Consider the following 72,089-nt stretch of genomic DNA (forward strand, 5'->3'; position numbering starts at 1 on the left):
TTTAGCTGCATTTGCATACGATTGTGAGAAAGTAAGGTGAGATCATCCGCATAATCAAGGTTATCCAGTTGTTCCCAAGTTGTCCACTGTATTCCGTTCTTAGCCATCTTGGTTACCGATCTCATTATGCAATCAATTGCCAAGAGAAAAAGAAAAGGTGACAGCAAACACCCTTGTCGCACATCTGTCTTGATTTCAAAAGGTTCCGAAAGTTGGCCCTCATGGGACACGCGACAGGTAAACCCTTCATAGTTGCACTTTATTATGGTGACAAGCTTCTCTGGAATTCCATAAGATCTTAAAAGTTTCCACAGTGTCTCCCAAGCCACACTGTCAAACGCTTTCTTATAGTCCACAAAGTTGACGTAAAGGGGCGAATTCCATTCTAGTGATTACTCTATGATAATCCGTAAGGTACAAATCTTATCTATACATGAGCGGTCTTTCCAGATGCCTGCTTGTTGGTCTCTAAGCATGATGTCAACTGCTGTCTTCATCCTTTCCAAAAGTATTCTGTTTAACACCTTGCCCGAAACAGATAGTAGCATAATGCCCCTGTGGTTGTTGCAATTTCCAAGGTCTCCTTTCTTGGGAACTTTGACAATAATCCCTTTTCGCCACTCGTCTGGGATGCTCTCCTTTTCCCATATTCTAGCAAAGAGCCTATGAAGGATATCTATTGATGTTGACAAATCTGCCTTCATGGCTTCCGCAGGAACCCCATCTGGTCCTGCTGCTTTACCGTTCTTCATCGCCTGGATAGCTGTACTAATCTCAGATTTACTTGGTTTATCACAATTCAAGGGGAGGGCAGTGTCTGCTGGTGGAACATATCTGGAGGATTTTGGGAGGCAGGTCGGTTTAGAAGCTCTCCGAAGTGCTCCGCCCACATCAGGAATAGCATAGTACCTGAAAATTTGTTGGAACAGTAGTTCTGCAGTTTGAGAAACCGTGGGAATGCCAGGTAAAGGGATGAGTTTCAGCAATTTAGAAAAATCGATCGATAGTTACCATTATAGTGGTGTTGCTTTGTGAGGGAGGGAGATCCATGATAAAATCCATGGTTAAGTGGGACCAGGGTCTCTGAGGAATAGGGAGGGGGCACAGTTTTCCAGTGGGGGGTGGGGTGGGGGGTGTTCTAGGAACCTTCGCTCGGGCACATTCAGAACATGAGGTGATGAACTGGTTAATTTCCACGAGCATGTTCTTCCACCAGTATTTGTTTCTTACCATTTGGTGAGTGCGTTGACTGCCAGGGTGCCCTGTGGCAGGAGATGTGTGGGCCCAGGTGATGAGTCTGCTGCGAAGATGGTTGGGCATGCAGAGAAGACCAGGTGGGAGATGAATGGGACTGGTTTGTGGCTGTTGTCTCCTTATCTCGCTGTCTAGATCCCAGATGACTGATTGTAAAAAACACCTGCGGTGGGAGGATGGGATGGATAACAGAATCTTGGTGAGATAGACCGAAGGTTCAGGATAGGGCATCTGCCTTAGTATTTTTGGAGCCTGGATGAAATGAAATTGTGAAATTAAATTGTGTGAAAAACTGTGCCCACCTGGCCTGACGTGGATTTAATCTCTTGGCTTTCTTGAGATATTCAAGGTTTTTGTGATCCGTGAGAATTATAAAGGGGTAAGTGGCTCCCTCTAGCCAATGCTGCCACTCCTTGAGGGCTACTTTAATGGCAAGCAGCTCTGTTACCCACATCATAATTCCTTTCTGCAGAAGATAGTTTCTTCAAAAAGAAAGCTACTGGGTGCAGCTTATGTTTCTCCCCGAAATGTTGAGATAAGATTGCTCCCACTTCTGTGTCAGATGTATCAACCTCTAAGATGAAAGGTTTGGTTGGGCCGGGATGCTGTAGGACAGGGGCCGAGGTGAACGCTAGCTTGAGATGGCTGAAAGCTTCTTCTGCCTTGGCATTCCACTGGAAGCGCTTGGGTCCCTTTTTTAGCAGCGCTGTTAAGGGAGCGGCAGTTGTGCTGAAACTCTGAATAAACCGGCAATAGAAGTTAGCAAAGCCCAAAAAATGCTGAAGGTCCCTTATGGACATGGGTGTCGGCCAGGAAGTGACAGCAGAGACCTTGGATGAGTCCATGCTTACTCCTTCTGTGCTGATGATATAACTTAGGTAGGAGATTTAGCTCTGATGGAACTCACATTTCTCTGCATTTACATAGAGATGATTCTCTAGCAGGCATTTGAGAACAGCTCTGACATGCTCATGGTGGCTTTTTTCATCTGGGGAGTATATCAGGATATCATCTATGTAGGCAATAGCATATTGTGAGGGAAAGTTAATGGACGAACATTATTATTCTCTGTGTGTTTCTGTATGTTGAGTTAAAGTAGCTTACTGAGAAAGATGTTTTTCTCATGTTGTAATCGCCTTTCTGTGGCCTTGGCTGGTGATGAGTAGGGTGCCTGAGTTCTCCATAACTATGCATCTGCCTGCACATACCAGAGCATGCCAGGTGCATGCTTTAACAAAGCTTCATAGAAAATCTTGAACCAATCACGTGAAGATGCAAGCAGTAAGCGAATGCCTTTAGAGTATAATAGATAACAGCCACTAAAACACAACTCAGAGTGCGTGTACTCTCGGCATCATCAGAAGTGGTGTCTTCTATTCTTCTCTTTCCTTTCCTATTTTATATATCTGTTTATATGATCTACTATAATATAGAACTGAAAAGACAACTGCTAAGCGTTCTGAAGTGCTTATTAGAAATTTCCATTACAATTTGGCGTCCCTGGGTGGGCCCTATGTGTCTGATCCTCGGATGACGGAACACTCCCAAGGCTACGGTGTAGAGCTGAGAACTCGGATGAGAGACCAGGCCATCAGGGCTCACCGAACCAGTAAGTGATAACTTTGCATTCTTGTGTAAAGAAATTAGTGGAAACAATATTTAATGAATGATACAAGAAATGGACAGATTTGTCCTAGTATTTAAAGAATGATATAAGAGACAGACAGAGATTGTCCCAGTCAAGGAAGACTGATATAAGAGATGGACAGAAGTTTGTCCGAGCCCAGGAGGACTGCTAAGCTGTGGTACTATCAATATGTTTGCCGAAACGGATAAAACACAATTTTGAGACAATAAACCGCAAGTAGTTTACTGGGTTGTGTAAGAGAAAAATCCGCCCAAGTGACGACTGGGTACCGGCTCACCTACTTGAGCGAGGGAAGTACGGGTGCGTGTCTCGACGGACTCACGTTCAGTGATTCGTAACTGGGAAAGAATTGAGTTTTGCTCCCTTTGTTCTGTGTGAACAACTGGCCCGTCAGAGGAATGGGATAGAGAGGTTCGATTACGAAGTTGCAAAGACACACCAGTGTGCACGCAAAATATTGATGAATTAACAGAGTACTGTCCTCCTCCAAATTCTAAAACAGAGAAACAGATTTTGTACACATGCATGAGTTGTCTTTGAGGTTGTCGTGCTAAATGATACCTACTTTAGTTTAAGGCAAATGTCAGATAAATTGTTTACTAATAAGAACACACCTAAAGGATTATTGTGTTGCATTTTTGGACATAGTCCAACTTATTCTTCTTGTGATCCAAATAAAAACTCAGCCATTGTTGTCATAACCTATTGATATAACAGTGAACAATGAGGAACAGAAACAGTAAGTTAGGGAAAGAAAAGAAAAAGCAAGTAAGCCTGAGGCTACCTGTGCTATAAAAAGAATTGGGTGTTCCTATGACAGCCCAAACATCCAGTTTATGAAAACCTCATATGGTGAGAATTATTTGGCACAGTTTGATATATGGGTAAAGGACTCAGGATTCCCTGAAAAGGGCAGTTTTAGTCCCAGGCAGATAGAACAGTTAGAAGAAAAGTTGAAACGGAAGGAAAAAGAAGAGTCTGCAGATAACGTTAAGTTCTTAGGGGACTGGAGGGCATTTTCTGCATGGAAAGAAGAAAACACTTAAGAGAGAGTACAAAAGAGAGAGAAACAACAGGCAGGGCTCTCACCCTCTTCTCAGTGTTTGAAATTTCAGATGGACCCTGACCTGGAGTCTGCCCCACCACCCTGACACACACTGCCTCCTCAGCAAGGCGGAGCATCACTCCCACAAGCACTTCACCCACAGAAAGGGGGAGAAGAAGTCGAGACAAAGAGAGAGAAAAACACACACACACACACACACACACACACACACACACACACCACCTGAGCCTCTGGAATCTCTCCCAGCCTACCAGCCGCCTCTAGCATCAGCGCCTCTCAGCGCTTCTCCATCACACATGAGATCTGGTCTTGCATATGGCGATGGAAAAGACACCCTCTTGGACCTGACCACGTGCTCACCAGTGGGTCAACAAGACCATAACCTAAAGTCTGAAGTCCTTCATCTTCCAATGATGGAAGTGGCTGGAGCTGACGGCGTGCTTTTAGTCCACAGACCCTGGACGACAGCTGACATGAAGGAAAGCATGGCTTCTCTTCCCAATGTGAGAGAGGTAGGAGGAAAGAGATTTGGTAATGAGCTGTTGATATTTTGCAGAGAATTCTGACCGACCACCCATGAACTTCGCCGCCTACTCATGACCAAGATGGGTATAGATTGGAACAAGGTTTCCAGAGAGTGGCCAGAAGCTGACCAGCAGATGGTAATAGTGAGTACAGAAATACCTTCACTGCTCTCTGTGCTCGTCTGGACAGTGCTTTCCCTTGAACATATACATTACTAAGATCAGTATGTGTAAGCAAGAAGATGGTGAAGTGGTGTCAGCATTTCTCGCCCGTCTCACTGCCACGCATGAGAGAAAAAAAACCACAGTGGCCTGACCAGGCCTGTGAACCTGGCTGCAGTGGAAGGCACTCCTGAGCCTCACCAAGATCGAGCAGTATGTTGTGCATGCAGAAAGTCTGATGAAAGGAAAGGAGAAGACAAAGTCAAACACAAAGAGACCAAGACCTACACACCGCCACTCTCACTCTTCTCCAGACTGCTCAGCCTGGACCTAGAGGAAGAGGTCGAGGTAGGGGCCGAGACAGGATGACCTGGGGTGACTCGTCCTGGATAAAAGTCACAACCTGCTACAACTGCAATCAGAAGGGACACATTGCTCGAGATTGTCTCCACAGTAACAGGCAGAAGCCCCGTGAGGAGTACAGCAAAGCAGACTGACGGGCGGACTCCGGGAATGGGCCCCACACAGAGAACAGGGGAGGTAACACACACACACACACACACACACACACACACACCTGATGATACACATAGACAGGAGCATTCACATAACGTTAAACACATTAGTAGCAGCACCTGCATGCAACAGCAAGACTACACAGAAACGCCCGATACACCAGTCCAGATAGATACACCTGAAGTTGCATTAAGTTTGTTAAAATACACAACTACTCCCTTCTCTAAACTCCCTTGTATGCCCCTCACTGTATGTGGGCATGTGTTAACCTTTTTAGTAGATTCTGGAGCAGGACACTCAGTGATACAACATGGGGTACTTCCAGTAGACCCACCGCTCAGCTCAAATTCTATTCAGACAATGGGCATCTCAGGACGAACTGTAACCAAAACTTTCTCAGTCAACCTCCCGTGTGAAAGCGAGGGAGGGATAGTTACGTCCCACTCATTTCTCATCTCACGTACATGTCCAGTAAATTTGTTAGCACGTGATTTAAATGTGCAAATTAGGAGTAAATCTCACATCCACTCCAGATGGACTAACTATTGAAGTACTGTAAGTGAAATGTGCGGTGTGCAGTATGGGTTTGGAAGCCCCTGTATGTGTATGTCTGGCGGCTCTGCTCAGATCAACTCGCACAAACTCCCAAACACCTTGTACAGCTCGCACACTTGAACACCTCATCAGTTGACACAGATTATATGAAAGAGGAAGATTTACATTGCACAGCACATGTTCACCAAGGTCAAGATGTAGAGTTTGAAAAGACTTGGTTTGCAGACCCCCACGCACGTGAAAGATTGACCCTCAAAACTACATATTGGTCTAAACATTATTCCGCTGTGCAGGTCCATTTTACTCGTTGTCCGAACAGCTGCATCAATGTTCATCGCAGCGTTCTCAAACATGTTATACATGGCCTCGTGTCAGAGGACTCTGAGGTCGACTGCTGCCAGCATGATTTCTCTGACATCGTTAATTCTATACCCCATGCCTCATTAGCAAAGCCATGAGCCACCCATTGGAAAGACGTGGGGGAGTGGGTCAAGAAGTGCGCAGCCAATGGCAATGAATGGTCCCAAACAGAGGACCCTAGTGTGTTGTTTTGCCAAAAGCTTGGGGTCTACAAAGTCATGCTATGTGTGTGCATGTTAAGCACAGCATAATATTAGCCACTGATGACCGGGATCCTGGGGACCCCGGCCATAGTGGCCTGTTTGTCTCCGTTTCCGCAGGCATAACTCCAGCAGCGGTGCACCCCAAATTGGCGGGAGTTCCAAATTCTGTTTGGGTGAAGGGTAAATATGATGTGGGCCTAATAAAGAATGCTGAACCAGTGGTGCTCACCCCCAAATCAGATTTCAGGCCTAAACAGACCCAATACCCACTCAAACCAGAAGCAATTGCAGGTATAAGACCGGTCTTTGATTCGTTGCTGAAGGCAGATGTAATTGTCCCTTGCCAGGATTCTCCAGTGCACACTCCTATTTTTCCAGTTAAGAAGGCAAGAAAACTGTCCCAGCCCGATGAGTGGAGGTTTGTCCAAGATCTGCAAGCAGTCAATGCTGCGGCTGTCCCACGCACACCTGACGTCCCTAAAGAGCACTCTGCAGACCACACCCACTCTGGGACTGCCTGACCCCAATAAACCATTTTGTTCAAAGTGCAGATGAAAAGAAAGGTTTTATGACCTCTGTTCTTTTGCAGAAACACGGGGATAGATTAAGACTTGTAGCCTACTTCTCCAGCAGGCTGGATCCAGTGGTGGCTGGAATTCCTGTTTGCCTGCATGCAGTTGCTGCAGCTGAAAAGGCGGTAACTGCCTCCAGAAATATTGTGGGGTATTCTAACCTCACCCTTTTGGTCCCACATGCTGTCTCCCTGCTTCTGTTGGAGAAAAAGACATCACATTTGTCAGCACAGAGATGGTTGAAGTATAACACTGTCATACTTGCTATGCCTAACATCATTGTGAAACGTTGTACTGTTCTGAATCCTCCCTCTCTTCTCCCTACAGAGGACGATGGAGAGCCACATGACTGTTGCTCTCACTAACGATTTTTGTTCCCCCAGGGCAGACTTAAAGAGCGACCCGTTGGAAAATCCAGACATGGTCCTCTATGTGGATGGTTCAGCCTCCAGAGACTCAGAGACAGGAAAGAAGAAAGTAGGTTTTGCCATAGTCTCAGATCACGAGGTCCTCAAGGTGTCGTGTCTGTCCTCAAACCTGTTGGCATAGGCCGCAGAACTCTGTGCCCTTATTGAGGCATGCAAATTGGCTGCAGGGTAATCTGTCAATATTTTTACGGACAATAGGTACGCATTTGGCGTTGTGCACGATTTTGGCACCATTTGGAAACACAGAAATTCTCACTAGTACAGGATCTCTCATTGCACATCATAAACTGGTCTCTGAGTTGTTGGATGCTATTCTACTCCCTAGAGCCATTGCTGTGTGTAAGTGTGCTGCCCATACTAACAATACTGATCTTGTGTCTCAAGGGAATGCCAGGGCGGACGCGGCAGCAAAGTGTGCAGCCTTAACTTCCAGTTCACCCTCTAACCTTGCTTTTCCTCAGGTTTCTATCCCCTGTTTACAGCTAGCGGACCTTCAGAGCACTGCCACTCAGGACGAGAGACGAGTCTGGAAACAGGCCAGCTGTATCTTTGCAAACTTGGTCTAGGTTTGTCCCTCGGGTCGTCCCTGTTTACCAAAACACATGTTCTCTTTCTATGCAAAATTGGCACACGGGCTCACCCATGTGTCAAAAGGGGGGGATGGTCGCAGAAGTAACAAAGAGATGGTTCACAAAGGGGTTTCAAATTATGCTGTGAAATTTTGCAAGCAATGCTTGATACGTGCACAACATAATGCAGGTCAAGGTATCAAACTAACTCAAGCAGCACACCCAATACCAGACAAACCATTTGATCATCTCCAAATGGACTTATTGAACTGACACCTAGTGAAGGGAAAAGGTATTGCCTGGTAATAGTTGACGTTTTCAAAATGGGTTGAAGTATTCCCCACAGCTAAACAGGACTCAGAGGCGGTAGTCAAAGCACTCCTGGGAGATATAATTCCTAGGTGGGGTATACCTAGCAAAATCTCAAGTGACAATGGAACACCCTTTGTTAATGCAGCCCTAAAGAAAATAGGAGCATTCCTAGGGATAGACCTGAAACAACATTGTGCCTACCATCCTGCCAGTGCGGGAGCAGTAGAGAGGGAAAATGGGTCACTTAAAAATAAACTAAGCAAAGCTTGTGCAGAAACAGGGCTAGGATGGACAAAGGTCCTCCCTGTAGTACTCACACAAATGAGGATGCAAACTAGGCCTAAATATGGGTTAAGCCCATTCGAAATTCTGTTTGGATGAGTACCCAACACAGGGATAGGGCCAGCCCAAGGAACACTGCCGGACACCAGACTGTGTGATGATGCAATGTTGAATTACTGTGCAACATTGTCCTCTGCTTTGAAATCTATCCACAAACAGGTAAAAGAAGCACTTCCCAAACCCGCTGAGGGACCTCTGCACGATCTACAACCAGGGGATTGGATAGTGGTGAAGGATTTCCAGCAAACCAAGTGGAACAAGCCACGGTGGAATAGCCCATTCCAGGTCCTGCTCACGACCCCAACGGCAGTGAAGGTCACAGGCAGAGTGACGTGGATCCACGCTAGCCACTGCAGGAGGGTTCCTGAACCGGCTGAGCAGGAGGAAAACGAAGGCCTAAGTGACCCAGATGCTGGTAAAGCTTGTGAGTTAGAAAGGCATCACTACATGGAACAGTGCGAGTATCACATCAATCACACACGCACCCTCAATAGGGAAGAGTATTTCAGTGTCTAGCCAATAAACAAGTCTTAGGGTTTCGAGTTTCCTCCAAGTCCCGGTAAGGTGGGACGAGGGCTGATACACGTCAAGAAGGGCAAGGGTTAACTCGGTAACATTGAGGCACTGAACAAGATGCACAAGGTTGCTGAACAATTACAAGCAGATGAACATGGAGGAGTTGAAGACAGCTGATCATGTTAGTTCAGTGGATGGAAGACTCTGATTCTATCCACCATACCGGTCCTGGGCTTAGTGATTGTGATGCTATGTTTGCTCCCTGTTTTCTGTCAATGTTGTATGTCTGTGTTTCAGAGGCAGCTGACAAATATTGGTTACCAGATGGTGAAAATAGACCCAGACGACTTGCCTGACTGGCCTCCAAAACCCACACGAAGACCACAACCCACCGTTCGATGACATCAGCACAGTTGACATGAAATTAGCCTTAACTTAAAACATTTTCATTTGTGGTTGTTTCGTGTTCTATTGTTTCCTGATCTATGTACAACCCCGATTCCAAAAAAGTTGGGACAAAGTACAAATTGTAAATAAAAACGGAATGCAGTGATGTGGAACTTTCAAAATTCTGTATTTTATTCAGAATAGAACATAGATGACATATCAAATGTTTAAACTGAGAAAATGTATCATTTAAAGAGAAAAATTAGGTGATTTTAAATTTCATGACAACAACACATCTCAAAAAAGTTGGGACAAGGCCATGTTTACCACTGTGAGACATCCCCTTTTCTCTTTACAACAGTCTGTAAACGTCTGGGGACTGAGGAGACAAGTTGCTCAAGTTTAGGGATAGGAATGTTAACCCATTCTTGTCTAATGTAGGATTCTAGTTGCTCAACTGTCTTCGGTCTTTTTTGTCGTATCTTCTGTTTTATGATGCGCCAAACGTTTTCTATGGGTGAAAGATCTGGACTACAGGCTGGCCAGTTCAGTACCCGGACCCTTCTTCTACGCAGCCGTGATGCTGTAATTGATGCAGTATGTGGTTTGGCATTGTCATGTTGGAAAATGCAAGGTCTTCCCTGAAAGAGACGTCGTCTGGATGGGAGCATATGTTGCTCTAGAACCTGGATATACCTTTCAGCATTGATGGTGTCTTTCCAGATGTGTAAGCTGCCCATGCCACACACACTAATGCAACCCCATACCATCAGAGATGCAGGCTTCTGAACTGAGCGCTGATAACAACTTGGGTCGTCCTTCTCCTCTTTAGTCCGAATGACACGGCGTCCCTGATTTCCATAAAGAACTTCAAATTTTGATTCGTCTGACCACAGAACAGTTTTCCACTTTGCCACAGTCCATTTTAAATGAGCCTTGGCCCAGAGAAGACCTCTGCACTTCTGGATCATATTTAGATACAGCTTCTTCTTTGAACTATAGAGTTTTAGCTGGCAACGGCGGATGGCACGGTGAATTGTGTTCACAGATAATGTTCTCTGGAAATATTCCTGAGCCCATTTTGTGATTTCCAATACAGAAGCATGCCTGTATGTGATGCAGTGCCGTCTAAGGGCCCGAAGATCACGGGCACCCAGTATGGTTTTCCGGCCTTGACCCTTACGCACAGAGATTCTTCCAGATTCTCTGAATCTTTTGATGATATTATGCACTGTAGATGATGATATGTTCAAACTCTTTGCAATTTTACACTGTCGAACTCCTTTCTGATATTGCTCCACTATTTGTCGGCGCAGAATTCGGGGGATTGGTGATTCTCTTCCCATCTTTACTTCTGAGAGCCGCTGCCACTCCAAGATGCTCTTTTTATACCCAGTCATGTTAATGACCTATTGCCAATTGACCTAATGAGTTGCAATTTGGTCCTCCAGCTGTTCCTTTTTTGTACCTTTAACTTTTCCAGCCTCTTATTGCCCCTGTCCCAACTTTTTTGAGATGTGTTGCTGTCATGAAATTTCAAATGAGCCAATATTTGGCATGAAATTTCAAAATGTCTCACTTTCGACATTTGATATGTTGTCTATGTTCTACTGTGAATACAATATCAGTTTTTGAGATTTGTAAATTATTGCATTCCGTTTTTATTTACAATTTGTACTTTGTCCCAACTTTTTTGGAATCAGGGTTGTATATAGCTTGCTAGCATTAACTTAAGATGTCTATGTCTTATAAAAACAGCCTTAGCATTATCCCTGTACACTCAATGACGTGTTAAGTCGAATCTCTCTGGGAACTCTTATCAATGAAATTGTGTACATTTCTTTTCTTTTAGCAATTATTATCCTGTAGGATAAAAAGGGGAGGGGGAATGTGAGGGAAATTTAATTGACGAACATTATTATTCTCTGTGTTTCTGTATGTTGAGTTAAAGTAGCTTAGTGTACTGAGAAAGATGTTTTTCCCATGTTGTAGTCGCCTTTCTGTGGCCTTGGCTGGTGATGAGCAGGGTGCCTGAGTTCTCCATAACTACGCATCCGCCTGCACATACCAGAGCATGCCAGGTGCATGCTTTAACAAAGCTTCATAGAAAATCTTGAACCAATCACGTGAAGATGCAAGCAGTAAGCGAATGCCTTTAGAGTATAATAGATAACAGCCACTAAAACAACTCAGTGTGCGTACTCTCGGCATCATCAGAAGTGGTGTCTTCTTCTATTCTTCTCTTTCCTATTTTATATATCTGTTTATATGATCTACTATAATAAATAACTGAAAAGACAACTGCTAAGCATTCTGAAGTGTTTATTAGAAATTTCCATTACAATATCTACCTAGCATGTCCCGTAGCACGTCATTTATTCGGCACTAAAACACACTGGGAGCCAAAGAAAGGCCATGAGGCATTACCTGGTACTCAAAATGGCCGGCAGTAGTGCTGAAGGCAGTCTTCCATTCATCGCCCTTGTTTATCCTGATCGAATTATACACACTGCGTAAGTCAAGTTTAGAGAAGATCCTAGCAGATCTGAGTTGCTCCAAGGTTGCCATAACAAGGGGAAGAGGATTAGGATATTTAACAGAGACCTGGTTTAGACCTCTGTAATCAATGCAAGGTCTTAGTCCACCACCTCGTTTCGCCACAAAAAAAGAAACCGGCAGATGCAAGAGACTTGGAAGGGCGGATGTATCCTTGCTTGAGGGCCTCTTGAATACACTCCTCCATGGCAGCATGTTCCTTTTGGCATAGGGGATATATACAACCACGTGGTGGTGACATACCTGGCAGTAGGTCGATTGCACAGTCCTATGGCCGGTGTGGTGGTAGCCCGCAGGCTTTCCCCTTACTAAAGACCTCTGAAAGGTCCCTATAACAATCAGGAACGTTGTCCATGGAGTCTGGTTGTGGACTCTCCACTGAGGTGGAAGGCAGATTGACCTGGGGATGAGAGAGACAACTCTGAAAGCAGGTAGGTGACCATTGGAGAATTTCCTTATTCTGCCATGAGATCAAGGGGTCGTGCATTTGTAGCCAGGGATAACCAAGAATAATATCATGATCCACGGTTGTAGTCACATACAGGGACACGAGTTCTTTGTGCAATGCTCCTACTTGGATCTGAACTGGGATGGTAAGTGTGGTGACGAGACCATTTCCTATGAGTCCTCTGTCAATGGTCCTAATGCTGAGTGTACTGTGCAGAGGAGGTGGTAGGCAGGTTGAACTTCTGAATAATTGTACTGCTGATAAAGTTCCCCTCTGCTCCTGAATTGACAAAAGCAGAAAGGACGTAGTTGGAGGATGCCACCTTTAATAAAACTGGAACCTTAAATGATTTTGAATTGAATGTTCTCACCAGACTCACAGGTCATGCTGGGCCTTCTACTGGAGCTACATGGGGCAGACATATGGGACAGTGGCTGATGTGATGCTCAGAGCTTCCGCAATATAAACATAAACCCTCTTTTCTTCTATCACACACTGCACGGTTTAACCGGGTGCATGACACCTCCATGGGTGAACTGTCTTTGGAGGGTTGAACAGACTTGGCACTTTCTAGGATAGAGGGTCAGTATGACAACAAATGGTCGAGACGAATAGCTAAGTCAATGAGAGAGTCCAGTGTGAGGTTCTCATCTCTACAGGCCAGTTCACTAACAATCTCAGGGCACAGACCTTGATGAAAAACTGCTTTCAGGGCAGAATCGTTCTATCCACTGGCAGCTGCTAATGTTCTGAAGTCCAGGGCATACTCCACAATGCTTCTAGAACCTTGAGAAGTGGTCAGCAGACTTTCACCGACCTCAGTCTCTTCAGGTTCATGGTTGAACACTCTCTTGAATATGGTGAGGAACTGCTCATATGACGTGGTCTTCTCACTGCCCCTGCCCCAAACAGCAGTTGCCCATCGTAGTGCTTTGCCAGTGAGAAAGGATAGAAATTTAGCGATCTTGTGCTCGTCAGACAGATTAGGCATGGTAGCAAAATACATGGAGCATTGAAGTAGAAAACCTTTACATGCAATCGCGTCTCTGGCAAATTTCGCTGGTGTGGAGAGCTGTAGTGCTGAGCTAGGAGGAGACTCAGGGTATGTTAGGAGGGCCTGCGACATCACAGTTGTGAGTTGTGCCATTCGAGTGTTGAGGTCTGCAAGCATTTGTTGATGTTCTCCTAATAGACGCCCCTGTGCATTCAGAGCAGTCTGCTTCACTTCTTCAGCTACATCCATGATTGGCAAAGTATTCTGTCAGGGTGCAGGCACTTACGGATGTATGTGCAGAGGAGAGCGGAGCGCAAACTGTAACAAAGCCAAGACATGAGACTGGAATCAGAGTCAGAAAACTAGCAAGGGTTGGGTGATTGGCAAACACCGTAGCAGAGGGAAGACAAAGAGCGAAAACGTGAGATGAACAGCAAAGGCCAGAAACTTGAGAGGCAGTCAGAAAATACAAGGCTTGTTATGAACTGAGAGAGCAGAACAATACTTCACAATGGAGTGTGTGAGAGGGAAGCTTAAATAGGGAGACAGGTAATTAGGGAGACGAGTGACAGCTGATTTCAATAGACTGGTGACAGGGGGCGCTGTGGTTCTTGGGAACTGTAGTTCAAGGTGTCCATGTTTGTAGTTTGTTCATTGTCAACAGGTTTACTGACAAATACAAAACTAATTTGACATCACCTTGTTGTTCCTTTTTAGATTTGTCATCCAGAAGCTTTCTTCAACTCAACAGAAGTCAAAACATATGTTAACTCTTGTTTCTCACTATGCATCTTATTTGCCCAAATTCACTTCCAAGACTGAAGAAAGCAAGTACCAAGAAATTTGAATCTAAAAAAAATAATAATAAATTAATGATACAGTGGTACAACACCTAATATGCAAATACTTCCTGCTTTCAAGAATAGTTAGGTCATTTTTCTAATTTAGCTACCCGTGTAATGGCTTATGAAGCTGGAAGTTGTTCATGCACAAATAAGGCACAATCAAGTTGAAGATTTTTTTCATGTTTCCTTCCAAATTGGTTCTTATAAAATAAATTGCCAGTAACTCAGGAACCCAAGTCTCTTTTCATGCCAGCAAGAGCATAGTTTATTAGTTAATGCTGGTGCATTGCTATTGTTATGCCTCCACCACTAAGCATTTTGGCATTGATTCAGACATGGACGTTCATTATGTCTCTCCACTTCAACACAAATTGGCTACTTCACTCTAATACTAACTCAATTTTGGAGTCTTACTACAGACTCACAATCGATTTGAGATCTGGGATTTGAGTGGGCCATTCTAGCACATTTAGGTTCTTGGTTTTGAACCACTACTCCACTACTGTAGCTTTGATATGGTCGTTGTCCTGTTAGGAGGTCAACCTCTGCACCAGTCTCCTGTCTCTTGCAGACTGGACCAAGATTTTTTCAAGGGTTGTCCTGTATTTGTCTCCATCCATCTTGGCTTCAACCCCAAACCAGCATCTCTCTAACATGATGGTACAACCACCATGCTTCACAGTGGGGATGGTGTTCTCTGGGTGATGAGCAATAATGGGTTTCCACCAAATGTTGCACATTGTCCTGAGGTGAAAATATTCCATTTGTGACTTGAAATGGGATTTCATATGGCTTTTACACCACTTTTTAAAAAAAATACCAATGCAGTAGATGGGGACATGGTTTAGTGTGAGCTAATTAATAGCTAACTAACATGACATACTTAAACATCTATCTGTAATGGCAGCATTAATAAGAAACCATACCCCACCTCCGATCTCTCTGAGAGACTTGGACAGTGTGAAAAACTGACAGGTAGCAAAGAGCAAAAATTAGAATCATAAAACACGGGACGAGATGTTAAACAGTCCATTGTGCCAGTAGATGGTATGCATGAGAGAGAGAGAGATAGAAAGAGAGAAAGAAAGAAAGAAAGAAAGAAAGAGAAAGAAAGAAAGAAAGAAAGAAAGAAAGAAAGAAAGAAAGAAAGAGAGCGCAACATGAGAAGCTGCCAGTCAAGATTTGAATTTGGGACACATCATCAGTAGTATGCCCTTGATTCATGGGGTGTTTCGGCCTTTAGATACTATACACCCTCCTCAAAGGTGGCCAGCTACAGGTTGATCAAGCCTGAGCTTGTGTTCCAAGCCCAAATCCCACCCTGTAGTTTGTTACGATGTTATATAGGGTCTGTGAGCCCAGCAAGGATCTTTCCGCTTCATCCATATCCATTGGCTGCTTCTTTCAGCCGCTTCGGAGACAGCTCTTATTGTCTGACGAAGAGCTTGCCCTTGCACGCCAAGGTCTCTGAGCAGCCTGATAGTGGATGAAGCAACGAAACCCCGGCATCCCACTTCTACAGGATAGATCTTTGTCGACCATCCTCGTTGTTGAGCATCCATTGCCAGCTCGGTATATCGCAGTTTCTTGCACTCATACGCTTCTTCCACTGCATTCTCCCAAGGAACGGTGAGTTCTATGATATACACTGACTTCATCAATGGAGACCAAAGTACCATGTCTGGCCTTAAAGTAGTAGATGCAATCTCAGGAGGGAAAATTAGTTGGTGCCCAATGTCAACTAACAATTTCCAATCCCGAGCCTTAGCTAGTTCTCTAAGCTTGAGTGTGGAGGGAGGATGGTTAGGCTTTTTTTGACCTTCTCGGACAAATGAAGCTGTTATGGTGGAGTTGGTTGCTGTCTGGGGTAAGGAGTTGACCGTAGCTCTCTTGGTCTCTACTGCTGCTGCCAGACACTTCAAGACCTGATTATGCCTCCAGGTGTAACGCCCTTGTGTGAGGCTGGTCTTACAGCCAGTCAGGATGTGCTTGAGAGTCGCATCGGCTGGACAAAGGGAGCAGGTTGGGTCCTCACCATACCACTGGTGGAGATTTTTTGGTGATGGCAATACATCATAAGTGGCCCTGATGAGGAAACTCAGGTTATTTGCCTCCATCTTCCACAGCTCCCTCCAGCTGAGCTCTCTTCTCTCAAGCCCCTCCCATTTCATCCATTGCCCCTGTTTAACAAGTGAGACAGCCTTTGTGGTTCGATCAACCTCCTCCTGGCGGCGTATCTCCTCCACCACCATTTTCCTCCTCTCTGCCTTGGAAGCCTTGTGCCATGTTGGCTTGCCTTCTGACAGACCAAATCCCCCTCTTCCAGACTGGACATGACCCACAATGTCCTTATACCTCAAACCTGACACTGCACTCTGCAGTGCATTGGACGTTGTCCATTTCCTTCCAGTTGCTAGAGGTGGTGTGGTCGTGCTGACGATCAGATCTTTGGAGTCCTTTAAGGTCATCTGAAGCCTCACTTTGGCACACTTGTACTCTTCCGTGAGGCTTGTGACCGGAAGTTCAAGGACTCCTTTGCCATAGAGGCTGATATTGGTCAGACACTTTGGGACACCCAGCCATTTCTTTATATATGAGGTCATGGTTCGTTCCATCTTCTCCACAGATGTCATTGGAACCTCATATATTGTGAGTGGCCACATGATCCGAGGCATAAGTCCATATTGCAGGCACCAGAGCTTCAGCTTTCCTGGCAGTTGGGTCTTGTTGATGATTGCAAGCCCATTGGTGAAGTCGTGCTTTAGCTGTTGGACTTGCTCTTTACCTCCCAGGCTGGCATTGTACCACCTACCTAAACTTTTCACGGGTTGCTCATACACCGTTGGTATTGGATCATCACCAATGTAAAAGCTCATATTTTTGAGCTCTCCCTTCACGATTGAAATACTTCGTGACTTGCTCGGCTTAATTTTCATCCGGGCCCATGTGATGTTCTCTTGCAATTTCGCAAGTAGTCGCTTCGTACACGGCACAGTAGTGGTCAGGGTGGTCATGTCATCCATGTATGCCCGTACTGGTGGAAGGCGTATGCCATTCTTAGTGCGCTCTCCCCCCACAACCCATTTTGAGGCCCTGATGATTACTTCCATGGCCATTGTGAAGGCAAGTGGAGATATTGTACACCCTGCCATAATTCCCAGATAAATAAATACACACAGATTCAAGAATCATCAGGTTCTTTAGAAGCATGTGCTTGAAATCATTGCACCCAGTTTTGTTAGGTGTCCAGGCTATGGTTGTGTGGTAAACAGCTTCTCCCATCTACAGTGGTGCTTGAAAGTTTGTGAACCCTTGAGAATTTTCAATATTTCTGCATAAATATGACCTAAAACATCATCAGATTTTCACACAAGTCCTAAAAGTAGATAAAGAGAACCCAGTTAAACAAATGAGACAAAAATATTATACTTGGTCATTTATTTATTGAGGAAAATGATCCAATATTACATATCTGTGAGTGGCAAAAATAAGTGAACCTCTAGGATTAGCAGTTAATTTGAAGGTGAAATTAGAGTCAGGTGTTTTCAATCAATGGGATGACAATCAGGTGTGAGTGGGCACCCTGTTTTATTTAAAGAACAGGGATCTATCAAAGTCTGATCTTCACAACACGTTTGTGGAAGTGTATCATGGCACGAACAAAGGAGATTTCTGAGGACCTCAGAAAAAGCGTTGTTGATGCTCATCAGGCTGGAAAAGGTTACAAAACCATCTCTAAAGAGTTTGGACTCCACCAATCTAAAGTCAGACAGATTGTGTACAAATGGAGGAAATTCAAGACCATTGTTACCCTCCCCAGGAGTGGTCGACCAACAAAGATCACTCCAAGAGTAAGGTGTGTAATAGTCGGCGAGGTCCCAAAGGACCGCAGGATAACTTCTAAGCAACTGAAGGCCTTTCTCACGTTGGCTAATGTTAATGTTCATGAGTCCATGATCAGGAGAACACTGAACAACAATGGTGTGCATGGCAGGATTGCAAGGAGAAAGCCACTGCTCTCCAAAAAACATTGCTGCTCATCTGCAGTTTGCTAAAGATCATGGGGACAAGCCAGAAGGCTATTGGAAAAATGTTTCGTGGATGGATGAGACCAAAATAGAACTTTTTTTTGGTTTAAATGAGGCGGCACAGTGGTGTAGTGGTTATCACTGTCGCCTCACAGCAAGAAGGTCCAGGTTCGAGCCCCGTGGCTGGTGAGGGACTTTCTGTGTGGAGTTTGCATGTTCTCCACATGGGTTTCCTCCGGGTGCTCCAGTTTCCCCCACAGTCCAAAGACATGCAGGTTAGGTTAACTGGTGACTCTAAATTGACCGTGAGTGTGAATGGCTGTCTGTGTCTATGTGTCAGCCCTGTGGTGACCTGGCGACTTGTCCAGGGTGTACCCCGCCTTTTGCCCATAGTCAGCTGGGATAGGCTCCAGCTTGCCTGCGACCCTGTAGAACAGGATAAAGCGGCTACAGATAATGAGATGAGATGAGAAGTGTTATGTTTAGAGAAAGGAAAACACTGCATTCCAGCATAAGAACCTTATTCCATCTGTCAAACATAGTGGTGGTAGTCTCATGGTTTGGGCCTGTTTTGCTGCATCTGGGCCAGGATGGCTTGCCATCATTAATGGAACAATGAATTCTGAATTATACCTGTGAATTCTAAAGGAATATGTCAGGACATCTGTCCATGAACTGCATGTCAAGAGAAGGTGGGTCATGCAGCAAGACAACGACCCTCAGCACACAAGTTGTTCTACCAAAGAATGGTTAAAGAAGAATAAAGTTAATGTTTCGGAATGGCCAAGTCAAAGTCCTGACCTTAATTCAATTGAAATGTTGTGGAAGGACCTGAAGCAAGCAGTTAGTGTGAGGAAACCCACCAACATCCCAGAGTTGAAGCTGTTCTGTACAGAGGAATGGGCTAAAATTCCTCCAAGCCGGTGTGTAGGACTGATCAACAGTTACCAGAACTGTTTAGTTGCAGTTATTGCTGCACAAGGGGGTCACACCAGATACTGAAAGCAAAGGTTCACATACTTTTGCCACTCACAAATATGTAATATTGGATCATTTTCCTCAATAAATAAATGACAAAGTATAATATTTTTGTCTCATTTGTTTAACTGGGTTCTCTTTACTTTTAGGACTTGTGTGAAAATCTGATGTTGTTTTCAGTCATACTTATGCAGAAATACAGAAAATTCTAAAGGGTTCACAAACTTTCAAGCACCACTGTAAGTCCTGGAGCTTTCCAGCTCTTTCAGCTACCCATAGATTCTTGGTTGTATTGTCCCCTTTACCCTGTTACTGACTTTTGGTGGATGGCCTCTTCAAGGTACAGTTGTGTTTGTGCCTTATTCTATTCCAGGATTTAATGGTGTTCTACGGGATGTTCACCTGGACTTGTTCTGATAGACCCTTAATAATGCTGTTTGTTCAGGTATTTTCTCTAACAAAACCTGGGGCCTTTCAGGAACAGGTCAGTTTAAATTGAGCTCATATGTCACTTTAATTTCATACAGGTCAACTCCATTCATTTTGGTGGCGTCTGGTCACAGCTGACCTACAGTTGTGGTCAGAAGTTTACATACAGTGACATGAATGTCATCTTGGATATGAATGTCATGGCAATATTTGGGCTTTCAGTAATTTCTTTGAACTGTTCTTTTTCTGTGGCAGAATGTACAGCATACATCTTTAACTGGAAAAAAAACCACTAGAATTTGGTGCACAATATTTGGTGCATAATTTTCTTTGGGCTTTCTGAAATCAACACAGGGTCAAAATTATACATACAGGGTCAAAAATATACATACAGCACATTTAATATTTGGGTAAAATGTCTTTTTGCAAGGTTCACCTTGACCAAACATTTTTGTTTACCATGAACAAGCTTCTGGCAGAATTCTGGTTGGATATTTCATGACTCTTCATGGTAGAATTGGTAGAGTTCAATTAAATTTGTTTTGTTTTTTTCTTGGCATGGACTCAACTTACAAGCATGGTCCATATATTTTCAATAGGGTTGAAGTCAGGACTTGTTTTAAGCTTAATATTAGCCTGCTTTATTCTCCACAACCAGCTCTGATGCGTGTTTGGGTTCATTGTCCTGTTGTAACTCCCAAGTCCCAAGTCATGTTCAAGTTTCTGATGGTTTTTGCTGAAGAATTCTGAAGTAGTTCTCTTTCTTCATTATTCCATCCACTTTGTGCAATGAGCCAGTTCCACTGGCAGCAAAACAGCCCCACAGCATGATGATCCTACCACCACCAGCAGCTGGTACAGTGTCCCTCTGTACATGGTGGTCATTGTGGCCAAACAACTCAATCTTTGTCTCATCTAACCATACAGCTATCCTCCAGGAGGCTTTTTTTCTTTGTCCATGTGGTCAGCTTCAAACTTAAGTTAAGCTTGAAAGTGTCAATTTTGGAGCAGGGGGTTATTTCTTGGATAGCAGCCTCTTCGTCCATGGTGATCTGAAGTGTAGACAATGATTCATCAGCTTCCATTTCATGGCAGGGTTGTGCCATGGCGGTTCCCAGGTTGTTCCTGACCATCCAAACCAATTTCCTTTCAGCTGAGGGTGACAGTTTGGGTTTTCTTGAAGCAAAGTGGCTTGGCAAAGTGACTACACCTCACAATAACTTGGATACAACTGTTTGAACTGATCTTGCAGTTGTTTAGAAATGGCTTCAAGAGACATTCTGGAGTTATGTATATCTGCGAATCTCTTTCTCAGATCTGCACCGAGCTCCTTGGACTTTCCCATTTTACTGTGTGTTGGTCATTCCAATGAGTGCTATAAACAAACCCTTTTTATGAAGGCACAGAGAAGCTACCAGCTGTAGTCAATCATGATCACTAGCAGGAAGTTAAGAGACCTCGGCCTTGGCAAGATCAGAGACATTTTGGAAGTTTCATCACCTCTGAATTAATAATCTAAGTGAGCGTATGTACATTTTTGACCCTGTATATATAATTTTGACCCTATGTTGATTTCAGAAAACCCAAAGAAAACTAAAACTTGTGCACCAAATTCGAGTGTTTTTTTATTAAAGATGTATGCTGTACATTCTGCCACAGAAAAAGAATAGTTCAAAGAAATTACTGAAAGCCCAAATATTGCCATGACAATCATATCCAAGATGACATTCATGTCACTGTATTATAAACTTCTGACCACAACTGTAGTTTAGGGGTTTCACAGCAACACAGGTGAATACTTATGCAATCACATATTTTACATTTTTTATTTGAAAATAATTTTTGTGAACTATCTTTATTTTAATAATCTTATAGGCTATTTTATATATTTTGTGTATATGTTCATGGCACATCATCTCAATTAAAGTCAAGTTCAGTTTCAGGTTGCACCACAAAATGTAAAAAAGTTTAAGGGGGCACTGTAAATGAAGAGTACACGCCATAGAAATCCATTATAAGTACAAGAAAAATAGACGATATTATGTTACAACGAGGTTACGTTCAGCTTTCAAGAGGCACCTGTTAGATCATTTTGTTAATACAGAAATCTGTCATGGCTGATGCCTATTCTATTGTCTATGTATTCTTCAAATTGCCATCTGGCAAATATTTTTGGATCATGCCATCACCTGCAGGCTATCAGGTTCCTAAACAGCCTTCAGACAGGTAATCTGTGTCCCACAGATATCACCAAGTCACCTGACTTAGGCCTACTTTCATTTGTTTTCCCTCTGCTCTTTCTCTGCCTCTTGGACACTTTACACAATTTTACTGCAATTACACTCACTATCAACTTTATTAGGAACACCCATACAGCCACCTGCTGTTTTATGCAGTTATCTAATCAGCCAATCCACTGACAGCAGCACAATGTATAAAATCATGCAGATACAAATCAAGAGCTTCAAACATCAGAATGGGAAAAATTGTGATCTCTGTGGCTTTCACTGTGGCATGGGTGTTGGTGCCCGATGGACTGGTTTGAGTATTTCAGAAATTGCTGATCTTCTGGAGTTTTCACACACAACAATCTCTAGAGTTTACACAGCATGGTGCGAAAAACAAAAAGCATTGAGTGAGCGACAGTTCTGTGGGCGGAAAAGTCTGGTTGACAAGAGAGGTCAGAGGAAAATGGCCAGATTGGTTTGAGCTGCAAAGAAGGATATAGTAACTCATATGATCACTCTTTACAACTATGGTGAGCAGAAAAGCATCTCAGCATGCAACAGCAGAAGAGAACATTGGGTTCCACTCCTGCAGCCAAGAACAGGAATAGCCTACTTTATTATTGTGTGTGTGGGATTTCCTTTTACATGAGCAAGTTAGCATTTCAGTGTGCATATGTCTTGGTATACTGTGCAAATAAATGATAAATACACGCTTAACTTGTGAAGTGAAAGGTACGAGCACTCAAGAAGCATCCATCTATTATCTGTAGCCGCTTATCCCGTCCTACAGGGTTGCAGGCAAGCTGGAGCCTATCCCAGTTGACTATGGGTGAGAGGCGGGGTACACCCTGGACAAGTCGCCAGGTCATCACAGGGCTGACACACAGACACAAACAACCATTCACAGTCACATTCACATTCACACCTACGGTCAATTTATCCATCCATCCATTATATGTAGCCGCTTATCCTGTTCTACAGGGTTGCAGGCAAGCTGAAGCCTATCCCAGCTGACTATGGGCGAGAGGCGGGGTACACCCTGGACAAGTCGCCTAGACACAGACAACCATTCACACTCACATTCACACCTACGGTCAATTTATCCATCCATCCATTCATTATCTGTAGCCGCTTATCCTGTTCTGCAGGGTCGCAGGCAAGCTGGAGCCTATCCCAGTTGAATATGGGCGAGAGGTGGGGTACACCCTGGACAAGTCGCCGGGTCATCGCAGGGCTGACACATAGACACAAACACCCATTGACACTTATGGTCAATTTATCCATCCATCCATTATCTGTAGACACTTATCCTGTTCTGCAGGGTCGCAGACAAGTTGGAGCCTATCCCAGTTGAATATGGGCGAGAGGCAGGGTACACCCTGGACAAGTCGCCAGGTCATCGCAGGGCTGACACATAGACACAAACACCCATTCACACTCACATTCACACCTATGGTCAATTTATCCATCCATCCATCCATCCATTATCTGTAGCCGCTTATTCTGTTCTACAGGGTCGCAGGCAAGCTGGAGCCTATCCCAGCTGACTATGGGCGAGAGGCGGGGTACACCCTGGACAAGTCGCCAGGTCATCACAGGGCTGACACATAGACACAAACACCCGTTCACACTCACATTCACACCTATGGTCAATTTATCCATCCATCCATCCATTATCGGACTCTTACAGCAATGCTTTTATGGCTGAGGACTACAGTTGACTTGCTAACTTTAGGACTGCAGTTGTCATGAACAGTTTTGCACTCAAGTTTCCATCAATGAAGAGTTTATAACATCAACGAAACTGACTTCATGTTAAAACTGTTAATATTATAGTCATGCTGTCTGTTGTTGCCCAAATGAGGATGAGTTCCCTTTTGAGTCTGGTTCCTATCGAGGTTTCTTCCTCATGTCGTCTGAGGGAGTTTTTCCTTGCCACCCTCGCCACAGGCTTGCTCATTGGGGATAGATTAGGGACAAAATTAGCTCATGTTTTAAGTCGTTCAAATTCTGTAAAGCTGCTTTGCGACAATGTTTATTGTTAAAAGCGCTATACAAATAAACCTGACTTGATCTGTAGCCGCTTATTCTGTTCTACAGGGTCGCAGGCAAGCTGGAGCCTATCCCAGCTGACTACGGGCGAGAGGCAGGGTACACCCTGGACAAGTCGCCAGGTCATCGCAGGGCTGACACATAGACACAAACACCCGTTCACACTCACATTCACACCTATGGTCAGTTTATCCATCCATCCATTATCGGACTCTTACAGTAACGCTTTTATGGCTGAGGACTACAGTTGACTTGCTAACTTTAGGACTGCAGTTGTCATGAACAGTTTTGCACTCAAGTTTCCATCAGTGAAGAGTTACATCAACGAAACCGTCTTCATGTTAAAACTGTTCACATTATAGTCATGCTGTCTGTTGTTGCCCAAATGAGGATGGATTCCCTTTTGAGTCTGGTTCCTCTCGAGCTTTCTTCCTCATGTCGTCTGAGGGAGTTTTTCCTTGCCACCGTTGCCACAGGCTTGCTTATTGGGGATAGATTAGGGATAAAATTAGCTCATGTTTTAAGTCGTTCAAATTCTGTAAAGCTGCTTTGCGACAATATTTATTGTTAAAAGCGCTATACAAATAAACTTGACTTGTAGCCGCTTATTCTGTTCTACAGGGTCGCAGGCAATTTGGAGCCTATCTCAGTTGACTATGGGCGAGTTATCAAACAGCCATTCACACCTATGGTCAATTTAGAGCCACCAATTAGCCTAACCTGCATGCCTTTGGACTGTGGTGGAAACTGGAGCACCCGGAGGAAACCCATGAGGAGAGCATGCAAACTCCACACAGAAAGGCCTTCGTCGGCAGCTGGGCTCAAACCCAGGGCCTTCTTGCTGTGAGGCGACAGTGCTAACCACTACACCACCGTACCGCCCTAATGCAAAGCATATGACAAATATTCAAGATTCAAGATTTTTATTTGTCACATACACAATAACAGACACAGCGGTTTATTATTGGGTAATGAAATTCTTATTTTGCAACTGCCCGACCAAACTACGCTTACCAAAATAAAAAGAAATATATATATAAAATATGAAATATAAAATATAAAGTGCATATGGAATGCAAAATATAAAGGTAGAGTGAAAAATAAAGATAACATTTTAAAAAAAAGAGGCAAACAAACAATGTGCAAACATAGAGATAGATATACTGTGCAATGTCTTGTGCAAAATTGCTAATATAATCCGTGGCTTAAAGCCTGATGGAAATATAGAGGTAGATGGTGATTATAATCCGTGGTTCAAAAGCCTGATGGAAATATAGAGGTAGATGGTGATTATAATCCTTGGTTCAAAAGCCTGATGGCCTGGGGGTAAAAACTGTTTGTCAGTCTAGTAGTCCTTGCTTTCACACTCCTGTAGCATCTGCCAGATGGTAGGAGTGTGAATGGTCTGTGTTGTGGGTGTGTTTGGTCCCTGATGATGCTCTGTGGCTTTTTTGTGACCCGGATGTTGTAAATGTCCTGTAGTGGGGGGAGGACAGCTCCACAGATGAACTGTGCCATTTTAATGACATGCTGGAGAGCCTTTCTGTCCTGAGTTGTGCAGTTCCCGTACCACATAGTGATGGAATTTGTCAGGACGCTCTCCACTGTGCACCTATAGAAGTTGCTGAGGAGTTTGGTGGACAGTCCAAATTTCCTCAGATTCCTCAGGAAGAAGAGTCTCTGTTGAGCCTTCTTGATGGTCTGCTGTGTGTTGTGTGTCCAGGTGAGATCCTCATTGATGTGAGTTCCGAGGAATTTAAATGTTTTCACCCTCTCCACCTGTGTCCCGTTGATGTGCAGCGAGGCGTGCTGGTCTCTCCTCCTCTTCCTCGGGTCAATAATCATCTGCTTGGTCTTCTCAGCATTCAAGGAGAGGTTATTTTCCTGGCAGCAGGAGACCAGCTGAGCCTATAGAAGTTGCTGAGGATAGCGCTCTCATCTCCGCCGGTGATCAGCCCAATGACAGTGGTGTCGTCAGCGAACTTGATGATGGAAGTGTTGCTCTGGGTGGGGGTGCAGTCGTAGGTGAAGAGGGTGTACAGGAGTGGACTGAGCACACAGCCTTGGGGGGGTCCCTGTGCTCACTGTCTTGGTGCTGGATGTTCTGGTACCGACTCTGACAGCCTGGGGTCTGTTTGTGAGAAAGTCCAGAACACAGCAGCAGAGGGAGGATGTCAGTCCAAGGGTGGAGAGCTTCTCTGTCAGTCTGCTGGGGATGACGGTGTTGAAGGCTGAACTGTAGTCCACAAACAGCATTCGATTCGAACATAGGTGTCCCTGTGTTCCAGGTGTGACAAGGCTGTGTGGATGGCTGCATTGACGGCATCATCAGTTGAACGGTTCTGAAGATATGCGAATTGAAGGGGGTCTATTGTGTGTGGGATGCCCTTTTGATGTATGACATGACTATCCTCTCAAAACACTTCATTACAACTGAAGTGAGTGCAACTGGTAGATAGTCATTCAGGCATGTTATATTGTTTTTCTTTGGGAGGGGCACTATGGTGGTGGTCTTGAAGCATGTGGGCACAGAAGACATGGAGAGGGACAGGTTGAAAATGTCTGTGAAGACCTCTGCTAACTGTGTGGAGCAGGCCCTCAATGCACGGCCGGGGATGTTGTCAGGGCCGGCTGCCTTTCGGGGGTTAGTCCTCCTGAAGACCTTGCTCACCTCGGTTATGGTCACAATGGAGCACTTGCATGTGACGTCACATCCGATCCAGATTGTAAACAGACGCCACCTTGTCGGTCAAACGCCATATTTCCGCCTTCTACTTCTGCTTCTACTTCTACCTTTTCTTCTGGAAAACCCTACTATATACAATTCTACTACAACGTCAACTCCACTGAAAATCAATAAAACACAAGACGAGTGGAATCCAGTGTCCGAGTCCTTCCCTTTCAAGTGTGGGAAACCCATGATGCTCACATACACTTGACAGTAGGCTGCCACGGGACCCTGACAGGTGTGCAAAATGGATTGCTGCTATCAGGTATACCATATATACAGTAATAGTGATAGACTACTGATACTTGATCTAACTGATAATATATTCAACCATAATAGTAGATATGGCGGCACATGATGGGGATGCTGCGACTACAAGCTCTCCCTACCTGTGCACGTTTTTTATGTTTTTTGTGTGTATTTTTGCATGTTGTTCGTCTGTACCGGACTTCAATATACACTACAACCGTATGGACTTACTGGACATTGGTTTCCAGCAGAAAATGACGGTTTGTAGCGATTTTCATCGCATGCACAACATTCCAGACGAGATAGCGAGACCAGCGGGGTCTCAATACTTAAGTGACTTACCCGTCCAATGAGGATTGTTATTTTCTTGTTTACAAGATGCCACATCTGAGGGGGGCTGACAAATCCTGAATTTCTGTAAAGATAACTGTCCAGAGATTTATAAGCATGCAGTGCTTCACCACTGAACAGCGAGAGAAAGTTAATGAGGTAATTATACACGTCTGGGTATTCCACCTCTGGCAGTTCAATATCCACTGACACAGTCGTGAAAACTACGTCCGGTAATCGATAAGGGTCACTAATCTGTAGGTCGTTTATTTTAGACATATATCTAGTTATCTGTTCATTAGAAAAATGAGCCGTGTAGTCCGTCGGTTGAAATTGATCCATTCTGTACACGAGTGCAGCAATATTCAGCTGTGTTTTTTACCGACAAGATGGCGGCTGTTTACATTCCGGTCACGTGACTGCAAGAGGTCTATAGGTGAAGAGCTCTGTGCTGCCTCTGTTGGTAGAATCCCTCTGTGTTGGTTGGTGTTGAGGGTGTCGAAGCGAACATAGGGGTGTTTTCACACTTGGTCCCTTTCAGCCACCTAACTGAACTCAGATCGATGACTCAGCATTTTTTGCGCATATGTGAACGCTCCAACCGTACCCAGACCCCTTTAAAGCGAACCGAACTGAGACCACCTCAGGAGGTGGTCTCAGTACGGTTCGCTAAAAATCAACAGTACGGTTCGCCTAATCTGCGCATTGTGAACAAAAAGCGCACCGGGTTCACTTCACCTTTTTCACTGTAGTTTAACCTTCTTTGTTTGCCGTAGTTGGTCACGTGACTGTAGCAGGGAAACTCAACTTCCTTTTGGAACTTACCACAGCTGCTTTACAGTTCTCTGAACTTCTTTGTAGTATCCTCAGCCGTGTTTTGTGCTCATAGATAGCTGGAATAAATTTATTTTCCTTAATCCGCACTATTTTGATCAAAGAATACAGCAGGGCAAGCATGGCAGCAGACATTTTGATTCAAGAGAAAATTACCCAGAATTCCATGCACTGGGGGTCTGAGGGCTCTAGAGGACCTGGTGTGAACAGAAAGAGGACTGAGGCCCCATCAAAGCTTAACTGGACCAGAAAGAGAACCCAGTCCTCTTTGTAATAAATTCACAGTGTGAACACAAAAAGAACTGAGTTCTTTTTCTGTTGGTCCACTTTTTGGTCCACTTAGGGTGTATTCAGACCAGGATAGTTCGATAGTTCACTTGCTTTGGTCCGAACCCAATGTTTTTTTTATTTTTTCATTTTGGTGCGGTTCGCTTTCACACTGTACATTTTACATTTAAGCGGACCAAAATCTGTCAACAAAGCCATGCGCCCTGAGGCCGTTCAGCTATTGGTCAGAGACGACACGCGCACAAAGCGTTAAGTTCAAAAGTAGTCATGGAGGCTTTCCGTGCTGTTATTCTTTTTAATGTCATCAAAGCTATATGTTTTTTCCAGTTTTTACTGTTTTCACAATTGTGCGATTACTATGCTGTTGTACAAGTAATTTATCAACGACGACTTCAAAGGGCAAGGCGGCTACGGAGGATAGCGCTGATGAGCGCACATCATGTTGTGACAGTTCTGGCTCTTCACGCAAGACGGAGGAGGTATGTGTCGGGATATTCGCCTTATCCATCGTAATAGATGAATTTCTTTTTTGCGTCGCTAGTACTGCCACTTTTTGAAAGAATGTCCCTGATTTTAATGTAGGTCTGACGGAGTTTCTTCACTTTTAGCCGACATTGTTCTGGGGAGCGCGTGAACCCCTTCTCCTTCATTTTCTCACTGAATACAGCAAACACGTCGGCATTTTTGTGTGTTCTCTCCAAAAGCTCAGATATGTGGACATCTGCCCATATATCCACAAGGGTACGCGTTTCTTCCTCGGCCCACGTTTGCCCCCTACTCATTTTTTGTACTCTGTAGTCTAGCCTACCACTGGTCTGAATGACTGAACGACTGTTGTAAGGTTCCCTTGACAACCGAAACAGTGTTTGCACTTTGTGGTGGAGTGTCAAGACTCTGTTTCCCATAATGCTCGACAAACGATGGAAGCTCCCGAGGTACAAAAAAGCAAAACTGTCAGATTAGGTCCGGTCTGCTTTCACACCTCCAAAAGGTCCGCACCAGGGTTCCTTTGGTCCGGACCGAGTCCGACCTTGCAGCTCGGTCTCGGTCCGCTTGTTTGGTCCGGACCAGAGTTCGGTGGTTTGTATTCAGACCAACCCACAAGGTCCGGACCAAGGGAAATTTGGTTCGTTTGGTCCGGACCAAACAACGTAGGTGTGAATACACCCTTAAACAGGACTGAGTCTGGTTCCTTTAAAGGGGACCAGGTGTGAAAACACCCTAAAACTCGTTCAGCTCATCTGGTGATGTGTTGTGATGTGTGATATTTTGCTCTTCCTGATGATTATCACTTCACATTTTACATTGTTCAGACTGTAGAATACACCTAGAGTTCATATTTATTTGCAGACACATTTCTACAAAGCTTCTGAAGCTGGTTTTTTTTTTTTTCTCCTACTGTAAAGGTAGCTACTTTGCATTCAGTCCAAGGCTACCGGAAGGACTTTCATTTTGAAAACGTCCGGCGGCCATCTTGGATATGTAGACCAAGCGTGGTTACGGTTCCAACTGAGGGGGGAAAAGTTCTTCGCTGTGTTATCTATCGTGTGAGTGAAAGAAAATGTCAGGAGACGACGACCAGCAAGAGCAGACCATCGCAGACGACCTGGTCGTCACTAAATACAAAATGGGCGCTGACATTGCGAACAGTAAGTGGGGCTGAAAGGGCTTGAAAATGAGTCTTGTAGGCGAAAAAGGGAAAGAAGTCCCGGTGTAACTTAGCTTCCCGCCTGCTTCACAGTGTGTCTGGCTGAATCCCAAATGATTCAGTCATCCCTATACTAGTGTGCTACATAGGGTATGAGGTAAAGGCTTCTTCGCCTGATTTGGCGTCTTTGTGTCGCAGGAGAAAAAATATTATTACTCTGTTATTACAAAATGTTTGATTTGATAACAACACGCTTATACCGTGAGAGAGAAAGTGCTGCCATTAGAGATGTCAGAGTGATTTGGGCTGTGAGCTAAATCTCAAATTCACCCTATACTCTTCAGTCAAGTGCACTACACAGGGTAGGGATCATGTCTTTTGCACCACATGGAGCCTTCTGTGTGCAGTCCCTTGCTATTATCGTGTTACACTTCTCAGTAGGCCTACATAACATAACTGTAATTTTAATAACTTACTCCACTTACTTAAATAGCTATTATATATATATATATATATATATATATATATATATATATATATACACAAAACTTTGTTGAGATTTCTGCCTTCTCCACTCTCTCTACTTGAGCTTGACAGCTTCCATGTTGAACACGTGCTTTCTTATAATATGCATCCTTACTAAAGGAGCAAGGAACTTGGGTGTCATGATTGATGATCAGCTGACCTTCAAAGATCATGTTGCCTCTGTAGCCCGGTCTTGCCGCTTTGCATTATTTAATATAAGGAAGATTAGACCATATTTAACCCAACAGGCCGCCCAACTGCTGGTGCAGACAATGGTCATCTCCCACCTTGACTACTGCAATGCCCGTCTAACAGGCCTCCCAGCCTGTGTAGTGAAGCCAGAATCCAGAATGCAGCGGCGCGCCTGGTCTTCAATCAGCCCAAAAGGGCACATGTGACCTAGGCCCTGTCCACACGGCAACGGATTCAGGTGACTCCGATACAATTGCTTATCGTTTAGGCCTGGCGTCCAAATGGCACCGGTGTTTTGGGTGCCCAAAACGCAATCTTTTTGAGAACGGGTTCCAGAGTGGAAAGATCTGGCAACGTTGCCGTTGTGAAGTCGTCTGGATGAGTAGAACGGATTTGTTTACGATGACGTCACAACCACATGACTGTGAGTGCTTCACGCCGGGTCGAAGTGTAACGAACTTGATGCGAGTTGTCAACAAATCCTATAACTTGGTTCATGAAACGCGCTTACAAAATATTTTCACTGTGAATATTTATTGTGTAATGGTGCAAAGTGAGGGAGAGAGACTCTGCCCTTAGGGCAGAGTCAATCCCGCCAGCAAAAACAGGGAAAAAAAGGAGCGATCTCACCTCTTCAGATGATGGTTTAAGTCCTACAATACATTCCTCAAAAAGGGCGTAGAAGAGCAAATTAATCCATCAACGTGTAGCATTCAATTTATTCCGGACCATTAAAAACGCCGCCTTCCACGTAGAATCATACGTCATCCTCGCCGCCATATTGGATAGGTCAAAGCGGAGAATAAAGATTCATGTGCTGCGTTTAACTGTACCAACAGGTTTACCGTCCAAACGAGATCACATGGGATTACCTTTCACAGGTGAGAAACAACAAATTAATCCATCAACGTGTAGCATTCAATTTATTCCGGACCATTAAAAACGCCGCCTTCCGCGTAGAATCATACGTCATCCTCGCCGCCATATTGGATAGGTCAAAGCGGAGAATAAAGATTCATGTGCTGCGTTTAACTGTACCAACAGGTTTACCGTCCAAACGAGATCACATGGGATTACCTTTCACAGGTGAGAAACAACAAATTAATCCATCAACGTGTAGCATTCAATTTATTCCGGACCATTAAAGACGCCGCCTTCCGCGTAGAATCATACGTCATCCTCGCCGCCATATTGGATAGGTCAAAGCGGAGAATAAAGATTAGCTGCGTTTAACTGTACCAACAGGTTTGCCGTCCAAACGAGATCACATGGGATTACCTTTCACAGGTGAGACTGGAAAAATACTTTTCATTGTCTTTGGTCATTATAATGTAATTTTACGAACAGATTTTCCTGACTTTGTGGCTAATATGAAGTCTCGCGCATAATAGTTTATGCGCATGCGTCCTTACTACTTCTGTTGTTCTGGTGTCTCCGAAGGGACCGTCTTACAGCGCCCCTAGAGGTGTGGCACGTGTATTGCATCGTTTTCAGCAAACGTTGCGTTGCCATATGGACCTGATATTTTACTGATCGTTGCCCATTTGAACGCGATATATTTTTAAATAACATCTCGTTGTCGTGTGGATGTAGCCCTAGTCTGGTTAACACCAGACCATATCACAAGTGAAATATGGTCTGGAATCCGCCTATTGAATTTCTCGTAGGGGAGGTGTGGTTTACGATTGTCAACGGGCGTTTATTGGACGTTGCGAATGTCTGTCATTTGGCGTATACGTAGCCCATGGCCAATCATGGCAGCTGTACCCGATGACGTAGTTAGAGCGACGAAGAGGCGAAGAAAGACTGTAACGCCAAACGCTGTTCTTTTTTTAAAACAAACTTTCGCTCTAAACTATTCAGAACAGTGTCTAAAGCTTGATCGAAAGTTTGGTTCGTATTGCTCGCCGCCATGTTAAATGTGATCCGTAAACAGTCCCAAATAAACTACAAGCTTCCGTTTGTCGAGTAGTACGCGTCACCGTCTTTCCACCCCTCCCCACTCTCTGATTGGCTCCCTAACTCAGGCGAGCCTTTAGACCATAGTTTCCATGCTGTCTTTTCAAATCGGAACGATTGTGCAAAGCAGCATGGGATTTCCCAGGCTACATGTGACCCCTCTGCTAATTGAATTACATTGGTTACCCCTGGCTGCATGTATCAAATTCAAATCACTAATGCTAGCCTAAAAAGTGCTTACTGGGTCTGCACCTATTTACTTGAGTGCTCTAATAAAGGCTAAGGTTACTCTTTCTCAACTCCGGATATCAAAAGAACGCCGTTTAGCAGTTCCAACACTGCGCACAAGACAATCCAGACTCTTTTCATGTGTCGTCCCACGTTGGTGGAATGATCTACCGAGCGCTACCAGAGCAGGGGCGTCTCTGTCTGTCTTCAAGAAACCCTTGAAGACTCAGCTCTTCAGAGAACACCTCCTGTCCTGCACTTAGGCCCTGTCCACGCGGCAACGGATTCAGGTGAATCTGATAAAATTGTTTATCGTTTCGGCCTGGCGTCCACACGGCACCGGCATTTTGGGTGCCCCAAAACGAAATCTTTTGAGAACGGGTTCCAGAGTGGAAAAATCTGGCAACGGCGCCATTGCGAAGTCGTCTGGATGAGTAGAACGAATTTGTTTACGATGACGTCACAACCACATGACTGTCAGTGCTTCACGCCGGGTAGAAGTGTAACAAACTCGATGCGAGTTGTCAACAAATCCTATAACTTGGTTCATGAAACGCGCTTACAAAATATTTTCACTGTGAATATTTATTGTGTAATGGTGCAAAGTGAGAGAGTGAGAGAATAGCCCTTAGGGCAGAGTCTTTAGTCCAAACACTGCGGAAGCAGTACCAAACCGCGCACCGCCCGTACGCTTTCCAAAAACAAAAACAATCCCGCCAGCAAAAATAGGGGAAAAAAGGAGCGATCTCACCTCTTCAGATGTTGGTTTAAGTCCGACAATACATGTAGCATTCAATTTATTCCGGACCATTAAAGAATTCTGGAGGATATCAGAATGTTGGCGTACCGGCTTCCATCTACCCCCGTTCATTCCTCTTTCCGCGTCTTTCGTTTTACGCTACTGATTAATAATCAAAACTTTATGTGGCTAATGCTACAGAAGAAGGGGTTTATGCGCATGCGTCTACTACTTCTATTGTTCTGGTGTCTCCGATGGGACCGTCTTACAGCGCACGTAGAGGTGTGGCATGTGTATTGCATCGTTTTCAGCAAGTGTTGCGTTGCCATATGAACCTGAAATTTTACTGATCCGTTGCCCATGTGGACGCGATATTTAAAAAAAAAAATCTCATTGCCATTGTCGTGTGGATGTAGCCTTAGACTTTACACCTCCCCTCCTCTCTACTGCACTCATCTTGCACTTGATTCCGCTTTTGTACTCACACTCTAAAGCTCCCTTTAGTGATATTTCTTTTAAGACTTCTTTTATGAATAAATGTATGTATGTATGTATAAATGTATGTATGTATGTATAATATGCATCTGATTCCGAGGCAGCAGCTGGTCTATTAGAGCCAAGCCAACTGTGTCAGACAAAAAGACATCAAGATAAAGGTTCACATTTGGCACCATAATATTAAATGTCTTAAAATGGATTGTTTTCTTTCTGTGCGCGTGGAATCAAATGCAACAGTGAGAAGGGTATGAAGATGTGCAGCTGGAGCTGATTTCTTTCTAGCCCAGACCGTAGATCAATACATGCAGATCGATACTATCAGTGACGGTTGTAATAAACATGAATAAGGTGGATTTGTCTGTGAAGATTCTCAGTCATCCAGGTACATAGTAATCTGTGGTTGGTAGAAGAGAGCAACTGGACTTGCTTGAAGATTCTTGAAAACGTTTCACCTCTCATCCGAAAGGCTTCCTCAGTTCTGTCTTGCCCCTTTTCCACCAAAGCAGTTCCAGGGCTGGTTCGGGGCCAGTGCTTAGTTTGGAACCGGGTTTTCTGTTTCCACTGACAAAGAACTGGCTCTGGGGCCAGAAAAACCGGTTCCAGGCTAGCACCAACTCTCTGCTGGGCCAGAGGAAAGAACCGCTTACGTCAGCGGGGGGCGGAGTTGTTAAGACCAACAACAATAACAAGACCGCGAAAGATTACCATTTTTAAGCGACGAGAAGCAGCAGCTGTACAAACGCGAAGTCAGCCATTATTATTATTATTGTTGTTGTTGCTGCTGCTGCTTCTTCCGTGTTGTTTTTGCTTCGATATTCGCGCCAAGGTTTATGCAAACGTAGCGACATAACTGACGTATACAGCGACGTAATGACGTGGCTTCCCTTAGCACCGCGAGCTATGGAAAAGCAAACTGGTTCTCAGCTGGCTCGCAAGTTGAACGAGTTGTGAACCAGCACCAGCACTGGCCCCGAACCAGCCCTGGAACTGATTTGCTGGAAAAGGGGTATCTGATTAATAGGGAGTATCAGGTATTTATCCTCTCATGGATCATCATAGAATCAGAATTCTGATGGCTGCATTGTAGGTGGCCGATAAAAGACGTCCCAGACACCCACCTCTGTTCAGTGATGGTCGTTCCAGGTTGACAAAAATGAACGATCCTCTCTGGCTAAGATGTCTGCCAGTTTTCTGGAAGTCCTCTCATACTCCCGCGCCAGTCGAAGGGATCTCATCCCAAAGTGCGTAGAAACATGTCTGTGAAGATTCTCAGTCATCCAGGTACATAGTAACCTGTGGTTGGTAGAAGAGAGCAACTGGACTTGCTTGAAGATTCTTGAAAACGTTTCACCTCTCATCCGAAAGGCTTCTTCAGTTTTGTCTGACTAATAGCAGGGTTCTCACCAGGATTTTTTTTTAGCGTAATGGGTTATGGCGAGGGAGCGTAGCGACCGAGCGGGGGGATGGTGCGGAGATTTTGAAAAATCATGCCCAAAATTGGCCATATTTGACGTTCCTGGAGGGGATAAATTGCATTTTTTATGTTGTATATCCTTGATGGAAAATTGTTACATCTTTGGATCTTGGCAATGTGTTACCTACTGTTGTATTTCACTGAACTACAAAGGGTGTTGTCAAAAGATATGTAAACTCAGACACAACCAAAGAGATAATGAATGTTTTATTGTATTAAGAAATTAAGAAATGCCTGAGCACATAAAAATAAAAAAAAAACAAATTGCATTTTCATTCAGGCATAACATACACCCAGCCCCCTTAATAAATAATTAATATATAATCTAAAACTATTAAATGACATTTAATCTCCTCCTAGCCATTCCTCCTCCTAGCCATCTCCTCCTAGCCATTCAGGTTTATAAAATAAACTTTAACATACCGGTTCCATCCGACGACACTTCCATCCAGGGAAATTCTTGTTTCCACAACGGGTCGATGCCCGATTTTCTCCTGTTTTGGTTCGCCGTCTTCTGTTAACACCACGGGAGTAACTTTGATTGTAACCACTGTTAATTCTCTGATTTAAAGCCACAAGGGCGATCACGTTTGGCACATTGGAGCTGAATCCCATGACTAAAATCATATCATTAACCTCATTCTCACCTGTGAATTTCCAGCCTCTGCTCGTCTTCCTCCATCTCCTCCTCTATCTCCAACAGCGGGCTCTCCCCCACTAGGCCTACCTCCATCCTCTGCCCGTTTATCTGCTACCTCCTTTCCTCTGCCTCCTATGTCCTTTCCTTCATCTCCTCCAACCTCTCTTGTGCCTGTCTCCTTATAGAAATATAACGATGGATGGCATGCAGGCAGATTACCAGTGTGTTAATGTTAGCCACAGTGGGATCCAGTAAATTAGCGCTAATCATCCGATACGTGCGCCCTGTCATATTGCTAAACCTGCTTACAAAGTAGACGTTTTCATTCATCAGAGGGCTTTGGGTTAAGTTTTCAAGCGTGATGGAAAACCTGTAGAAGTGGTGCACTTACATTTCTAACTGTGAAGAAAGAGCGAATGTCTCTTTTTTTGCGAGGGGGTCCGTCATCCATTGTCATTCACCGAAGTCCAGCTCAAGAGAAAGTTATCGCCAGGATCTCTCTCTCTCTCTCTCTCTCTCTCGGAACTGATTTCCAGGCATGGGTTTCCTAACAAACGTAGGCTGATTTTGACACCTTGAAAACTGCTCAAGTGCGCAGGAAAAAAAAAACTTTTGGCGATGGTGATGAACAACTGAAAACAACCGTTACGCTATATTAAAAATTTAGCGTAGCGGGGGGAAATTACCGTTGCGGTCTGAAATTTTAGCGTAGCGGGCCGCAACCATATAAAGCGCTGGCGAGAACCCTGAATAGGGAGTATCCTCTCATGGATCATCATAGAATCAGAATTCTGATGGCTACCTTATTTGGTAATAAGGTGGATTGTTTACTCTGTTATCATTTGGAGGAGAAATTAAAAGTAGAAAGACTAAGCACACATTGTCCAACCAAAGTACAAACTACAAGGACACTGAAAGCGCAGATGTGCGCCAACGACAACAGTCGACTCTCTTTCATGATACACACATCTGCAACCGCAACCACTTTATATGTCTGGATATATTTCCAAAACTATTACAAGTACGTGCCTACATGTGCATCTGAGTAGACTGTGACATGGAATCATCGTATTCCTTCACTGGCTATGTTTTGTCACGATTGAACTTCACTGCCATGGTTTTTATGATGTATGGCATTGTTGAGCGAGCATTGTTACACCAAGGCTAATCTTGCAATGTTAGCAAAAGTGAAAATAAATTCATGGATCCGTGCCAACATATGCCGCTTTTCCACTACCAACGCGGCTGAGTTGGGCTGAGCCGTGCCGTGCTGAGTTGGGCTGAGTCGAGCTGAGTGGGGCTGTTGGAGTTGCATTTCGACTACAACCGCGCTGAACCATGCTGGCTGGAAGTGGGTGGACACATTGGGTGGAGTTAGCGAAAGTGGGTGGACATCACGTGATGTCTTAGGCGGCGCAAACAGTGACATCAGTGACCTTTTAAGCGGTAGTCTCACGACCCGGATAGTAAACAATAAACATGGAGGACATGGAGTCGTTAGTGTTGCTGGTCTTGGTGCTGTGGCTTGTTGTCACCGACAACACCAACAGATACTGGCAAGAGCGTATAGATGAGGCGAGGCGCATAAGGCTTCAGAAATTCTCATAATTCGTAATTCTTCTTCTTCCGGGTTTACGGTGTTTACAGATCCCAGCGTGCTCGCGGGGCATGTGTGGGCATGTGAGGACACTCCTCCTCACCAATCAGTGCACAGGGGAGTGTCTCCTCACGCCCCTAGCCCCACTCGGCTCGGTTTGGCTCGCTTCAGCCCCACTCCAAAACCGTGCGAGTTTTTCGGTGCTGAGTAAGGCTGAAGCGAGCTGAGTGGTGCTGCTCTGAGGTAGTCAAAACGCGAGCCGTGTCGGGCTGAAGTGAGCTGAAAAAGGGTAGTGGAAAAGGGCCAATATAGGCCTAATGGGTTCTTCCTTGGCCCATGCTCCACCCTTCCACCAAGTTTCGTAGAAAGTAGGTTGGTAGAATTTGCTTAATCCTGCTTATGACAAACAAACCACACCGAAAACATACCCTAGAAGAACAGATGCCAGAACTGTAAGGCTTTTGTTTTGTTTTTTTAAAAAAAAAGCTTAGTTATTCTATTTACCTTGTTTGGTATGAGAAGGAAAACCAGCTTGAACCCATTAAGGCAGCGGTTCCCAAACTTTTTTGGCCGCGCACCCCCTTCTATACTCCAACCAGGTTGACGCACCCCCAGTTCCCCAGTTTCAAAAAACACACGCTTTCTTATAAAGGCAGCATCTTTAATCGTGCTAAAATGATAACAAAAATCGTTTGCCACACCTGCAGGAAACCACAAAAGTGGAAAAAAAAACCCACCAAAGCTTTCTTACAAAGGCAGCACGTGCTCGAATGAGAACATCGAATCACATTAACATATTATGCGCTCTCGTATTTGAATTAGATAGAATTTGATTGAAATGTAACAGTTTTAAAACGTTGCAACACGGTAAATGCGCAAATTCATTACAAAGGGAGATCACATCGAGGCATGTAGTCTACCAGCCAGATATGGGGAAAATATATGATTTTCATCCGTGTTTAAAACACTAGCAACACAACCCTGTCATTACAAGGTTATGAAAATGAATTGAGAATGAATTTAATTTGCAAAAAAGTTAACATATAATAACAGTAAAAATAGCAATGATAATTATGAACATATGCATTTTAAAGAGATACAACAATTAATCCGCTGCAATCCCGTCTCCGTCTCTTCTCTCCTCCTCACCAATTGCCCCCGATTCCTCCCTATCTGTTGGGGTTTCTCCTTCTTCATCCCTGATTTGTGGTGGCGGCGCATTTAGTTTTGCCGAATTCAACCAGTTGAGCATCGCGAATGAATGAATGAATGAAGCCACAAACTACTGCAGAACCGTTACGGCGTAGAAGAGGAGTTAAAAATCGCCATTACATTTTTTATCTTGTGCACCCCCTAGTGGGGTGCGCGCACCACACTTTGGGAAACCCTGCATTAAGGCATTCCGGACTTGACACACTTGGGCAACTGCGTTTGTGATTTCTCTCCTCCAGTGGCTCTGCGGGCTCTCGTAGAAGCAGCCAAGCCTGGAGTCTCCGTGCTCAGCTTGTGTGAGAAAGGAGACGCCTTTATCACTGCCGAGACAAGCAAGGTGTTTAAAAAGGAGAAGGAGATCAAGAAAGGTAAAGGTGCTCGCATGTTGCACATGCTCAGTCTGCCTTTTCAGAAGTTTTACAGATTTTGAGAAAGATTTTCAAGGTGCGATGTTGTTGCGTGTCCAACAGGTATCGCCTTCCCCACCTGTGTGTCCGTCAACAACTGTGTGTGCCACTTCTCTCCTCTGAAGAGCGATCCTGACTACACACTACAGGATGGTGACTTGGTTAAAATGTAAAACTTTGGATATTTTTTTTTTTCTCTTGAAAAAATTAACCTGGTGATTAGCATTGAATCTACGTGACTGGACTTCACTACTAGCGAAATTGTGAGACTCTGTAATTAAATGCCAAAACTTTGAGTATATATTACTTCAAGATGTTTTAAATGCCTGAAAACATGAGTCACAAGCGTGTTTGTTGCATTTGCCTGCCGTAAAGGGTGTGTGTTTGTCTTTTCCCTGTCTTTGCAGTGATCTTGGAGTTCATGTGGATGGCTTCATCTCCAACATAGCTCACAGCCTTGTGATTGGAGCAACCAAGGTTTCTCACTTCATTCCTATTACTGCAAGCCGCTCGAGTGCATTAATCACATTTCTATAGATTTAAACAAGCATCTCGTTTCATTTCAACCCAAGTGACTGTTTCGTCGTGACTGTTTTGTGCTTTTCTCTCAGGATGCTCCAGTAACGGGCCAGAAGGCGGATGTGATCAGAGCTGCCTACCTGTGTGCTGAAGCAGCTCTGCGGCTTGTTAAGCCTGGAAACCAGGTGAGTGGACTGATGCCATACATCAGAGAACGTCAACTGCTGGACCATTGGTGATGCGGATTGACCCAAGCACTCAAAAATACTATACAAAACCTATTAAAGCGTGAAAAACTCAGTGTAGTCCTTCCACTTTAGTTTTTCAATTGAACCTTTAGTTTAACCCTCTGGAGTCTGAGGGTATTTTCTGGCACTATAATGATCTTGGCATGCTCTGATTTTCTTGTCAATATCAACAAATCTAAGCAGTATTTTCAAAGTCGTATGACTTTTTTGTATTCAGCACAAGTTCAGCTACAATAATATCCATGTAGTATGTACATTGGGGCAAAAAAGTATTTAGTCAGCCACCAATTGTGCAAGTTCTCCCACTTAAAAAGATGAGAGAGGCCTGTAATTTTCATCATAGGTACACTTCAACTATGAGAGACAGAATGGGGGGAAAGAATCCAGGAAATCACATTGTAGGATTTTTAATGAATTAATTGGTAAATTCCTCGGTAAAATAAGTATTTGGTCACCTACAAACAAGCAAGATTTCTGGCTCTCACAGACCTGTAACTTCTTCTTTAAGAGGCTCCTCTGTCCTCCACTCGTTACCTGTATTAATGGCACCTGTTTGAACTCGTTATCAGTGTAAAAGACACCTGACCACAACCTCAAACAGTCACACTCCAAACTCCACTATGGCCAAGACCAAAGAGCTGTCAAAGGACACCAGAAACAAAATTGTAGACCTGCACTAGGCTGGGAAGACTGAATCTGCAATAGGTAAGCAGCTTGGTGTGAAGAAATCAACTGTGGGAGCAATTATTAGAAAATGGAAGACATACAAGACCAATGATAATCTCCCTCGATCTGGGGCTCCACGCAAGATCTCACCCTGTGGGGTCAAAATGATCACAAGAACAGTTAGCAAAAATCCCAGAACCACACGGGGGGACCTAGTGAATGACCTGCAGAGAGCTGGGACCAAAGTAACAAAGGCTACCATCAGTAACACACTACGCTGCCAGGGACTCAAATCCTGCAGTGCCAGACGTGTCCCCCTGCTTAAGCCAGTACATGTCCAGGCCCGTCTGAAGTTTGCTAGAGAGCATTTGGATGATCCAGAAGAGGATTGGGAGAATGTCATATGGTCAGATGAAACCAAAATAGAACTTTTTGGTAAAAACTCAACTTGTCGTGTTTGGAGGAGAAAGAATGCTGAGTTGCATCCAAAGAACACCATACCTACTGTGAAGCATGGGGTGGAAACATCATGCTTTGGGGCTGTTTTTCTGCAAAGGGACCAGGACGACTGATCCGTGTAAAGGAAAGAATGAATGGGGCCATGTATCGTGAGATTTTGAGTGAAAACCTCCTTCCATCAGCAAGGGCATTGAAGATGAAACGTGGCTGGGGTTTTCAGCATGACAATGATCCCAAACACACCGCCCGGGCAGCGAAGGAGTGGCTTCGTAAGAAGCATTTCAAGGTCCTGGAGTGGCCTAGCCAGTCTCCAGATCTCAACCCCATAGAAAATCTTTGGAGGGAGTTGAAAGTCCATGTTGCCCAGCAACAGCCCCAAAACATCACTGCTGTAGAGGAGATCTGCATGGAGGAATGGGCCAAAATACCAGCAACAGTGTGTGAAAACCTTGTGAAGACTTACAGAAAACGTTTGACCTCTGTCATTGCCAACAAAGGGTATATAACAAAGTATTGAGATGAACTTTTGTTATTGACCAAATACTTATTTTCCACCATAATTTACAAATAAATTCTTTAAAAATCAGACAGTGTGATTTTCTGGATTTTTTTTCTCATTTTGTCTCTCATAGTTGAAGTGTACCTATGATGAAAATTACAGGCCTTTCTCATCTTTTTAAGTGGGAGAACTTGCACAATTGGTGACTGACTAAATATTTTTTTGCCCCACTGTATGTCATGATTGTACTTTAAAAAATAACAGATAAATGAAGATGTAAAAAGCACTTTTAGAACTGTGTTAGAATGTGTGAAAAAACATGACCTTACCCATTGTGATGAACTGTTTTGATCACTTGAGGTGATTCTGTTCAGTTTGAGGAATGTATCAAGCGCAAAATCTTAAATCTGCTCCATTGATTTGGACAATCAACTGGCCATCAAAAAAAATTATGTCCTGTTATTTTGGGATAAAGGGTTGGCAGTGGGAGGGGTATTCAACGAGAAGTTTAAAAACTTTCCATTCATTCAATGAGAAGAGTGAAAACCCCTCCTACTGCCAACTCTTAATCCCATCAGGTCGAGTCCCAATGGGTAAGGCAGTGTTTTTTCACACATTCCAACACGGTTCTAAAACTGCTTTTTACAACAGCTTCGTTAATCTGGTGTTTGACTTTATTTTGGTATTTGACTCTATTCAGTCTGTCTTGAAATTAAATCTTGTGCTATTTTACTTGGTTCAGAGCCACAACCAACTCTATTACTCTATAATTTTGCTCCAACTCCAAATTTTACTCTCTAAACTCAAAATAGAGCAAAATTAACTATTTTTGAGGAAAATACTTTTAACTCTGGAAAAAATTGCTCAGTCGCTTTTCTTGTGTATGCACTACAGTGCACGCATCTCAGCCGATCTGCTCATAATAAATCGAAGAAATATTTACACTTACTCAAGTTGATCTTTGGCTGGATCGAGTTGGGGGAAAAAAGAAAAGGGCACCATTCATCATCAGTGTCGCAGTTCTCAAGATTGAACCAAAACGCTGTCCTGAATCTTGAATTGATTTGCTCTGCTGAATCATCCGAAGCGCAGAAAATCCGTGTGCCATCTCGCAACAAGTTTTACCTCCAAATAGCCTAAACTCTGTCTGACAGATTGTATGCTGTTTTCAGTGGGCGTTCCCACCGTGAAAGAAAAACCAACCGAAAGAGTGAAAGTGATTATCATGCTGTTACCATGTGAACAGTCTTTTATGAATGTGTAAATGGGCGTTCGGCGCTCCGACTCTGCTGTGACTGAGGAAGGTGACAAATTTTGTTTCATCTAATTTAGGTAATTTAAAAACTGTAATATTATTTGGCAGTGGGCACATAGGAAAGTGTAAAGTATAAAGTTTCTGTCAATATGTTTATCATGCTTGTACAACCCCGATTCCAAAAAAGTTGGGACAAAGTACAAATTGTAAATAAAAACGATGATGTGGAAGTTTCAAAATTCCATATTTTATTCAGAATAGAACATAGATGACATATCAAATGTTTAAACTGAGAAAATGTATCATTTAAAGAGAACAATTAGGTGATTTTAAATTTCATGACAACACCACATCTCAAAAAAGTTGGGACAAGGCCATGTTTCCCACTGTGAGACATCCCCTTTTCTCTTTACAACAGTCTGTAAACGTCTGGGGACTGAGGAGACAAGTTGCTCAAGTTTAGGGATAGGAATGTTAACCCATTCTTGTCTAATGTAGGATTCTATTTGCTCAACTGTCTTGGGTCTTTTTTGTCGTATCCTCCGTTTTATGATGCGCCAAATGTTTTCTGTGGGTGAAAGATCTGGACTGCAGGCTGGCCAGTTCAGTACCCGGACCCTTCTTCTACGCAGCCATGATGCTGTAATTGATGCAGTATGTGGTTTGGCATTGTCATGTTGGAAAATGCAAGGTCTTCCCTGAAAGAGATGTCGTCTGGATGGGAGCATATGTTGCTCTAGAACCTGGATATACCTTTCAGCATTGATGGTGTCTTTCCAGATGTGTAAGCTGCCCATGCCACACGCACTAATGCAACCCCATACTATCAGAGATGCAGGCTTCTGAACTGAGCGCTGATAACAACTTGGGTCGTCCTTCTCCTCTTTAGTCCGAATGACACGGCGTCCCTGATTTCCATAAAGAACTTCAAATTTTGATTCGTCTGACCACAGAACAGTTTTCCACTTTGCCACAGTCCATTTTAAATGAGCCTTGGCCCAGAGAAGACGTCTGCGCTTCTGGATCATGTTTAGATACGGCTTCTTCTTTGAACTATAGAGTTTTAGCTGGCAACGGCAGATGGCACGGTGAATTGTGTTCACAGATAATGTTCTCTGGAAATCTTCCTGAGCCCATTTTGTGATTTCCAATACAGAAGCATGCCTGTATGTGATGCAGTGCCGTCTAAGGGCCCCAAGATCATGGGCACCCAGTATGGTTTTCCGGCCTTGACCCTTACGCACAGAGATTCTTCCAGATTCTCTGAATCTTTTGATGATATTATGCATTGTAGATGATGATATGTTCAAACTCTTTGCAATTTTACACTGTCGAACTCCTTTCTGATATTGCTCCACTATTTGTCGGCGCAGAATTAGGGGGATTGGTGATCCTCTTCCCATCTTTACTTCTGAGAGCCGCTGCCACTCCAAGATGCTCTTTTTATACCCAGTCATGTTAATGACCTATTGCCAATTGTCCTAATGAGTTGCAGTTTGATCCTCCAGCTGTTCCTTTTTTGTACCTTTAACTTTTCCAGCCTCTTATTGCCCCTGTCCCAACTTTTTTGAGATGTGTTGCTGTCATGAAATTTCAAATGAGCCAATATTTGGCATGAAATTTCAAAATGTCTCACTTTCGACATTTGATATGTTGTCTATGTTCTATTGTGAATACAATATCAGTTTTTGAGATTTGTAAATTATTGCATTCCGTTTTTATTTACAATTTGTACTTTGTCCCAACTTTTTTGCAATCGGGGTTGTATGATTAAAAAAAAACTCACAAAGATATTTATCTAAATACATGACCTACTCATTCTAAACCTGTCGAGCTTCGCCAGCAAAGCTCTGAACCCCAAAGGATTAAAGGAACCATTGTGCATTGCACTTCTGCAGCACATACATTTCTGTAAATAGCTTACCTGAAGGCATTGAGAAGGGGAATAATTTTCACATACTTTTCTTGATGTCATAATTATTATACCCCCTGCATACAAAGTTGGGGGGGGGTGTAGGAATCATCCTGTTCATCCATCTGTCTGTCTGTCCATGTGTCTTGTAAGCGCAACTCCTCTTAAACGGTTTGATGAAACTTTACATAGTTGCAGTATACCACCTGAAGAAGAGCATGAAGAAAAATAATCCCGAACCAAGGTCTTAAAGATACATATTTTCTTACGTACGTCATTATCTGGTGATGTGGCTGGTGTTCCATTCCATGAAATTGTACCAAATGGATTTAGACCCCATATATTATTGAGATGAATGACTAATAGGAATTTGAATCATGGTGTTGCAGGGGTATCGTTTTTTTAAATTCACATACAGTTCCAGTTGACAAATTTTGTTGCGGGGGGGGGTATTCTATAATGAGTTTACTCACAGTTCTAGTTTAATTTACCCTCTTTGCTTTGAGTAGAGAATTCAACATTCTTTCAACTAATTACTAGTGGATAAACAGTAAAAGGTACCTGTTTTCCCGTTCAGTCATGCTGGTTGCTGTTTTATGCAGCTGGACCTTTGGAAATTATTATTGAATAGCGCTGCTATAGATCATCAGCACTTAGACTGTCTAAGTCTAAAGTCCTTCCTGTGCCATGCCCTTGTCTTCCCAGGCAGTCTCCCGTCACAGTACTAACCAGGTTCTTAAGGCGCATTGGGCGGCGCCGATCTCCATTTCCGTATCCCTCGGCCTCTCGCCTATACAGCTAGGGTCACAGTAGGGAGCTGGTCCTCTGGTAACTGCGAGAGTTTGACTTCCCACTCGCATCCATATTGCGGCGTGCCTTGCCAGACGGCAGTAGGTACAATTTTAATGATGGTCTTTCATATGACCCGACCATGAGTAGAACTTGCCATCTCCCGATTGAGAGGTGGACACGCTAACCACTAGGCCAGCTTGCGGTGCACTTAGACTGTATGAAGCCCAAAACTGAACTATTTCAATAAGTGCACTGTGTTTATTGTAGGCAAAATATGCCATGTTATTTGAGGAATCTTTAGGGGTGTTCACATGGCACATATTTGCATCGATGCTGCACCAATGTATTTTGTTGCGATATATCTTACACCGGTGTAAATTTTGTGGAGCGTTCACACGTCACAAACCTGCTTACTAGAGAGAAGCGTGTTAGCACCGGTGCAGCCCCACTTGCGTTCACACGGCAGTTTTTGCGACCGTGCTATACGATAGTAATAATGCGGAAATGAAATATGCGCATGCGTGAAAATGTACTTCCTTTTCCCGGTTGTCATGGCATCACCAAGCGCCGGGAAAACAACGTGGATGAAGACACCAGTGTTGCCAGATACTGCTGACGTTTTCCAGCCCAAAATATGTTCAAATCTGCCAAAATGCACTTAAAACCGCCCAATCTGGCAACACTGGAAGACGCGCAGTTCTGTTGTTGTTGATATTCGCCATTTTGGAAGCGCAAAATACCAGGATGCAAATTATGCAATGCCCGTATGTAATCAACTCTCCTCACGCGTAGCGAGTCTACCCCTGTAGCGTTCAGACGTCCCATTTTATATCGGTGCTGCCCCGCAAACTAGCATTTACTCCGGAGTAAATTTCTTAAACCACCTCCCGAGCAGGGTTAGATTTGCACCGGTTTAAGCAGCTTTCAGGGGCTACACCAGTATAACTTTGTACCGTGTGAACGCTCTACCGGGGAAGCCCCGGTGCTACACCGGAGTAAAAGTTGCCATGTGAACACCCCTTTTGGCATTAGGGATCCAGGGTTTTTTTGTGTTTTTTTTTTTCTCCATTTTTTTTCCCTTCCCTTTTTGTCCTCAGTCTCGGCTTTAGGAGTCCGTTTTTTTGTTTGTTTGTTTTGTTTTGTTCTTTTTGTCAGCAATAGGGGTCCGGGTTGTGGTTTTTTTTTTGTGTGTGTGTGTGCACGTGTGTCTCCAGTCTTGGCCTTAGGGGTCCAGTTTGCTTGCAGTCTTGTTGTTAGTGGTCAGTCTGTGACCTGTTCAACAGTGGATGTCGTTTTCACTAACAACCAACATTGACCTTGGATTTGTTCTCTGAAGTAATTTGGATACACAAAGTCCTACTTTCATTTCTGCCTTCTCTTCTCATTTGTATATGTTTTGTCACACCATTATCTCCACCTTCTCCATCATGCTGATATATTATTTCTTGTGTGCCTGTTTCAGAACACTCAGGTCACCGAAGCCTGGAATAAGATCGCTGAATCCTTCAAATGTACAGCCATAGAGGGTAAGATGCACACCAGTGAGCTCAATATGCATTATTACATGAAGGAAGAAACTGATTTAACCGCTGTATGTCTGTGTCCTGTCCAAAGCAAATTACACTACGTTCACACTGCAGGCTGAAGTGACTCAAATCCGATTTTTTCGCCCATATGTGACCTGTATCCGATCTTTTATTGACAATATGAACGACACAGATCCAATTTTTTCAAATCCGACCCAGGCCGTTTGGATATGTGGTCCTAATTCCGATTCCTATCTGATCTTTTCATATGCGACTTCAGTCTGAACCGCCAGGTCGCATTCATCCGACTTACACATCATCAACAAGCCACAAACGTCACTATTCTGCGCTGAAGTAGGCGGTGGGTCTCTCAAAAAAAGTTACAACAACATGGCGCATGACATCAATGCGACTCCGCACCCACACGTTCCTTTGAACGGAGGTTGCAGTCACTACCCCGCAGAACGCCTGAGCCAAAACCCTTGCCCTCTTCCTTCTCAACCTCCTCCTTAACATCAGGCTATTGTGCATGTTCTGGCTCCGTCGCAACAACAACTGCATCATCGCCAGGTACTCCATGCTGGCTACTGTCATACACAGGAAACTTTAGGTTACTTCCGTAAACACTGGCCATGCTCACTGCGTGTGACGTCGTCGTATCCTGCAATGCACATGCGGAACACTTTTAGGTCGCTTTTCGTTCATACTGAGGATCACATACAAGTCGCATATATTTGTTAATGTGAACGACCTCACAAAAAAATCGGATTTCACAAAAAAATCGGAATCGAGCATTAAGCCTTGCAGTGTGAACATAGTGTTAGTCTCAGGTCTTATTTTATGGTCATTTTTATTAAGCATCATTTTGCCTTGGTAAGTGTGAGTTTAATTTACCATTATAATCAGTACCGCTCTGTTGTCTGAAGGAATGTTGTCCCATCAGCTGAAGCAGCACATCATTGATGGAGAAAAGACCATCATTCAGAACCCTACAGACCAGCAAAGGTGACATGGTTGCACTTTTTTTGGGAATGTTACTTAAATCTGTCTGTTGAAGCACAATGTCAAACGGTGTATTACTCGGTATAGCAAAAAAAGGTCTGGATAACTTATTTCAAATCTTTACTCCCTGTGCAGGAAGGATCATGAGAAAGTTGAGTTTGAGGTGCATGAAGTGTATGCTGTGGATGTGCTGATCAGCACAGGAGAGGGCAAGGTCAGAGAGAGTGTGTTAGTTCATCTCACAGTCCAGCATCTCTAACATTTTCTCCAGCACTTGATCTTAAGACTCAAACGCTTTCCTCTTTATCTAGGCTAAAGACTCAGGACAGAGGACCACCGTTTACAAGCGAGACCCGAGCAAGCAGTACGGGTTGAAAATGAAGACCTCAAGGGCATTTTTCAGCGAAGTGGAGAAACGCTACGACACCATGCCTTTCACTCTCAGGTACACACACACACACACACACACACACACACATTAAAGCATACTTGTCTTTGTCCTGACAAGTTGGTGGCTATTCTGCTTTCATGTCAAATTGAGACCAATTCAAGCTCGAACACTACCGCTACGTTCACACTGCAAGGCTTAATGCTCAATTCCGATTTTTTTGTGAAATCCGATTTTTTTGTGAGGTCGTTCACATTAACAAATATATGCGACTTGTATGTGATCCTCAGTATGAACGAAAAGCGACCTAAAAGTGTTCCGCATGCGCACTGCAGGATACGACGACGTCACACGCAGTGAGCATGGCCAGTGTTTACGGAAGTAAAACCGCCCGGTTGCGGTATGACTCATCCAATCTAGCTTGAATAGCTGCGTCCCCCCAAATGGAAATCAGCTCCCTAACCTCTGCGTCCTTCCACTGAGAAGATTCAGAACCTTCACAGCCCGAAGCGTCCCTCGCATTGATGTCATGCGCAGGGGCGCAGATACGTTTTTTGAACTGGGGGGGGACAAAAAACTGGGGGGGACAAAGCTGCCAGCAAACCAACCCCAACATGCCTGTCAAACTTGTTGTTAGTAACCATAGCAACCAAGCTCGAGCTCGCAACCTGTGCAGTCTGCGCAGCTCAACCAACCGAATATCAGTCTTTGTTTTGTTTTATGTGAGTTGTTGCAACTATATGTATACACTGCTGTGCACCTCAATAAACCGAATGGTAATTAGTCTTTTGATTTTTCCGTGAGGTTTGCTTTATGCAAAGAAAGACAGCATAGACGTTTTTTCCTCCCTATAAGTAGGGGGGACCGAACGAGGTGAATTTAAATATGACTCGTCCCACCCTCTATCTGCGCCTGTGATTATGCGCCATGTTGTTGTAACTTTTTTGAGAGACCCGCCGCTTACTTCAGCGCAGAATAGTGACGTTTGTGGCTTGTTGATGACGTGTAAGTCGGATGAATGCGACCTGGCGGTTCAGACTGAAGTCGCATATGAAAAGAGCGGATAGGAATCGGAATTAGCACCACATATCCAAACGGCCTGGGTCGGATTTGAAAAAATCGGATCTGTGTCGTTCATATTGTCAATAAAAGATCGGATACAGGTCACATATGGGCGAAAAGATCGGATTTGAGTCACTTCAGCCTGCAGTGTGAACGTAGCCTACTTTTGCATCATCTTGCATTCTTCTGTGAATGGCTCAACCCAGTTAATCTGCTCTAATAAGATTATTGATGCTGTCCTCTTCAAAAATATCACTATAAAGTTCAAATGGCAGCTACACTACACTGCGACATCATATCCTAGTGAAGGTTCATCAACACGCACCAGGCTTTCGTCTAAACCGGGAAACAGGGGCGCTGTGCCCTCCTACTCTCGGCGTGCGCCCCCTTACAGAAATGCCAATTGAACCCCAAGTCACACTTAGGCCATGCACTTGTATGCGACTGCACAACATGCAATCTTTCTCAAAACGATCTTTTCTCCGTGAAAACATCCCAGCAACACCACGTGACAATGTGTCTGATCATCACATACGTTATAATTACTCCAAAAATATTCCAGTCATAGTAGATACACCGCCAGACGGTGCAAAAACAATCCGAATTGGCGTTTTCCAGACTGAGGCGCCATGTTGTTTACTTGTCGCGGCTGCTCTCGTGAGATTTGACATGGGTTACATACAAGGTCAGCTGACTTGTAGAGCGAGATTTCTTGACACTGAATGACCTTTCACCCACCGGCGCGGGAGCTTTTGATAGAAGTAGTTCGCGAGTTGTTTTTGTTGACACTTGGGCATTTAAAGATGTCATCCCGCAGCACGAAACGGAAGAAAGCCAAAGACTGTCCGGGGCAGAAGATGATTACTTCTTTCTTTTTCAACGTTGACAGACAATTTGTTACAATTTCCCTCTCAGATAGCCTCAGAATGTCCCATTGTAGCCTCAATTTTTCAAAGGCTTCGCACAGCGGAGGGGGGGACGGACAACTGGCACCCCCCCCCCCCCCCCCCCCCCCCATGGTGAGCGCCCTCATACTAGATTTTTCTAGAAAAAACCCTGCGCACTATGCAAGGGCATCTGCCTTATTTGTAACTAGTGTCCTCCTCTTTGAAAAGACATGCTATCTATGGTACAACCGAATCGAGTTTATCCATACTGTCTTACACAGGACTCATGATTTGTCTCCCCTGGTTCTGTGACTCCTCTGTTTGTCTTTCTGCCTGTCTGTCTGTCTCTCAGGGCATTTGAGGATGAGAGCAAGGCTCGGCTGGGTGTTGTGGAGTGTGCCAAACACGAGCTGCTGCAGCCTTTCACCATCCTACATGAGAAGGAAGGTGAGTGACACTGATTCGGTTTTGTACTGACATTCGCACAAAAACGCACATTGCCTGGATTACAGCAGCATCGTGTAATTAACCCTCAGTGCAGAGAAGTCTAAATCAAACAAACATAGAGCAGGATTAGTTCAGAGACCATTGCAGTTTGGATGTTGGACCATGTTCTTCATAAGATATGACAATCATTTTTACTCTGGTCATTTCCTCACATTTTTCTCTCTCCAGGCGAGTATGTGGCACAGTTTAAATTCACCGTGATGCTGATGGCCAACGGACCCCTGAGAATCACTAGCGGCCCCTTTGAGCCAGAGCACTACAAGTCTGAGCATGAGGTGCAGGATCCTGAACTCAAGGTATGCTGGGGTGAAACTAAAGAGTTGGATTATGTCCTGTCTTCTTTTGGTGTCAAATAACACTATTCTCTTTAGCAGGTTGGTGTTTTAGGTTGATTGATGCCTCTTTTTTTTTTCCCTCCCCTTTGTGCAGGCTTTGTTGCAAAGCTCAGTCAGCCGAAAGGCCCAAAAGAAGAAGAAAAAGAAGGTTGGTTCTTTTCGCTGTTGAGAAACGTGCACAGGTTGACCGGCCACTTTAACAGGAACTTGTTCTTGGTTCTAAGACTCCTGTTCTTGGCTGCAGGAGTGGAACTCAATGTTGAGTTCTGTTGTTGCATGCTGAGATGCTTTTCTGCTCACCACAGTTGTTAAGAGTTACTATTTCCTTCCTGGCAGTTCAAACCAATGTGGCCATTTTCCTCTGACCTCTCTTATTAACAAGGCGTTTGTTTCCACCCACAGAACTGTCGCTCAGTCAATGTTTTTTGTTTTTCACACCATTCTGTGTAAACTCTAGAGACTGTTGTGTGTGAAAACCCCAGGAGATCAGCAGTTTCTGAAATACTCAGACCAGTCCATCTGGCACCAACACCCATGCCACAGTGAAAGAAAGTCACACTTCTATCCATCCATTATCCGCAACCGCTTAGATTAGATTAGATTAGATTAGATTAGATTAGATTAGATTAGATTAGATTAGATTAGATAACTTTATTTGTACCCAAAGGTAGATTTGGTGTGCAGCCAAGTGATCTCCACTCATACAAAACATTTAAAACAAAGGACACACTTAACATACAAACATTTGAAATATTACAGAAATGTTTAAAAACAGTAAACATTAGACAATACCAAAATAGCGCATCCTAGAGTGACATAATGTCACATTGTATATAAAAAAAAGTAATAAAATGAGACTGATAAGATCCTTAAATATATAAACAAATGTAAAAAAAAATTATAAAACAAATAAAATAAATTGTGCTATTACAGCCTATGTTTAGAAGTTATATTATTAATCTCTCTAATGGCAGAGGGAACAAAACTTCCTCTGAAACGCTTTGTCTTGCAGACAGGTAATTTGTATCTGTAACCAGATGGAAGGAGCTGAAATTCCTTATACAGTGGGTGAGAACTATCTTCCAAAATGGAACCAGCTATCCTCTGCAACTGTCTGGTGTACAGGGTCTCAGGTCTTATCCTGTGCAGGGTCGCAGGCAAGCTGGAGTCTGTCCCAGCGGACTGTGGGCGAGAGGCGGGGTACACCCTGTACAAGTCGCCAGGTCATCGCAGCGCTGACACGTAGAGACAAACAACCATTCACACCTACGGTCCATTTAGAGCCACCATTTAACCTAACCTGCATGTCTTTGGACTGTGGGGGAAACCGGAGCACCCGGAGGAAACCCACGCGGACACGGGGAGAACATGCAGACTCCGCACAGAAAGGTCCCCGTCGCCCACTGGGCTCGAACCCAGGACCTTCTTGCTGCGAGGCGATGGTGCTAACCACTACACCACCGTGCCGCCCCGAAAGTCACACTTTGAGATTACAATTTTTCCCATTCTGATGTTTGAAGTGAACATTAACTGAAGCTCTTGATTTGTATCTGCATGATTTGATACATTGTGCTGCTGTCAAGGGATTGGCATAAAACAGCAGGTTGATGGGTGTTCCTAATAAAGTGGCCAGTAAGTGTTAGTCAGTGCTCAACTAGTTTAAAACCAGCACTGTATGAAGATTAGTTTGCATCACGGACACTTACGATATATTGTATTTGATGAGTAGGTCTAGTCGCCTAATAACCACCTAATCAGTTAGTAAAATACTATTGCAATTGGCAAAATACTTCTCTCCATTATTATTTTTTAAACAATTTACGATTAGCTTTAAATTGTGTGGCGTGTTTGCTGTGGAAATATTATATTTCAAGCGCATTAATATAAACCTGTGATTTGTCTCGCACCACTGTCCTTGCTGTTGTGTAAGACAGTGCGTTTACATGCACATAGAGAAAATCGAATTTCTGCCATAGCTCGACTGAAATCGAAGTTCTAAATGCCATGGATACACCTTAGCTCGGCTGAAATCGAAACGGACTGGATTTCTCGTAATCGAGCTACGCGACCTAGATTATGCGATTGTAGCCGAGCTACTTAGTGCATGTAACCCTATCGAGCTATGTAGTCGAGCTACTTACTTCCCTTCCGGAAGTGACGAGTGACGAGACCACAAGCGGGAAACACAACAGCCTCGGTCAGCATGACAACAGTAGTAGTAGCGAGCAGCAGAAGAGGTCAGGAGGAACAAGGAGACAAAAAACAAAAACAATTGAACTTGTGTGTTTATTAAGACATAAGTTAAATTGTAAGCAAAAAATGGACTTTAGAAAAATGTACAATTGTGCAAAATAAGTTGTCTTACAAAACAGTGGTCTGCGCAGGACAGTTTGTAGCCAACAGGTGGCAATGACATGTGGTGTGAATGTAAAGTGGAAATCACTCCTCTTCTTCATGACGACAACCGGAAGTGTACCAACACGATGGGGCGTGTAGCGCCACCTGTGGCTCGGGTGCACAATGTACCTCACACAATAGCTCGATTTCCTTGTGTGCATGTAGGATTGGATTTCTCTGGCACCCCTGCTGGGACCCTTAGCTCGATTACCGACAGTAGCTCGATTTGGATGTGCATGTAAACGCACTGAGTGATAATGTACAGCGAGCCAGTCATTATTGCGAAATAGACCCACTCGCTGTAGATTATCCAGTTTATTACATGGCTATTTACTAAATAAATCAATAATTTAACATTATATAGATTTTAAAAGGATTTTATCGCTTCCACTAAAACAGTAGTCCGTTTCTTCTCCAGTTGGAACTGCATCCATGGCAACTTAATCCTGTAGCCTTAAGATTAGCCTACCTTGCGTTATAATTCACGTCAAACTCAACGTTAAAATTAATTAGAAAAATCATCCAGTGTTTTCTGATGGAGTAACCGGACTTCTTTCTGCAGATTGATATGATTCGGCGTGGTTCTCCCGAGTCTATGATCAGAACTGGGTCCATAGTCTAGTGTACAGAAATAACAGACCATAGAATAGTGTAATTGACCTATCAAGTATTCAACAAAACCATGGAAAGATCAGATACATTGTGAATTGAAGCAGAAACTTTTTCAGCGCACTCATTTTCATGAGGTTTTGATTTGGATTATGGTATAGTGTTGTTAAATGTAATCATCCTTTTTGTTTTTTCTTTTTGCTTGTATCCTTATCTTGCTCATATCTCAGGCCTCTAAGACGGCAGAGAATGCCACAGGACAACCGATGGACGTGGAGACGGAGACGGCCAAGTAGAAGAAGCCTCCTCTGCCCCTTACTGCCAATAATACTGACCAACGGAGAATAGAAGAGTCCCAACATGCCCCAGTGAGAAGCCTCCAGCCTAGCCTTCTATCAGCCTGTAACTCTGTATGACTGCTACGATGTCCACACATCAGTTTCCCCACAGCTCGTGTAGTCTGGTGACTTTAACAACACTGGCTTCTCTACAGGAGGTTACAGATGGGGAAGTGCTACATGCCAACTGACTGCCTTTATATACAGGGGCACATGTTGAGTGGGGTTGCCTCTCATCATCATCATCATCATATTTTTTCTTATTAAACTGTCATTTGTAAAACCAATCTCAGAAAATAAAACTAAAGTGGTGGCACCAGTGAAGATAACATTACTCCAGTGTGCCGGTTATTCTTCCAAACCGGAGACTCCTGTTTAAAAGCTTTAGCTTTTTGTGATTATGGTCTGTTGTAGATTGTGTGTAGACGTGTAGCTGCTCAAACTTGGATATGATCTCTGCTTCAGCAGTGATGGAAGTGTTACAAGCTGGAATGTGGTGATGTCTAGTGTTAACACTAGAACACTATCATTGATTTTATTTTGTATTTTTCCCAGACATAGGATTCTCCAAAGCTGCTGTGTGATTCTTACAGCTGAACTGTGTGTCTGGTCCTAAGAGCTAAACAATCCTGCCATTCTTTTATAACTTCCAAAAGAATAAATGACCTTGGCCAAATAGAGGAACCGTAGTCTGATTTCTAACTGCCCTGTACTTTTTATCTTCCTGCATGAACTAATTAAAGTAGCTAAAAAATTGAGCTTTTTTTTCATGTTTTTGTTATTGTACATGTAACGATTGCAGTCATTTGTTTACTAACTGTACTAATACAGTAGCTAAAAAAAAATCCACCTAAACTAGTTATGTGTCATTCTAAGTGTAATAATTTGATGACTAGTTTATAGAACAGCATGTTGACATTTTCCTTGTTAGACTTTTAATTTTGTGTGTTTTTCAATGTTGGCATGCCTTTTACTTTTTTTTTTTTATTTAAACTATAATCCACATTTTAAACCAATAGATTAATGTCCAAGTCCTATAGTGTTCATGACAGTGGACAATAAATCCATGGTCACATTAATCAAAATTTATATACGTTTATTCTTAGACAGTTTTATGACAAGGTTTGGACTCCTAGCTATATTGCATATTTTTATAATTTTCAAAGTGAAAAGAAGTAAACGGAAACTGCTTTGGAGAAGGAGGAAAAAAAATTTCTCTGCAAATATTGACGCGCAGTTTTATTTTATGAACTTAGAAAGGGAAAAAAAAGTGGTATGTGCAGTAGACTGCTGCATAAACATCTGGAAAAAATGCATCAGCATAATATGTTAGAGCTTGATGAACTTGTTAGTTGTTAATTCACTCATTAGGAAGGTCAAGAATTGGTATTGAAGAAGAATAATTTCGGAGCGTAATACATATTCTGATTCTTCAAACCTTGTGTTAACCTTTGAGGCTCCTCTATGCAGCTGACTGAGGATCTGGAAATGAAGCTAATTGATTCCTATGAAGCAGAGGAAGGCTATAAAAAGATATGGAAGCGCTCACAATTTCTTCTGTCTGAAATGCCATTCAAGGTGAACTGCAAAAGTCAAAGCAAGATCTGGAAGATTAAGAAAACTTTCAAGATTTATTTGTTACATGCACATTCATATCAGGTACATAGGTGCAGTAAAATGAGATGTAGCATCTCCGAAGAGTATAACAAAACTACAGACGATATGGCCTGAGGGATAAAATGGCTCCTCTTTTGCCTCTGAATCCTGGCCATGGGGTTCCAGAGGCACTTTCCAGACCGCAGCCATAATGGTCCATTGTTGTGATGTGTGGGCTCCTTTGGGATTTTGACTACTCTGGTCCTGTACTGCCTGGTGTAGATGTAAAGATATAATAGAACTGCAGGCCAGAAAGGCAAAGCAAATTCCCCCATATGATGCTAAGGACCTGCAGGAAGGTTTAGCTGACACAGGAGTGGTGGTGCACTATTCAGCACTGCTTACAAAAACATGATTTGCATGGAAGAGTCATCAGAAGGATGGTAAAGAGAGAGCTGAGCCAAAAGGCAAAGCTCTCAATTTACTGGTCCAACTACGTTCCCACCTATGATCACGAGCTATGGGTAGTGACCGAAAGAATGAGACTGTGGATACAAGCGGTAGAAATGAGTTTTCTCTGCAGGGTGGCTGGGCTCTCCCTTAGAGACAGGGTGAGAAGCTTGGTCATTCGGGAGAGACTCAGAATAGAACTACTGCTCCTCCACATCGAAAGGAGTCAGTTGAGGTGGTTCAGGCACCTCGTTAGGATGCCCCCTGGACGCCTTCCAAGGGAGGTTTTCTGGGCATGCCCCACCGGGAGGAGACCCCGGGGCAGACCCAGGACATGCTGGAGAGATTACATCTCTTGGCTGGCCTGGGAACGCCTCGGTATTCCCCTGGAAGAGCTAGTGGAGGTGGCCGGGGAGAGGGAAGTCTGGGCTGCTCTGCTTAGGCTGCTACCCCCGTGACCCAGATCCGGATAAGCGGTAGAAGATGGATGGATGGATGGATGGATGGATGGAGTCATCAGAAGGAAACCTGACCTATGACCTCATTACAAAAGTATGTCTGATGGATGTTAAACAATATCTAAATAAGCAAGAGGCATTGAGGAAACAAATGCATGGAGTGATGAAGTAAAAATGGAACTCTTTGGCCACAATCACCAAAGGTATGTTTGGAGAAAAAAGGAGAAGCATTTGTTGAAAAGAACATAGAGTCAGTCAAGAAACTGAAACTGATAAACTTGAAGTAATGCAGCTGAACCATTTGGAATGGTCCCCACAGTCCCCTGACATGAACACTGAAAATATATCAGTAGATATTAAGAACTAGAAGCATTCTGCAAAGAAGAATGGGTTAAAACTGATTAAACAAGAACAGACAGACTAGTAGTTAACTACCAAAATCATTGTGATGTCTTCCAACAGAGATATTACTAAGAACTGTATTGACTTAGTTGGGTGTACAAACTTTTGCATATCCCATAATTCCTTTTTTTATGATTATTATTCAACATCCTTATGTTTTCGGGTTCATTGTCCATCCATGCACCTATAGCTACAGTATATATGTAATTTGTACACCCTATTAAATCAATACAAAAAGGAATTATGGGATATGCAAAAGTTTGTACACCCTACTAAGTCAATACAATACATCCCTTGTATTGTAACACCCCTGTTGGAAGACATCACAACGATTTTGCTTTTTTATATATATATATATATATATATATATATATATATATATATATACAGTATATATATATAAATAACTTTATGAAATGAAGTGATGTACTGGATCTGAGCTTAGATATGTTACGAATCATTTAATTCTACCAGTACAATGAAGCCACTGACCATCCATTTTATTTGGCTAACGTAGCTGTGGAGGTGATTTTCATTCAGCCTGGTGTTTCAGTTGCACAGTTGCCAACCCCCAGAGAATGAAAAGCGGTAGATCAGATAAAGCGATGCAGTCATGTCCTTCTAGGGGGGTCTGGGGGTATCTTTCTGTGGAAACTTTTTGGGGAAAACAAACAAACAAAAAAAAAAAACAACAGTGTAAAATGGTGCATTCTCCTGCATTCTGAGTGCCATATTTGAAGAAGATTGATTGGGAAATCAGACCCACATACTTCACAAAATGCTGCTTCTCACCTCGCCTCAATGCTTTGATGGCGGATGATTCGACGACTAAGTCACCTTGAACTTATTGTCATCGCGAATCTTTTTTTCCCCCAGAGTTTTTATTGTTCATGATCACCAGTGTGTTTGGTTTTTACAAACACTGGCACAGTTTGTTGTAACATGAGCTCATTGCCGATTGACTAGAACCATCATGAGAACCAATGGAATGGTGTGATACAATAGAGCGATACAATTTAGATTCAACATCATTATTGCGCCGGGCGGCACGGTGGTGTAGTGGTTAGCGCTGTCGCCTCACAGCAAGAAGGTCCGGGTTCGAGCCCCGTGGCCGGCGAGGGCCTTTCTGTGTGGAGTTTGCATGTTCTCCCCGTGTCCGCGTGGGTTTCCTCCGGGTGCTCCGGTTTCCCCCACAGTCCAAAGACATGCAGGTTAGGTTAACTGGTGACTCTAAATTGACCGTAGGTGTGAATGTGAATGGTTGTCTGTGTCTATGTGTCAGCCCTGTGATGACCTGGCGACTTGTCCAGGGTGTACCCCGCCTTTCGCCCATAGTCAGCTGGGATAGGCTCCAGCTTGCCTGCGACCCTGTAGAAGGATAAAGCGGCTAGAGATGATGAGATGAGACATCATTATTGCGCCGTTCCACTGGCTCTCAGCTTCACTTAATGTGACTATTTGATGCTGTATACTTGTATTCCCTATACTGAAAACAGCTGAAGCAAGATCAGAAGAGCGAATCCAACAGTGTTCATTGGTTATTTTGTAATACAGTATTTTTTAGAACTAAAAGTGGTAGGTGGTATTCAGGGGCGATTTCTCAGAGACAACAAGGGAAGCCGAGCTTCCCCTAAAATTCTCTCCCCAAACTGCGGCATCTACGACGTTGAATTCTCATTAAAACAATAAATTGCGTAACATAATATATGCCCAAGATTTTATTTACGTTCATAACTATCCTGTAACTTATTTGAGTGATGTCTGACGAACTTGCAGTTCACTACGAGAATCACCTTTGCTGCCAGGCTGTAACCAGCGTTGCCAGATACTGCTGACGTTTTCCAGCCAAAATATGTTCAAAACCCGCTAAAATGCACTTAAAACCGCCCAATCTGGCAACACTGGCTGTAACCTTTCTTATTTCAATGGGCTCTATGGCTGGCAGCCGGGTATCCGTTGCAGTCTATGAGAGGGCTCTGAACAGCCAATTTCGGCTAGTTGTTATTGGTTAAAATCAACAAAATCGTCACTTCCAGGGAAGCCGGGCTTCTCTGGGACTAAACGAGACAGTGGGAGGGACAAGAAGCCGGGCTGATGAAGGATTATTGGAGGTAGTGTTTGAAAGACATGAGGAGGGCGGGCTCTGTACTTCGGCGTCGGCGAGGAACACGGAAGTATGATCAGTCAGTCCCCAGCGGATGTCGAGAAAGTGTAGTCGTGTGCCAAAGTGCTGTCCGACTTTCTTTTCATATAAACGTTTCTTCTCATTGATGTCTCTGTACATTACTCTGTAAATAAATGTAAATATTACTCGTTGTGCTCCGTTAACTTACATCCATTCTATCAGTTTGATCATTCGCAAATTCACTCGTTTATTTCATTTGTAGTTCAATCTGGTTGTAGGCTAGCTTGAGCCTTATTGGGATCTGCAGTGCTAGCTGCTAACAGAAATTGGTGAAGTCTCTGGAAAGCACAACCAGCTAGTATGACAGGGTCACAGACCATTTTCTGGAAAAGGAGCAGAGGGCAGAATTTGTGTATAAATAGTGTGCATCATACAATGTTCATGAATCTGAAGTGTGTATATTGTTCAGTAATGTTAAGAGAATGGTGGGCTCTGTGTTATAGGTTATACCTGGGTATAATATTCAAGGTTCTTTGTGTTGCATAGCCTACCTGGTTATGAATTTCCAGACTGTGTTGCAGAAGATGTTCAAGGATGTGTTGCACAGCTGGGTGTTGTGTTAAAGACTCTGTGTTGCATATCAGGGTATGATGTTCAAGGCTCTTCGTTGAATAGCCAGTGATTTTTGGATGTTTGATATTTTTGATTAAGGATATGAGGCACTAGCCTGGCAAGCCAGACTATAACATGAAATGTACAAGCAAAAATACTTTCTGCCACTAGGTAGGGTTGTCTAGTTCACTATGCTAATGGGGCACACCTTTCTATGCTTTGATATCCGGCCTACAGGTTTTACGATGAATGCGTAAAATGGGGCTTCCCCTGTTTTAAAAACCAGCAGCCGCCACTGGTGGTATTCACCTGTCAAAATCGGTAGACTACCGTGTGAATCGGTAGAGTTGGCAAAGTATACAGTTGGCTTCATATTACTGAAATTTTAAAGATAATTGGATTCTGGGAAAGGTGACCTGGCCCCTTTAACTTCAAGAGAGAGAAGAAAGACTGCTATGGGAACAACTGTTTATAGCTGTTGTAACATAAGTCATAACAGAAACTCTAGACTAAACTGTCTCACAGACCTTAGACAGTATTACATGTTGCAATAAATGGATAAAACTCATGTGTCATTCATTAAAATCACACCATTCCATCACTGACTGTTTTCCTATAACAATATCCTGTCATGCTCCGGTTTCCCCCACAGTCCAAAGACATGCAGGTTAGGTTAACTGGTGACTCTAAATTGACCGTAGGTATGAATGTGAGTGTGAATGGTTGTCTGTGTCTATGTGTCAGCCCTGTGATGACCTGGCGACTTGTCCAGGGTGTACCCCGCCTTTCGCCCGTAGTCAGCTGGGATAGGCTCCAGCTTGCCTGCGACCCTGTAGAAGGATAAAGCGGCTAGAGATAATGAGATGAGATGAGATATCCTGTCATGTTTTTTTCTTTCCCTTTGACCTATTATCTCAGTAAAGAGAAAGTTTTAGGATACATTTGACTTATTTCATGATAATTCATAATAATTTCCTTGATGGATAATTAGAATGTTTTTAGAAATTATAACTTTGTATACAACGCCGATTCCAAAAAAGTTGGGACAAAGTACAAATTGTAAATAAAAATGGAATGCAATGATGTGGAAGTTTCACAATTCCATATTTTATTCGGAATAGAACATAGATGACATATCAAATGTTTAAACTGAGAAAATGTATCATTTAAAGAGAAAAATTAGGTGATTTTAAATTTCATGACAACAACACATCTCAAAAAAGTTGGGACAAGGCCATATTTACCACTGTGAGACATCCCCTTTTCTCTTTACAACAGTCTGTAAACGTCTGGGGACTGAGGAGACAAGTTGCTCAAGTTTAGGGATAGGAATGTTAACTCATTCTTGTCTAATGTAGGATTCTAGTTGCTCAACTGTCTTACGGTAGGTCTTTTTTGTCGTATCTTCCGTTTTATGATGCGCCAAATGTTTTCTGTGGGTGAAAGATCTGGACTGCAGGCTGGCCAGTTCAGTACCCGGACCCTTCTTCTACGCAGCCATGATACTGTAATTGATGCAGTATATGGTTTGGCATTGTCATGTTGGAAAATGCAAGGTCTTCCCTGAAAGAGACGTCGTCTGGATGGGAGCATATGTTGCTCTAGAACCCGGATATACCTTTCAGCGTTGATGGTGTCTTTCCAGATGTGTAAGCTGCCCATGCCACACGCACTAATGCAACCCCATACCATCAGAGATGCAGGCTTCTGAACTGAGCGCTGATAACAAGTTGGGTCATCCTTCTCCTCTTTAGTCTGAATGACATGGCGTCCCTGATTTCCATAAAGAACTTCAAATTTTGATTTGTCTGACTACAGAACAGTTTTCCACTTTGCCACAGTCCATTTTAAATGAGCCTTGGCCCAAAGAAGACGTCTACGCTTCTGGATCATGTTTAGATATGGCTTCTTCTTTGAACGATAGAGTTTTAGCTGGCAACGGCAGATGGCACGGTGAATTGTGTTCACAGATAATGTTCTCTGGAAATATTCCTGAGCCCATTTTGTGATTTCCAATACAGAAGCATGCCTGTCTATGATGCAGTGCCGTCTAAGGGCCCGAAGATCACGGGCACCCAGTATGGTTTTCCGGCCTTGACCCTTACACACAGAGATTCTTCCAGATTCTCTGAATCTTTTGATGATATCATGCACTGTAGATGATGATATGTTCAAACTCTTTGCAATTTTACACTGTCGAACTCCTTTCTGATATTGCTCCACTATTTGTCGGCGCAGAATTAGGGGGATTGGTGATCCTCTTCCCATCTTTACTTCTGAGAGCCGCTGCCACTCCAAGATGCTCTTTTTATACCCAGTCATGTTAATGACCTATTGCTGATTGACCTAATGAGTTGCAAATTGGACCTCCAGCTGTTCCTTTTTTGTACCTTTAACTTTTCCAGCCTCTTATTGCCCCTGTCCCAACTTTTTTGAGATGTGTTGCTGTCATGAAATTTCAAATGAGCCATTATTTGGCATGAAATTTCAAAATGTCTCACTTTCAACATTTGATATGTTGTCTATGTTCTACTGTGAATACAATATCAGTTTTTGAGATTTGTAAATTATTGCATTCTGTTTTTATTTACAATTTGTACTTTGTCCCAACTTTTTTGGAATCGGGTTGTATATGTAATAATAACTTTATTAGAACATAATAATGAGCAAGTTTTGCATAACTGTGACTGTCAAAAATGTTATTTGGTATCCAATAATGAGAATGATTCTGCAAATATTGCATAATAAAAGGTTTAGTTATATTTTTGTTGTATTTTCTACTAAATAGCCTCCAGGAGCTGTACATTTCACGAACCAGGAAGCGGGCAGAGAAAATCATTAAGGACTCTCCTGCTCACAACCTTTTCCAACTCGTCCCCTCCAGCAGGCACTATAGAGCAGAGGTTCTCAACTTTTTCTACTTTAAGGCCCACCTGTTCATACTTATAGTGAGTCGAGGCCCATTAAAAAAATATCCCCAATTATTTTGTCTCATCTATTCTATTAGAATCTAATAATCTATTGTAAAATGTATTAATGGAATGCAACATTACTCCCTGTTAGAGATGGGAGCCCAGGAATTAAATAAATGCAATACAAACAAACTGTTTTTAATTGTAGGTGTCAGTAATGGCGTCAAGAGCTTCAGCTCGAAACAGCCTTCAAACATGGCTGCTCAGAACTACAACAACCAGGAGTCTCAGCACCCCCGTCACCTGACTATTAATTGCACCTCTTTCTCGTAATCACTTCCCCTATTTAAAGCCCAACATTCACACTCTCCAGTTGTGAAGTATCGTTTAGCATTCTCCACCTAACTATATCGAATCGTTTACTTTCCGCCTGATTCCCTGTGCTTCAACCCGTGTTTACATTTTATTCGGACCCCATTTCTTTGTCTCCACTACGATATCCTATTCACTGATCGACCGACCCCTGCATGTTTGTTTTGACTACGCATCTTGGTTCCTAATTTGGCTCAGTCTACTGTTTGCTTCACCCGCTCTCCCCGCGCCTGCATCCATAAGTGCCTGCACCCTGACAGGATACTTCACCACCGATGGATGCAGCAGAGGAGGCAAAGCAGACTGCACTCAATGCACAAGGGCGTTTGTTAGGTGAACATCAGCAGTTGCTCAGCGACCTTAACACTCGGGTGACGCAGCTCGCTGCTGTTATGTCGCAGGCCCTCCTAATGTGGCCTGCACCCTCTGCCAGTGCCACACAGCTCGTTGCACTACCAGAAAAGTTCTCAGGAGAGACATCTAACTGTAAGTGATTTCTTCTACAATGCTCCCTATACTTCTCATCACTCATCGGAGTTTCTGATGAGCAGAAGATCGCCAAGTTTCTCACGCTACTCACTGGCAAGCAGAGGTGGAAAAACTGGATTGACAAAGTAAAAGTCCTGCTTAGGTTTTCCTTCTGCCTGTGCTCTCAACACAGGTGATTTCACCAATTAGCTCATCAGCCTGGCTTAGGGGATGTGGTAATTAGGATCAGCTGGTTCATTGAATTGGCTGGAGCAAAAATGTGGCAAGGTTTTTACTTTCTGCACCCGGGTTTTTCCACCTCTGCTGGCAAGGCTTTAAAATGGGCTGGCGCTGTATGGAAGCGCAGTGGACAACACATCACTTTCTACGATCATTTCCTGGATTTGTTCAAACGAGTGTTTGACCACAAACCAGAAAGTTGAGGTTGGAGAGAGTCTCCTATCCATTAAACAGGGCAATAGAAGAGTCGCTGAATATGCTCTGGACTTTCAAACCTTAGCCGCTGGTAGTGGCTGGAATGAACCTGCTCTAAAAGCCACGTTTCGCCAAGGGTTGTGTCTGGAGGTATTGAGTGAATTGGCCTGTCGGGACTAACATCTATCCCAAGATGTACTTATCGATCTGGCCATTTGCCGAGATCACCTCATCACAAATAGACCCTCTTTACAACCCACAGCAATTCTGGCTCCAGCCACCAATGATCCCACACCCATGGAGGTGTCTCAGGCTCAGCTAAGGCAATCCGAGCAAGAGAGAAGAAGGCGAGAGGGTTTGTGCTTCTACTGTGGTGAGTCCAATCATCTCATCGCCAAATATCCTGTTCACCCATCTCGGGATGTTCCTGCTCGTTCAGTCAATCCATCACCCAGCCCAGTGAGATCTCTGTTTCATCATAAAACAAAATCCTTTAAACTACCTGTGCTTTTGAAACTGCCAGACTCGACCCATGTCCTCTCTGCATTTATAGACTCAGGGGCAAAAAGGGATCATTGATGTCGCAATCGGCGGCACGGTGGTGTAGTGGTTAGCGCTGTCGCCTCACAGCAAGAAGGTCCTGGGTTCGAGCCCCGGGGCCGGCGAGGGCCTTTCTGTGTGGAGTTTGCATGTTCTCCCCGTGTCCGCGTGGGTTTCCTCCGGGTGCTCCGGTTTCCCCCACAGTCCAAAGACATGCAGGTTAGGTTAACTGGTGACTCTAAATTGACCGTAGGTGTGAATGGTTGTCTGTGTCTATGTGTCAGCCCTGTGATAACCTGGCGACTTGTCTAGGGTGTACCCCGCCTTTCGCCCGTAGTCAGCTGGGATAGGCTCCAGCTTGCCTGCGACCCTGTAGAAGGATAAAGCGGCTAGAGATAATGAGATGAGATGAGATGATGTCGCAATCGTCCAGAGATTCAACTTATCCACAGACACATTGCAAAGACCGCTCAGTATTAAAACCATTGACAGAGGCCCCATAGGGAATGGACTCATCACCACCAGTACCTCTCCTCTACAGATTCAGGTGGGAGCTCTCCATTTGGAACTATTCATCACTCAAACAGCGCAGCATGACATCATTCTTGGTTATCCCTGGCTTCAGCTTCATGACCCCTTGATCTCTTGTAAAGATATTCTACAATGGTCACCCGTATGCTTTCAGAAATGTCTACTCCATCCTCAGTTAGCTGTCTCATCTACCTCCATAGAAAGTCCACAGCCTGATACCCTCGACAATGTCCCTGCACACTACTTGGACCTGAAGGAGGTGTTCAGTAAGGGTAAGGCATGTGGCCTACCTCCTCACTGTCCGTATGATTGCACCATTGACCTCTTCCCCAGCACAACCCCTCCACGCAACCGTATCTATTCACTATTGTTATTGGAACAGTCAGCTATGGAGAAATATATACAAGAGGCCCTGAAGTAGGGGTATATCAGACCATCCACCTCACCAGCATCTGCCAGCTTCTTTTTCGTCGAAAAGAAGGGAGGAGGTCTTTGGCCATGTATCAATTATAGGGGTCTCAACCAGATTACAGTGAAATACCCCTACCTGCTCCCGCTGGTGCCATCTGCTCTAGAACAACTACGGTCAGCCCATATATTCTCAAAATTAGATCTATGCAGTGCATATAATCTGGTATGAATCCAAGAGGGGGACGAGTGGAAAACGGCCTTTGGCACTACCGCCGGCCACTTTGAGTATTTGGTGATGCCATATGGCCTTTCTTTGGCACCCAGTGTCTTCCGGTGCTTAATTAACGACGTCCTAAGGGATATGTTGGCAAGATTTGTGATTGCTTACATTGATGACATATTGATCTATTCCTCCGATGAAGAAAGTCACTATAAGCATGTCAGGTCTGTACTCTCCTGCCTCCTTGAAAATCATCTTTAATTTAAGTCAGAGAAATGTGAATTTCATGTTCATCAGATCTCATTTCTTGGATATATCATTAGTGCTGAAGGGGTTAGCATGGATCAGTCTAAGGTCTCTGCAGTCACTTCATGGCCTACTCCCACGACAGTGAAAGAATTGCAATGTTTCTTAGGTTCTGCGAACTTCTATCGGCATTTCATCAGAAGTTTCAGTACCATAGCCACCCCTCTTACCTCATTATTAAAGAATGGGCCACAGTGCCTCCAATGGAACCCAACAGCTGAGGAGGCTTTCAAACAGCTTAAAGCAGCTTTCACCTCTGCTCCCATATTACAACATCCAGACCCTACCAAGCCTTTTGTAGTGGAAGTGAAGGCATCTAAGATGGGAGTAGGAGGTGTGCTTTCACAACAATTCAGTGAGAAACCCAAGTTGCACCCAGTAGCATTCTTCTCGAAGAAGCTTACGCCTACTGAAAGGAATTATGACAATGGCAATCGAGAACTCCTTGCAATCAAGCTGGCCCTGGAGGAGTGGAGACACTGGCTGGAGGGCACTGCACATCCATTTATAATTCTAATGGATCACAAGAACCTAGAGTACCTGAAGACCACCAAACGCCTCAATCCTAGACAAGCCAGGTGGGCCCTATTCTTTACACATTTTCAGTTCACAATCTCTTACTGCCCTGGCACCAAGAACACAAAGGCTGACGCACTCTTCTGAATACACAACTCCTTAACTCAGAACCGGATTCCATCCTAGCACCTGACTGTTTCACCCAAGCCATCACCTGGGACTTAGACAAAGAGACCAAATGCTCTCAACTGCCAACTCCTCCCAAGAACTGTCCTCCCAGGTGTTTGTACGTCTCACCCAACCTCAGAGGGAAGCTCATCACCTGGGCACATACATCCCCAGCCACTGGTCATCCCAGCAGTCACAGAACATACCAGTTAATAAGGAACAAGTACTGGTGGGAAAATATGATGTCCAAGATCAATCACTTTGTCTCTTCTTGTTCAGCCTGTGCCCAAGCCAAGATACCTTGAGCTCCACCTGCCAGGAAATTATGCCCACTCCCGGTGCCTCAAAGACCCTGGTCACATGTCACCCTCGACTTTGTCACCGACCTACCACCATCCCAACGTAACACAGTCATCATGGTCATTATAAACAGATTCTCAAAGGCAATCAGACTCATCCCACTACCTGGACTACCCACTGTTTTTCAAACTGCTGAACTCATTTTCAACCATGTTCTTCGTTATTTTGGCATTCCAGAAGACATTCTGAGTGACCGGGGCCCCCAATTTATCTCAAGACTATGGTCCTGCTTCATGGAACAATTAGGTGTCTCAGTGAGTCTCACGTCTGGTTATCACCCGCAGTCCAATCACCAGGTGTGCAAATCAGGAGGTAGGCTGCTTTCTATGCATATTTTGTCTGCGGAATCAGGGGCATTGGGCACAATTCCTCCCATGGGCCGAGTATGCACAAAACTCACTCAAGCACTCTGCCATGATGCAATTGACACTATTTCAGTGCATACTCAGCTACCAACACCCCCCCCCCCCCCCCGTTTCCATTGGACGACTTGCCCACCCAGGTAGAAGCAGTGGACTCATGGTTCAAGAGGAGTCAGCAGGTATAGGAGGAGGTACACCAGAGATTGGAACTTGTAAACTCTACAACTCTACTCTTGCAAAAAATATGCAGATAAATGCAGAAGCAAGAACCCAGAGTACTCTCCAGGTGATCAGGTGTGGGTCTCCATGAGGGACCTCAAAGAAGCCAACGTATGCAAGAAATTACAAGCTCGGTACATTGGTCCATACAAAGCTCTATGCCATAGACCCGCGACCCTGCACAGGATAAGCGGCTATAGATGATGGATGGATGTATATTACATATATTTTATACAATATCCATCCATCCATCCATTATCTGTAGCCGCTTATCCTGTTCTACAGGGTCGCAGGCAAGCTGGAGGCTATCCCAGCTGACTATGGGCAAGAGGCGGGGTACACCCTGGACAAGTCACCAGGTCATCGCAGGGCTGACACATACAGTGGTGCTTGAAAGTTTGTGAACCCTTTAGAATTTTCTATATTTCTGCATAAATATGACCTAAAACATCATCAGATTTTCACACAAGTCCTAAAAGTAGATAAAGAGAACCCAGTCAAACAAATGGGACAAAAATATTATACTTGGTCATTTATTTATTGAGGAAAATGATCCAATATTACATATCTGTGAGTGGCAAAAGTATGTGAACCTTTGCTTTCAGTATCTGGTGTGACCCTCTTGTGCAGCAATAACTGCAACTAAACGTTTGCGGTAACTGTTGATCAGTCCTGCACACCGGCTTGGAGGAATTTTAGCCCATTCATCTGTACAGAACAGTTTCAACTCTGGGATGTTGGTGGGTTTCCTCACATGAACTGCTCGCTTCAGGTCCTTCCACAATATTTTGATTGGATTAAGGTCAGGACTTTGACTTGGCCATTCCAAAACATTAATTTTATTCTTCTTTAACCATTCTTTGGTGGAACGACTTGTGTGCTTAGGGTTGTTGTCTTGCTGCATGACCCACCTTCTCTTGAGATGGACAGATGTCCTGACATTTTCCTTTAGAATTCGCTGGTATAATTCAGAATTCATTGTTCCAGCAATGATGGCAAGCCATTCTGGCCCAGGTGCAGCAAAACAGGCCCAAACCATAATACTACCACCACCATGTTTCACAGGTGGGATAAGGTTCTTATGCTGGAATGCAGTGTTTCTCCTTTCTCCAAACATAATGCTTCTCATTTAAACCAAAAAGTTCTATTTTGGTCTCATCTGTCCACAAAACATTTTCAATAGCCTTCTGGCTTGTCCACGTGATGTTTAGCAAACTGCAGACGAGCAGCAATGTTCTTTTTGGAGAGCAGTGACTTTCTCCTTGCAACCCTGCCATGCACACCATTGTTGTTCAGTGTTCTCCTGATGGTGGACTCATGAACATTAACATTAGCCAATGTGAGAGAGGCCTTCAGTTGCTTAGAAGTTACCCTGGGGTCCTTTGTGACCTCGCCGACTATTACACGCCTTGCTCTTGGAGTGATCTTTGTTGGTCGACCACTCCTGGGGAGGGTAACAATGGTCTTGAATTTCCTCCATTTGTTCACAATGTGTCTGACTGTGGATTGGTGGAGTCCAAACTCTTTAGAGATGGTTTTGTAACCTTTTCCAGCCTGATGAGCATCAACAATGCTTTTTCTGAGGTCCTCAGAAATCTCCTTTGTTCATGGCATGATACACTTCCACAAACGTGTTGTGAAGATCAGATGTTGATAGATCCCTGTTCTTTAAATAAAACAGGGTGCCCACTCACACCTGATTGTCATCCCACTGATTGAAAACACCTGACTCTAATTTCACCTTCAAATTAACTGCTAATCCTAGGGGTTCACATACTTTTGCCACTCACAGATATGTAATATTGGATCATTTTCCTCAATAAGTAAATGACCAAGTATAATATTTTTGTCTCATTTGTTTAAGTGGGTTCTCTTTATCTACTTTTAGGACTTGTGTGGAAATCTGATGATGTTTTCGGTCATATTTATGCAGAAATATAGAAAATTCTAAAGGGTTCACAAACTTTCAAGCACCACTGTATAGACAAACAACCATTCACACTCACACCTGTGGTTAATTTAGAGTCGCCAGTTAACCTAACCTGCATGTCTTTGGACTGTGGGGGAAACCGGAGCACCCGGAGGAAACCCACGCGGACACAGGGAGAACATGCAAACTCCACACAGAAAGGCCTTCGTCGGCCGCTGGGCTCGAACCCAGGACCTTCTTGCTGTGAGGCGACAGTGCTAACCACTACACCACCGTATTTTATACAATATTTATAATATAATATATATCTATAATAAGCAATATTTATAACAATATTATTGTAGATTGCATATTTATTATATTGTGTAATGTCTATATTGTCCATATTGTACATTACATGTACATATATACATTTTCTTACATAACTTACATATACATATAACCCCCCCAAAAAAAAAAAATTCCTTGTGTGTGTCAACATATGGGCCTGTAAACATGATTCTGACCTGATTCTGAATTCCACGAGCAAGCCTCCGGCTTCCGATGTGCGCTATCGCGAGATTACAATGCGAGCCATCGCTTGTATCCAAGACTCTTCTGCTCTCGCGAGAATGTGACGTGTCGTCTCTATAAAAATGTTCCGCGTCGTCATGACGCCCTCTTGAAGTTTTAGCTTTCTTTCTGAGGTGAGGGAGCTCCTGTTCTCTGAAGTCGTTTTTGGCTTACTGATTTAATCCAAAGCAATCACGCTTATTTAAAGGCCATCGATTAATATTTTCACCTTCTCTTTCTTTACAGAAACGTCTCCAACATGAGAGCGAAGGTAAGTGGGGAATTGGATGGTGTTTTAAAACAGTATGACAGGAAATTGTCATGTTTGAGAACAGTGTGGCTAAGCTCATAGCATCAACCATTAACTTTAACTCTCACCTAACCGCTTTTAGCTCCTTAACTATTTTGTTTGACGGTGATAGTTTGCTGAAGCATTTTTAAATAATGTATACGCGTTAGCACTGAAGCACTTGGTTGAGTTTTTCGGTAAACATGAATTGTCTAAACTAGCATGAAAAACAAAATGGCGGCTGTCTCGGAAGTGATTCCCCATAAAACGCGTTTGAATTAATGGTTGATTCTGCGGGGTATTATAATGCATTAGCACCCGTGGTATACACTTTTTTTTTATTTTTTTGATAGTACTACGATATAATAAGAACTAACTTGGTACTTCTAATGAGCTGTTTGCTAATCGTTATTAGCATTTCGCAGCGTGCTGCCTGTCTGGAGCCGACTCACAGGATCACTATTTGATTCCTGATTGCCCATACTGTCAATGTTGACTTTATTTTAATTTTTTTCTCTGTCCAAGTGTATGCTATGTAACTTGCTATACTTTAAATGCATACTAGAGATGGGATTTATGGCTCTTTTAATGGGATCCGCATCTTTGTGATCCGTTCTTTGAAAAGAGCCGTTCAAAAGACTGGCTCATTTGGCTCTTTTTAAATATTTATTCAGTTTTAAGAAGACAGCGTCTAAAGAAGCCAGATCCCTCTGCTTAGACAGTGACATCAATATTTCTGGACATACCTTTTATATAAAGCAACCTAGACTTACATTATTGTAACCCTTAAACGCTCATAAATAACCATTAAAAAAAAATGAGGGCTTCAATGAATGTCCATGCAGAACGGCTTTTCTGTAAAAAAAAAAAAAAGAACCCACTCAAGAACATAGTTATCAAGAACGCAAGAATATTTTATAGAAAAACACTTGTT

The 72,089-nt window shown here is 43.6% G+C and overlaps 1 protein-coding gene and 1 long non-coding RNA gene across 2 annotated transcripts in view; both read left to right on the forward strand.

The window, feature by feature from the left end:
* The first annotated feature begins 29,873 nt into the window (after nucleotides 1-29,873).
* pa2g4b (proliferation-associated 2G4, b) lies at nucleotides 29,874-55,599 on the forward strand. Its single transcript, XM_060937429.1, has 13 exons — nucleotides 29,874-30,050; nucleotides 39,353-39,481; nucleotides 39,584-39,689; nucleotides 39,928-39,997; nucleotides 40,132-40,224; nucleotides 47,333-47,396; nucleotides 48,323-48,401; nucleotides 48,534-48,612; nucleotides 48,710-48,843; nucleotides 51,088-51,182; nucleotides 51,411-51,538; nucleotides 51,672-51,725; nucleotides 54,814-55,599. The coding sequence occupies exons 1-13, from the start codon at nucleotides 29,963-29,965 to the stop codon at nucleotides 54,877-54,879; spliced, it is 1,185 nt and encodes a 394-aa protein (XP_060793412.1). The 5' UTR covers nucleotides 29,874-29,962; the 3' UTR covers nucleotides 54,880-55,599.
* Nucleotides 55,600-70,993: 15,394 nt separating this feature from the next.
* LOC132896037 (uncharacterized) overlaps nucleotides 70,994-72,089 on the forward strand; it is a 2,338-nt gene continuing 1,242 nt past the window's right edge. The window contains exon 1 of the long non-coding RNA XR_009655913.1: nucleotides 70,994-71,137. This is a non-coding gene — a long non-coding RNA (uncharacterized LOC132896037). The remainder of the gene's footprint in view (nucleotides 71,138-72,089) is intronic.

Source organism: Neoarius graeffei, chromosome 13 (genome assembly GCF_027579695.1).
Source record: "Neoarius graeffei isolate fNeoGra1 chromosome 13, fNeoGra1.pri, whole genome shotgun sequence".
NCBI lineage: Eukaryota > Metazoa > Chordata > Actinopteri > Siluriformes > Ariidae > Neoarius > Neoarius graeffei.

Bases quoted from the DNA above. Each gene is read 5' to 3' on its own strand.
- pa2g4b (XM_060937429.1), top strand. From the start codon at position 29,963: ATGTCAGGAGACGACGACCAGCAAGAGCAGACCATCGCAGACGACCTG. The intron at 30,051-39,352 runs GTAAGTGGGGCT...TCTCTCCTCCAG, and splicing joins GGGCGCTGACATTGCGAACA to TGGCTCTGCGGGCTCTCGTA. The intron at 47,397-48,322 runs GTAAGATGCACA...TGTTGTCTGAAG, and splicing joins CAAATGTACAGCCATAGAGG to GAATGTTGTCCCATCAGCTG.